Source organism: Melozone crissalis, unplaced genomic scaffold, assembly GCF_028551555.1.
Source record: "Melozone crissalis strain CALT ecotype California unplaced genomic scaffold, PUWL_Pcris_2 ptg000088l_1, whole genome shotgun sequence".
Lineage (NCBI taxonomy): Eukaryota > Metazoa > Chordata > Aves > Passeriformes > Passerellidae > Melozone > Melozone crissalis.
Window position 1 is genome coordinate 3,610,414 of NW_026535865.1, and position 68,006 is coordinate 3,678,419.

The 68,006-nt window shown below is 49.5% G+C and overlaps 6 protein-coding genes across 7 annotated transcripts; 3 read left to right on the top strand and 3 right to left on the bottom strand.

Moving 5' to 3' along the window:
- Window positions 1-749: 749 nt before the first annotated feature.
- NCLN (nicalin) lies at window positions 750-10,786 on the bottom strand. The gene is made up of 15 exons (XM_054291197.1): window positions 10,581-10,786; window positions 7,246-7,436; window positions 6,262-6,406; window positions 5,556-5,650; window positions 5,280-5,360; window positions 4,975-5,078; window positions 4,613-4,701; window positions 4,343-4,482; window positions 3,829-4,007; window positions 3,561-3,648; window positions 3,412-3,450; window positions 3,156-3,319; window positions 2,508-2,561; window positions 2,338-2,416; window positions 750-1,232 (listed from the first exon to the last, which is right to left on the bottom strand). Exons 1-15 carry the CDS (start codon window positions 10,759-10,761, stop codon window positions 1,173-1,175), a joined length of 1,689 nt encoding a protein of 562 aa, XP_054147172.1. The 5' UTR covers window positions 10,762-10,786; the 3' UTR covers window positions 750-1,172.
- A 1,483-nt stretch (window positions 10,787-12,269) lies between these two features.
- S1PR4 (sphingosine-1-phosphate receptor 4) lies at window positions 12,270-13,475 on the bottom strand. The gene has a single exon (XM_054291205.1). It carries the CDS (start codon window positions 13,473-13,475, stop codon window positions 12,270-12,272), a length of 1,206 nt encoding a protein of 401 aa, XP_054147180.1.
- Window positions 13,476-17,111: 3,636 nt separating this feature from the next.
- LOC128947093 (mast cell protease 1A-like) lies at window positions 17,112-18,629 on the top strand. Its single transcript, XM_054291221.1, has 5 exons — window positions 17,112-17,178; window positions 17,259-17,406; window positions 17,618-17,753; window positions 18,005-18,256; window positions 18,495-18,629. The coding sequence occupies exons 1-5, from the start codon at window positions 17,112-17,114 to the stop codon at window positions 18,627-18,629; spliced, it is 738 nt and encodes a 245-aa protein (XP_054147196.1).
- A 5,115-nt stretch (window positions 18,630-23,744) lies between these two features.
- On the top strand, window positions 23,745-27,923 carry LOC128946881 (kallikrein-11-like). The gene is made up of 5 exons (XM_054290878.1): window positions 23,745-23,808; window positions 24,493-24,637; window positions 26,069-26,210; window positions 26,333-26,533; window positions 27,786-27,923. The coding sequence occupies exons 1-5, from the start codon at window positions 23,745-23,747 to the stop codon at window positions 27,921-27,923; spliced, it is 690 nt and encodes a 229-aa protein (XP_054146853.1).
- Window positions 27,924-37,320: 9,397 nt separating this feature from the next.
- Window positions 37,321-48,360, bottom strand: GNA11 (G protein subunit alpha 11). The gene is made up of 7 exons (XM_054291209.1): window positions 48,203-48,360; window positions 44,189-44,373; window positions 43,008-43,162; window positions 42,255-42,383; window positions 40,588-40,717; window positions 39,714-39,867; window positions 37,321-37,599 (listed from the first exon to the last, which is right to left on the bottom strand). Exons 1-7 carry the CDS (start codon window positions 48,336-48,338, stop codon window positions 37,409-37,411), a joined length of 1,080 nt encoding a protein of 359 aa, XP_054147184.1. The 5' UTR covers window positions 48,339-48,360; the 3' UTR covers window positions 37,321-37,408.
- Window positions 48,361-56,881: 8,521 nt separating this feature from the next.
- On the top strand, window positions 56,882-65,366 carry TLE5 (TLE family member 5, transcriptional modulator). 2 transcript variants are annotated; one of them, XM_054291223.1, is made up of 7 exons: window positions 56,882-56,990; window positions 57,298-57,395; window positions 58,779-58,842; window positions 60,857-60,901; window positions 61,988-62,050; window positions 63,470-63,544; window positions 65,112-65,366. In XM_054291223.1, the coding sequence occupies exons 1-7, from the start codon at window positions 56,964-56,966 to the stop codon at window positions 65,331-65,333; spliced, it is 594 nt and encodes a 197-aa protein (XP_054147198.1). In that variant the 5' UTR covers window positions 56,882-56,963; the 3' UTR covers window positions 65,334-65,366. The 2 variants fall into 2 exon arrangements, with proteins under 2 accessions (XP_054147198.1, XP_054147199.1); XM_054291224.1 differs by having other exon boundaries at window positions 65,115-65,366.
- Window positions 65,367-68,006: the final 2,640 nt, after the last annotated feature.

Genomic DNA, 68,006 nt, shown 5'->3' on the forward strand with positions numbered 1-68,006 from the left:
CAATCCCTTTTCTAACTAGCAGACAGGAATCCACAGCTGGAATTTTCCTTGCATTCCAAAGAAAAAAGGTCCACCTCAATTCAACAATAGCTTTTCAGCCTAAGATATGCTGCTTTAATTACAAGTAGTAGCTTAAATTTTAAAAATAGTTTCACTGTGGCATGTGAAGAGACCTCAGGTACACAGAAGAGGTTACAGAAAAGGACTCAAAACTTGCTGGGTGGCAGGACAGTGCTCAGGGTTATCTTCTAGATCTAAAACTAGCCTAGGGCTTGTAATATTTCAATAAAATTTCCATGTCTGAGCTGCTCTTCTCTTGTTATCAACAAAACCAGCTTGTGTAAGTACATGGAGCAGCACAGAACATGATCCTGCAGCAGCTGGAGAAGGGAGCACCCCTCAAAAATCAAACAAGAGTTTAGCACAGAGTGGTGGCAGCTGTGAACTGTTCAAGGACCAAAAACCTCCAGAGAAATCAAATACACAGCAAAATGCATCCTGCAAGAGGAACAGGATAAAACCTGTCCATGGCAGAACCCTGATGCCAGAAACCCATCTTAAATCTTTCCTCATCCTGTAAAAACACTCAAGATTCCCCTAAAAGGGGGAGAGTTTGAATAAAATGCAAGAAGGTGCTTGCTGCAGACACTGCTTGCTCAGCACAACTCCCTGAAGCCAGGCAGTGAACTCAAGGAAGAGGTGCCATAAGGAAACATGCTAATTGCATTCTCTTTAATTTGCATGTGCACTTTTTGGGTTTTTTTTTTCTTTTTAAAAACTGCTCCAAGTCCTTGTTTGCTGGGCAGAGATGCTGTAGTTTCAGCTTCCAGGTTGGCTGTGTGACAGTGTCCATGAAGGTGCTGGACTTTGGGTGACACTCAAGAGAAGCTGCTCAAAAATCAAAACTGCAGGAATTGCTGAAGTCTCTCAGCCTCTCCCTCACCAAAATGCAAAGGAAAAACCAGACATGGTGCAAGTCAGGGGAAGAAGGTGAAGAAAAGCACTTCAAAAGTGCACAGGAGTTAAAATTTCATTTTCTTTATGCCTTCCTCCCCTCTGTACAGTAGCAAAGAGGAGACAAAGGGAAAGGAGCAGCAGGGTTCAGTGGAAGGCAGAAGGTTCCCAATGGGCTCACCGATGGCTCAGTGCTGCTGGGTGGGGGACTTGGTGCTTCACTGCTGCTTGGTTTTAAGGGATAATCTCTGTATCAACTTGTAAAGGAGACCAAAGTGCTGCAAACAGAAGGGAAAAAAAGTCACCATGACAGTTCTGAACACACAGCTTGGCAGAAGGCTTAAAACAACAGCAGTAAATGCAGTGCCTTGTTTGCATCAACCACTCATCCTGGAGATGGAGTGGGACTTGATGGATGAGGAATTATGACAAGGAAGCCAAGTTATACAGAAAATGATGGCTTACAGAAGTGTTTGTGCAGGTCTGTACCACCTCACTGTGAAGATGTGTTAAAGATTGTTTAAATTTTTATTTTTAAGGCAATTCTGTTCCTTCTGAAGGCGAGGAGAAAGCTTCAGATTTCAACACATGCAGGTTCCTGGTCTCTATAGAAACACTGCTGCCAGCAGATCCAAGAAGGTAAAAATGAACCAGGCAAACAGACATTCCCACCAATTCACAATTCTTTAACTGGATCCTCTCTTTTACCATTTCCCCAATGACTTAGAAATTTACTTAATTCCTCTTTTGATTTTGCTGTGGTTGATTGTGTTTTGATTTGATATTTGACAGATGTAACAAGACCCAGGCTTCAAATAATTTCAAATTCAAATAACAGAACTAATAAAGATAGCTAATAGAAATCAAAGTATGTTTTAAATGCTTGTGGTTTCCCTAAACAAATAATAGACACACGAAGTGATCAAAATTGAGAGTGACCTAAAAAGCTTTCCTTTCATGAACCCAGGCAGGAACAAAGCCTTGCTCACACTGTCTTGGTTAACACTGACACAAAAATTACATTTAATTTGGCTGTATTATTTCTGGTTTCATTGAAAAAAGAAAGCAAAACTCTGAAGATGCATTTCTAAGCTGCATCCCAAGTTCAGATATTTCCTAATAGTACAAGCTACAAATCTTTGAATTACCAAGGTAAAATTTGTTGTAAAGTTTCAGTTTGGAGCCAAACTAGGTTTAGCAAGTGAGTTATGCATGTCCTTAAGTACAAGAAACAGCTCTAAAAACCAAGTTTGCATTAGAATGGCAAGAGATTGCCTACAGCACAGGTAAGTGGTATTATTATTCCAGCTTTAGTGCTGGCACTGTGTGAATTTCTGGATCTAACTTGTTTTAGAAGGAAAATAATCCATCAGTGTCTCTTACCTGCACTGCAACATAGGCAACACCAAGGTAGGCTGCAATGCAGACAGCCAGGAGCAGGTCAAAGATTGCTGGCTTGACCCTGGAATAAGGAAAAGGGAACATGAAATTGCTGCAGCAGCTCCTGCCAGGGGATGAGACAACAGCCCAGCATGCCCAAAGGAATTCCATACCTGTATGCATTCATCACCTGCTTCAGCTGGTCATAGAAAACAAACTCAGGGTCCCTGTGCAAAGGAGAAATTTGTTCAGATTTTGCTGCATTTCTTGACCCTGCAGTCAGGACAGCTCAGAGCTGTTCCCAAGTTCACCCAACCAGGCAAGCATGACCACCCCCCACACTGGTTTTGAGCTGGTTTTAGTCATCAGGACTTTGTTTTCCTACTCTCAGGAGCCCCAGGACACAATTCAGAACTCATGCTGGTGTTCAGCTGTCTCCAAAGAGGCTGAACATGAAAGATTCCTCCCTCTGTTCACCAAAACAGCTTCAGCCTGAGCAGGTTCCACAGGATGGAGGCTGCCTTTTTGTAATAACTAAAAATTAACCTTCTCCTGCTCTCAGAGTGGGAACAGTGGAACCAAAACAGTTTAAAACCAAGCTTTTCAGACAGAGGGAGCTGCTGTGCCTTGTTCCTGTGCTGTGAGGAATCACAAGCAGCTTTCTCTGGGAGAACACCAAGCATGAACCAAAACTGACAGGAGAGCAGAAAAGAACAAAGCTGCATGTCAAGAAACCAGGAAAGCTGCAGCTCAGAGACAAAATTCTGTCCAGGGGGAAGCCAGTTTGCATGTCCTGGCTGTTTTTTCATGTTTTTTCTCACCGTTTGTCTGCCTTCACGTGGTGCTGCTTGACATCCTTCAGGTAACGTCCCATGTAATATTCTAAGGTGTTGAGGAAGGTGCTGTCCTTATCAATCAGCTGGGCAGCCCTGGGCTGGCTGCTCAGCCAGTCCATCACTGATTCCAGCTGCTCCTGCTGGATTTCCTGCAAAAAAATACCACCAGAGAAAGGGAGTCAATCCCACATCAGAGCTTTCTCCCAGAATCTAGGTTATAAAAACAATGCACTGTGCTTACCATCTGATCTGTGAAGATCTGCATATCTGCAGGTGCTCCCTGCAGGGGAAAATGGAAAAAAGAATTAAAAAAGAATTAACTCAGGTTGTTGTTGAGCTTGGCTGGGCAGGACAAGTCTGGCCAGCACTGCCACAGTGAGCATCTCTTACCTTTTCTGTTAGATTGTAGATGACCCTTGTCAAAGCCTCAGCAATGATCTGAGTATTCCTGGTCAGTGCTTTAGTGTCTATTCGTGCCCTAAAGCAGAAGAGGGAATCATGAACCTACCAACGGCATCACTCCCTCCACAAACATCCCCTTTTCACTGAGCCTGAACACAGAGCCCAACTCCACCATTTTCCAGCTGCACCCTGACCACCAGAACAGCACAAACAGTTGTGAGGCCAGGTTTTTGGGCTGGATTTTGGAGCCCCTCACCTCCTGTCCATGATGCTGTTGCGCAGGCTGTCCCTGTGGCTCTCCAGGTGGGAGATGGTGAACGCGGGCAGGCGCCGGATGGCGAAGCGCTCGTGCTCCCACGCCAGCATGTCCTCTGCCAGGTTGATCTTCTTGTGCACCATGGAGAACTTCACCTCTGGGAACTGGTTGGCAACAACCTGAGGACAATGGGAACACCATTCAGGGTGTGGTGAAATCACATTCAGGGGTGCTGCCCACTGCAGAGTCCCACCCTGCACTGCCCCATCTGCCTACACCCACTTCTGTGTGCTCCAGAACATAAGGAGCAGTTATTGATATTATTAAAGCTGGATTTTCAGGGCAAAAAGAGCTGTTTTAATGTCTGTACAGACTGTGGCATGAGGATTTGTCTGCACTTCAAGTGATGCTAAATAACACATGAATTATTTAATAGCACACCTTTCTTCCTATCTTCCTTCCTCTCATGGAGAGCTGTATAGTAAGTCCCAAATTCCCAGGAATTTTTCCTTACCATCTCCAGTTCTCTCAGAAATGCATGCTGCAAGGTGCCCTCCTTGGGAGGCTTTGAGACATGAAGATGAAGGCTATTGCCTCTGCCCAGGGTGTCAAGGCAGAGAACAAATGCTACATTGTCCTGCAGCAGGCTGGAATCTGGAACAGAAAAATCCAAATTTTTATTGCTATGTCTTGTGCTGGGATTTCCACCTCCCTAAAAAAGCAAGGATTCTCACAGGAGAGCTGGTTAATTATAAACTTTCAACACAACCAGCCCCTTACTCACCAGTGTGGTCCAAATTATCCTCCAGCCACCTCTTAGTTCCTTGATAATTAAACTTGCCACCTCCAGATGCAAAGAACAGCAAGTTATACCTGCCCATCAAAGAAGAAAAAAGGTTAGCATGCTGCACTCCAAGAATTCCTGCACTCAGGAACTGGAATTGCACTCAGGAATTCCTGCACTTGGAGGTGTGCTGAAATCACAGCCACAAAGCAAACTGGCCATCCCCACTTCCCACATGGCACATACTCAGGAGAAATTAAAATTGAGGAGTTCCCAGTGCTTGAGGATGGAATCTGCTCCCCACATCATCCCCTCCACATGTCAGCTACACAGATTTAACCCCAAACAGAGCAGCTCCTCACCCAGCATGGGTCCTCCTGTAGGTGTAGAGCCGAGAGAACAGCCTGGCCAGTTCCAGCAGCACTGAGATCCCACTGCCATTGGAGTCAGCCCCGTGGGACAGCCACTGCAGGGTGAGGTGGGACAGACACAAGGTGACACAGCTGCACTGGCTCTCAGCCACCAGAACAGCTGCAGGACAGCACTGGGCTCCACTTGTAACTGCCCCACAGCCTTAAGGCCAAGGAAAGACACAGAAACTGCCCCACAGCCTTAAGGCAGAGGGAAAAAGGATAGGAAGAGAGAGCTGCAGGAAAAAAATACTCACTGGAGCCACTCCAAAGGAATCATAGTGGGCAACTATCACAACAGTGGGCAGGTCTTCTCCACCCAGCCCTGTCAGCCTTCCCTGCAGAGGAAAGAGAGCATGGTCAGTCCCCATCAGCTCCTGTGTGTCAGTACAAGGACAGTCTGACTTCTACATTCCTGCTGAGTCTGCTGTGGCCTCAGCTGTGAGGACTTCAGACACCTGGCTGAGACTCCCCTCATAAAATATCTGATAAAATCCCAATCAAAGAAGTCACCTCATCCATCCACAACTCACCTCCACACTGGGGATGAGCCAGTCATTGATAGCTTTGCTTTGAGCCCCACTGGTCACCATCTGGAAGCCATTGGCAGTCGCTGTGTGCAGCAGAACTGAAATAAAAATACCAAAAAAACCCCATAATGTACACCTGGGGATGTTTCATCCCTTCCTTTCCCCTGCTAACTGAGCTTTGGAGAGACCAGCTTTAAACCACTGAAGCCCTCTCAGTTGTCACTGGTGTTTATGCAATGACACAGAATCTTGGTGCTTTTTCATTCTGTCCCAAAATTCCAGTGTTTTTTGGCTGGTCAAAAACTTTTCCCCACCAGTGCTAAAATTAGTCATAAGCAGCAGATAAATAAGACAGTTATATTATTTACATGGAAGCTTCAAACTGACTTGTGGTCAGACAAAAAGCTTCAGATTCTACCAACACACCATCATCACTTAACATTTTCAATGTTGATTTAACCTAGTTTTGATTTCTGCCTTACTTGAAACAGGGTGAAACTGAGAACTTCCTGCAACTGCATATCCAAATATAGTCAATTAATGTTTTCTTATCCTGTGCTTTTCTTCCACTGAATCTCTAAACACTTTGACAAAGACAGAATAAACACAAAGGTGACAGAACACTGCTTCATGGTGCACATCAGACTCCTCCCAGGGGTGGGAACAGCCCTGTCTTCCTCAAAACTTGTTTCTCCTTGCCAGAACTCACCTTCTGCAGCTGAGGCAGAACCCTGTGATGCAGAAGCAGCCCGTGTTTGTTCATAGATAGACAGCAGCTCCTCATCCTCCACTGCAAAGTAGACTGGCACAATGGTTTCCATAGCAAGCATTTCTGGCTCTATCTCCATGAATTGCTGAAGATTTAAGTGAGACACAAACTTAACATCTGCTAAACACAAGAGGTGTCCCTATGATATTTTATGAAAAATCTTTTTATTAAGATTTTTTCTCCTGAGAATCTAAGAAGCCTCAGAAAGGAAATTTAAACAATGATTATCTGCTGCTATAAAATGCAACAAGTGCATCTTTGATTGGTCTCATGTGGTTGTTTTTAATTAATGGCCGATCACAGTCCAGCTGTCTCAAACTATCTGGTCAGTCACAAGATTTTATTATTTCATTATTTTCTATTCCTTGCTAGCCTTCCGATGAAATCCTTTCTTCTATTCTTTTAGTATAGTTTTAATATAATATATATCATAAAATAATAAATCAGCCTTCTGAAACAAAAAGTCAAAATTCTCATCTCTTTCCTCATCCTGGGACCCCTGTGAGCACCACCACAAATGGTGACCCTGAGTGAGGAACATTCCTTTTCCCTTTTCCCTAGTCCAGTCTCGGACTCTCTGGTCAGTCACAAGATTTTATTATCATTCTTTTCTATTCCTTTCATGCCTTCTGACGAAATCCTTTCTTCTATTCTTTTAGTATAGTTCTAATATATAATTTTCTTTTAATATAATATATATAATAAAATAATAAATCAGCCTTCTGAAGCAAAGCCAAAATTCTCATCTCTTCCCTCATCTTGGGACCCCTGCAAGCACCACCACAGAGAGTGGTCAAGAAAAAATCAACAACCAAAGCAGAGAGAGAAGTTTTGAAATTAGAATACGATCTTCCAACCCTGCAGCAACCAAGCTTCCCTCCAACACACCTCCCATGGGAAGGGAAAGAAAACTTTTTTGCTTACCCTCACCACATCCTGGGGGACAGAGGAGATGGATTTTGGCAGGATGATGACCACAGCCCCAGCTGACTGGCGCAGAGCCTTCTGGTACTGCTCGTAGGAGAAGTCCACCAGCCTCATCATGACGCAGCGGCGGCTCAGCACGTCCGCCTCCACGGTGCGCGCCTCCGTGTTGAGCACGGCGCTCCTGGTGCCTGCCAGCAGGGAAAGCAGGAGGGCTGATAAGGAACTGCATCCCAACCCCCTTGATCCAGCCTGCCTCCTGCTCAGAATGCTCCTAGGGAAAGTCTGAGGGGCTGCAGAGAGGCCAGAAGCTGCAGAAAGGTGAGTTCGCCTGCTTGTCCGAGGCAGAGATGGAGCAGAGGTCTGTGGGTTTTCTTGTGCAGCACATCCTGCCAGACCCCTTGTTCCACACCCCACAGCCTCACCTTCCAGTCTACATCCTGCCAGACCCCTTGTTCCATGCCCCACACCTTCACCTTCCAGTCTAAATCCTGCCAAACCCCCCTTGTTCTACACCCTACAACTTCACCTTCCAGTCTAAATCTTACCAGACCCCTCGTTCCATGTCCTACAGCTTCACCCTCCAGCTTAAATCCTGCCAGACCCTCCTTGTTCCACACCCCAGAGCTTCACCTTCCAGCCTAAATCATCAACACAACACTCAGCTTACCTGTCTGCTCACCTGCACCTGATAATCAACACACCTGGACACAGCCTGGCCTCCCCAGAGCCTCCCCCAGCTGGAGGATTGAGCTGCAGAAGCCCCTGATGAAAGGACACCAGCCTGCCCCATGTCACCCTGAGGACACCAGAGTGCCCCAGGTAACCCCAAGGAAGGTTCTGGAAGAGCAGGCTGCTCCTCAGGGCTCGCCCTCTCCTGCTCTCAGTTGCAGCAGATCAAATCCCCCACTGGAAATGCAATCCCCTGGGAGCACAGCAGTCTTGCCAGAAGCTGCTGCATTCCCCAAGGGAAGGCCAAAAGGACATCTTGTGAAATTAGAGAGGGTCAAATCCACCCTGTAAGTTATAATTCAGTTTATTCTTCTGGAATTCTGGCACCTCCACTGGAGATCTCATCATTCTGGGTCCTCACACAGGGACAGACAAGGTGCTCCAGCCTCAGTCAAACAGGAACTTTGCTAAAAACTAGATTTAAACCTGGCTTAGTTTAACTCTAACATTAGTTTGGTCTTGTCAAAGGTCAGAGAAATACCTAAACAAGAAAAATTTGCATTTCCCCTGCACATTATCAGTGAGGGCCACACACCCAGAAACAGGCCAGGCACAATGTGAATTCTCCCCACAGAGCTCTGACACTAAACAAATAAATATTAACAGCACCTCCACTCCAACCAGAGAAAAACAATTGAAAATGAGGATAATCCCTCCACCATTCCCACAGGAATGATGTGTAAACACAGCAACGTGTGCACCTAAAGTTCTGCTCTCTCTGACATCTAAACAGAGCAGACACAACAGTATTTTCCTGACAGGTTGAATTTCTGTAGTTTCTCTACAAAGAGCTGTGTGTAAATGTAAAAATCTCATTCACAAACTAAAGAATTCTCATTCTATCAGTATTAGAGGAAGTCCAAGCTTATTCTTAAATTGCTGCATGAGTGATGCTGACAGAAAACTCTTCCCTCTGCAAGAGGAGGCTGAGCAGCAACCTGTTACTTGGTATTTTTGGAAATAAATACAAGAATCTGGAACAACAAACGAGCTCAGTTGGTCAGAGCATGGTGCTAGTAACACCAAGTTTAAGGGTTTGATCCCTCTGTGGGTAATTCCCTCTGAGAGTTGGACTTCTTGTGGGTCCCTTCCAATTCAGACTGCTCTGAAATGCAGCTTTTATCCTGAAAGACATCTCAGAACACACAGGGAACAGGAACAGCAGCAGGAAGGAACAAAGGAAATAGCCCACCAAGCTAAAAGGCTCCAGGAAAGGAAACAGCAGAAAAAGTAAACTGGAAGCATCTTAAAAAAATAACACCTGGCTTTTCAAGAGGTCACAAAATTGTGAGCAGTTGGCTGGAGGGGACATTCAGGCAAGCAAAGAGAAAGGCAGCTGAATCAGATCCCTGCTAAGGCTGTCAGCAAACAACTCCCAGCATCTGAGGAAAGAAAGAGAGAGCCCTACCCCCATGCAGGGCCTGCCCTGGAGCTCCTGAGGCTGTCAGAGCCCTCAAGGTGTGGACACGTTCTGAGAAACTGTGATGGAAGAACCCAGAATTAATTCCATTTATTTAGAAGCCAGCAGAAGCATGAAGTGTTTAAGAAGTACACAGGCACAGCTGCAATTCATATCTCCTATATTTGAACTTATTAAGACCTGAAAGAATGAGAGATGGTGTCTCATGGACAGCACAAATGAAAAGTGAGGCTGTTAATTGTTAAATCTACAGGAAGAGTCACTCACAGACAGAACACATGCCCTGGTCTGGAATAAAATCTCTACACAAGACCCAGAAATAACCTTTGATTCTGGGTTTGTGGGCACACAGGGGAGGAGGCTGAGGGCTGCAGCACCTCAAGGACTCCAGCACAGGGCGTGTCTCTGACCCAGAGAAAGGTGTTGCACAACCAGCAGGCTGCAAGTGAGAGAACAGAGGAAGTAAAGGTCAGCTGTAACACGGGGGGGAGGATGGGCTCTGAAATGGAGCCACTGGAGCAACATGGAGCTGAGGATGAAGAGCAGAAAGGAATCAACCTGTCAATAAAAGACTCAAAGGCAAAAGGACAAAGCTGAGCTCACACCCGAGTTTACCACAATGCAGGAGCCCAGAACACAGAGCCCACAGACCGGGGCTCCTTAGCTACCTCTGGGTCACCTCCATGGAGCTCCAGCCCCTGTCCCGCTCGTACCGAGCCCGGGCAGTGAGACCCGGCCAGCGGGGCCCTCTGGGCAGTGAGACCCGGCCGGACCGAGCCCTCTGGGCAGTGAGACCCGGCCGGACCGGGCCCTTGGGCAGTGAGACCCGGCCGGACCGGGCCCTTGGGCAGTGAGACCCCCGCCCCTGGACCCGGCCGGACCGGGCCCTTGGGCAGTGAGACCCGGCCGGACCGGGCCCTTGGGCAGTGAGACCCCCGCCCCTGGACCCGGCCGGACCGGGCTCTCCGGGCAGTGAGACCCGGCCGGACCCGGGGTCCTCCTGCGGCCTCCCCCGCGCCTGGGCCCGGCCGCTGCCGCCTCCCAGAGCCCCCCAAGCCCTCCCCGAGGCCGGGCCGCCCTGCCCAGGGGTCCCCCCCGAGCTCGGGGCTCCCCACGGCCCCACCAGCCCTGAGGGAGCCGCTGCCGGCAGCACCGGGCCCGGCCGGGCCGAGCCGTTCCTCACCGTAGGGCTGCCCGCCCAGCTCATACTGCTGCATGCGGTAGACCGTGAACTCGTGCGCGGCCTCGGCGGCGGGCGGCGGCCCCAGCAGCAGGAGCACGGCGGGCACGAAGAGCAGGACGCTGAGCGGGAGGCATGAGGCCTTGAGCACCGACTCCAGCACCTCGCCCGCCTCCTCCAGCATCGCCGCGGCCCCGGCCCGCACTGCGGCCTGCTCGGCACGCACGGCGCGCCCCGCGCCGCACACCGGGACCCGTAGTTCGCTGGCGGCCGCGAGGGGCGCTGGGAGTTGTAGTCGCGTAGGCCTCGTGCGGGCCGCGGTGCCGCCACGCCTTGGCCTGCAGGGGGCGCCCTTATCCCGGCCTGGTGCTCCCGAGCGCCCCCCAGCGGATGGGATGGGATAATGGGATGAAATGGGATCCATGGGATGGGATCAATGGGATGGGGCAGGATCCATGGGATGGGATGGGATCCATGGGATGGGTATGATGGGATGGGATCCATGGGATAATGGGATGAAATGGGATCCATGGGATGGGATGTGATCCATGGGATGGGATGGAATGGGATCCATTAGATGGGATCCATGGGATGGGATTAATGGGATGGGGCAGGATCTATAGGATGGGATGGGATCCATGGGATGGGATGGGATGGGATCCATGGGATGGGATGGGATCCATAGAATGGGATAGGACAGGATGCATGGGATGGGATAGGATCCATGGGATGGGATGAACAGGATGGAGCGGGATGGGATGAATGGGACAGGACAGGATGGGATGAACAGGACCTGTTGCCCCCTGAGCAGGGCAATCCCCCTGTCCCAAGAACAGGAGGGCAGCTCCAGTTGTCCCCAGACTACAAAAACATCCCCAGGCAGTACCTGGCCTCCAGAGGAAAAAAAAATCAAAGCAAATCACCCCAAGGCTTTCTGATTACCCTGATTTATTAATGCAAAACAAATGAGCTGCACGCTCAGCTCCTGCAGAGGGGCTGGGCCAGCACTGTGAGTCCCCAGTGCTTCTGTGTCCTTCTGGCACGGTGAGAGGAGGCATTTGAGTGCTGCTCTGGTTATTCCCCACATGGGAGAACAGAAGAGCAGTGTGGTAGATAGGGACAGAGCAGGGATCTGAGGCACAAACTGGCCGTGTCTTCAGGCTCAGGATGGCACCAGGCTCCGCAGTCCCCCCTTTGTCCATGTCAGTGCCAGCCCTGTCACTGCAGCTCAGTCACAGCATTTGTCCTGGCTCAGTGCCCAGTCTGCACCCTGGGGAGAGTCTGGGCTGTGGCTGCAGCTCTCTGCCATCCTCAGGCTGGGCAGGACATCAATCTTGCATTCCTTCCCAGCAGCTGTGCCCATTACAGAAGATCCAAAAGAATTCCAAAGCCTTGAAAGGGCCACCTGGTTGGGGAAATCCATCCTATGGGGCAAAACACCCTCAGGTGGGCAGCTACAGCACCTCTGCACACCCAAAGCTCACACACAGAACCTGAGCACTGCAGCTGTCCCAGCACAGCATCCATCCCAAAATGTCCCTGTGTCTTTCACTCAATTCAAGGAGCAATTCCTGTCCCTGTGCTGCTCCAGTCTGATCGTGCAGTTCACAACTGCTCAGCCTTGCTACAGCCCTGCCAGGCCAGGAGCAGCCCCATGAGCTCCTGGGGGGCTGTCTGGCACCTCTTTTCCCCTCACAGGCTGGGCAGATTGCTCATCATGCTGGAGTTGCTGGACAGAGGCGCCCTGGGCCGAGCGCTCTGGGCCGTGGGGCCTCGGAAGCTGTCCCGGCAGCGCAGGGAGCTCTCTGTGGAGGAACCAGAGTTGATGTCCGAGATGGCCACGCAGCTGCCAGGCCTGCAGAGCCCAGCCCTGACACAGCAGCAGCACAGCAGGCTGCCCACGGCCCGGCGAACCTCCACGCTGCGCAGCGAGTAAATGACGGGGTTGACCCCCGAGTTGAGCAGCGCCAGAGCCAGGGTCCAGTCCAGGCTGCGCAGGTGGTTGCAGGCCCCGGTGTCACAGAACACATCCAAGAGCAGCAGCACAAAGAGAGGGCTCCAGCACACGATGAAAGCCCCCAGGATCATCAGCACCGTCTTCAGCAAGCGCAGCGAGCGCCGGCGGCCATTCCGCGAGCAGCTTTGCCTGGAGCTGGCCTGCACCAGGAGGAAGATGGAGATGTAGAGCCCGATGATCCCCAGGAGGATCACACTGAACATCACCACGGAAAACAGGATATAATTCTTGGAGTAGAGCGGCAGGAGCACGGAGCAGGCCTGGAAATCACAGAGACAGTTCCACCCCAGCATGGGGAGCAGGCCGATGGCGAGGGCCAGCAGCCAGCAGGCCGCGATGAGGCCGCGCAGCCGCAGCGTCTTGCTGGCCTCGCTCTCCGCGATGGGCCTCACCATGGCGCCGTAGCGCTCCACCGCCGTCACCAGCAGGCTGAAGGTGGAGGCCGCCAAAGCCACGAAGAGGATGCCCTCCCTGAGGAACCAGAGCTGAGGGGACAGCTGGAAGGTCTTGCTGCCCGACAGGCAGAGGTTGCAGAGGTAGGCGATGCCCGCCAGGAGGTCGCTGAGGGTGATGCTGGCGATGCAGGAGTAGACCCAGCGGCGGCCCCGCAGGCAGCGCAGCACGGCCAGCAGCACCAGCAGGTTCTCCACGATGATGAGGCAGCTGATGACGGCGAAGGCCGTGCGCAGAGGCCCCATGCCCTCGTCGGCGGAGTGGCGCTTGCTGAGCTTGCCCGTGAAGTTGTAGTGCTGCAGGATGATGTTGATGTTCCCGGCGGCAGCCAGCTGCAGGCAGGAGGCTTTGGGGGTGTGCAGGTGAGCAGAGTCCAGGGGAAGGTGGAGGGAGCGATTCACCAGCCAGTCCAGCACTGGAGCAGCCATCTTCTGAGCCTGGGTCTGCACTCAGGGGGTGCTCGATGGAGGAAGGGTCAGGTGAGGCTTGGAGCAGAGCAGATGCTCTGTTTGAGGGCTGCAGCCAGCCCTGCTCAGCAGAGGGGAGAGTCAGAGCTTTGTCTGCCAGCCCTGCAGCACTGAAAGAGCAAGGGGAGAGGAGGGTGAGGTGTTTTGTAAGTCCACCCATGAGCATGGGCTTCCTGTTGTTTAATAAAGTTTCCTGTTGTGACTGCCACTATTGACATCTCTTCTAACAACTGTCATCATTTCTTGGTAAGGGTCTGGTTATTCTGAGCTTTGCTGTGGTTGTGAAGGTGTGACATGGGTGAAGAAACGTGCCAGGGTTGGAGCAGGCTGTGTCAAACAGGGACAACGCCTTGATGGGTGGGGTCTGGGAGCCAGAACAGATCCCAGTGCTGGTAAGAGCGCCCAGACAGCTCAAGACACAAAATGCTTTGCTTGCAGAGCCTGGCAGAGAGCCACTGCCTGTTCCTCAGCTGCCCTGTGCTCAGATCATCCCTCTTCCCCCTTCAGGAGGAAGATCCATGCTGTCACTCCCTGTGCCCAGCTCCTGCCACACTCTCAGAACACATCCAGCCCTGTCTGTGCAGCTCCTGGCACCTGTGGGGCTGCAGCTGAGCCTCAGCCCCTCCACTCCAAAGCAATCCAGCTGCTCCAAGCTGAGCACGTGCCCTGACACTGCAGCTACACCTTCAACTCACCAAGCACCTGCTAGAGATGGGTCAGGATCCTCCCACAGGCAGGGAAGGAGGCAAAAAGCTGCTGCTTCCCACCTTTGAGGTGCTGAGACCAGAACCAAGGAACCATAGCATGGCTGAAATGTTCATTTCCAGCATTGGCCTAATTCCTTATTGTTTGCAAAACTCAACAGGAGAGCCTTGGAACGTGCTATTCCCAACTGTGGATGTGAATTTGCCCTTGCACTCACCTGCCATGGCTTGTGGGAGGCTCTTGCTGTCCCAAGGAGGTTCAGCAATGCTCTCCAGCTCCTTGCCTGAGGCCCAGCACGGTGCAGGTAGTGGGGACAGCTCCTCGTGCAAAACAAGTGAGGCTTCTACCTACCAAAATGAAAAAAGGGGAAGTTACACCATCAACCACATTTCTGTGCTGGGTGGACCCCACCCAAATCAGCTGCAGAGTGGCAGAGATGAAAGAAAAGCAGAGCACCCTTTAAATCAGGGTCTCAGAGTCCTTGGGCTCTCACTCCAGACTGCCAGGGAGCCATGGAAATGTCACCAAGATGAGAGAAAAGAGCGGGAGCTGTCCAGGGAGCCCTTGGACTGATCCCAGCCTGGATGGCAGCACAGACAACTGGAAACTGCAAAGGTGGCTCCTGCAGAATGCCACGTGCAAGCAAGAGTGGTTCTCATCAAAAGCTGAGGGCTCCATCCTCCACCCTCACCCTTTCAGCTGAGGCTTTGGCCTTTCCTATCAGCAGAGTGGAAAGAAAGTCACACTGATAAGGTCAGCAGATGACCCCAGATTGAAGGAGAGGAAATCAGCAGGAAGGCCGAGCCACGAGTGCAGGGCTGCACGTTCAGCACCAGGAGATTGCCCCCAAATTCCGCCCAAATCTGGAATCCAAAGGGTCAGTGAGACCCTGGCACATCACCCCTGAGAGCTTTGCTTTTTCCTCAGGGGGAACCTCCAGCTCATGGGTCTGTTCAGGACAGAGCTGGTGGAATGTGGGAAGTGGATTTGTAGGGAGTTTTTAGGGTTTGGTTTTGGGAAATGGGCTTGTAGAGAGTTTTTAGGGCTTGATAGAAAGTTCTGCATCTCTGGGTCTGGATCTGGGTAATCTCTGGGTCAGGAAAAGGGTATTGTCCAACAGTGGAATGTTCCTGGGGCTCTAAGTAGCTTCTCCAAGGGCTGGCAATGTTTGAGTCTCAGGGATTCCTGAGAGATCTGTGGAGAGGATGGGACTGGGGCAGACAAACCCTTCTGCCCGTGGCAGATGAGCTGCTGGGACAGCTTGACCCCCTCACTCTTCTCTGGACCAGCAAAACATGGAAGGATCTTCCTAAAAAATGCCCCTTCCACAAACACATCCATGACTGGGGGCTGATGGGGTCTGAGCCCCCACATGAAGAAGAATTCCTGCTCTGTCTCATCCCCATTGCTCTCTGCAGCCACAGCCTGAGCTGGATCTTGGCCCTTCTCCCCTGCTGCCATCCCAGTTCAGATGTTCTTTCTTTGAAGCCAAGTGGGGCAGGGGAGGGACACCCCCTCCTGCAACATTTCTCATCTTTTCCCTTCAAATCAGAGCCAGAATCTGCCTGAAACTGCTTGACACTGTCAGAAACTGCCTGAAACTGTCTGGTGGCTCCTTGTGCTGGGCTGGGAAGGGTCAGGGGACACACAGGGGACACCTGAATCCCTGTGGATCTCTCCAGCTCCATGCCTAAAGCAGGTATTGATGGATGAGGCACCTCAGCATCCCTGACACCCTCCAGAGGACAACAGGAAGGCCAAAACACCTTGGCCTCAGAGAGAGGAACTTGTCTGCACTCAGGGAAGAGCAGGAGAGCAGCTCAGCTCCCTGTGCCCATGGCCTGTCCCCCCTGTCCTGGGGCTGCTGCTCCCAGGAAAGTTTCCACCCACAGATTGTGGGGCAGCCACAAGTAACTGCAGGGCAAAAAGAGCAAATTACAAACACAAGATAAAATATCGATGATTCCTCTTGAGGTTTTCCTGCTGTGCTGCTGCACAGTCCTGATTAAAGCTCTTGCTTTCAGATATTAAGATTTAAAATAAGAAACCATGGGTTCAGCTCTGTGGAGAGCTCAGTGTCAGGCTGCACGGCCCCAGCACAGCCCAAGGCATCCACTTGCAGGTGTTTTTGTGCTCCAGGAAGGGTGGAGCAGATTTGGTTTAAAAATGACTGAGCACTCAGTCCTGGCAGTTGGGTGGTTGCACTTCCCCGCTTTGGTCTCTTCTGCTGCACAGAGCATTTCCCACATCCCAGTCCCCAATCTTCTGCCCCCAGAGGAGCCAAGAAGAGCCAGGAAAGCCCCTCTGACCTGGGCTGACCCAAACTCTGCAGATTTGACTTTTCACAGTGCTCAAAACCAGCTGAGCTGTTTGCCCTTTCATTTAAATTGGTGATGGTGAATCTCTGTAGGAAAAGAGGCTCTGCAGAGCATTTCTCAAAGGAAAACAAGAATATGAAAGAGCAAATTTCAGGATTGTCTCCTCAGGACCACATTCACAACTTTAAATGGCCAAGTTTTTCTGATGATTTTTTAAAGTGACTTTTTTCTAGAACCTTACATTTCCTCAGGGCAAAACACATTAAAGAGAAAGTGTGGGAGAATTATGAAATCACACCTCAAAACCACCTCTAATCTTGCTTCCAGCACCCCCTGAGGCTGTGACTGTGCTGTGCCAGGCTCTATCTGCCCTGGCATTTCCACCCTGGGCTATATCACCCATCAGTGCCAGTCAGGGGGACGTGGGCACCGAGCTGGCCAGGCCAGAGATGCCCTGATTAACCCAATCAGCCCTTTGCACATGGTTTCCTGGCTGCTGGGCACAGCTGCCTGCAGGCTATAAAAGCAGCTCCTGGCCAGGGGCAAACTCAGGATTGCACCCAAGTGGGCAAAGATGTGCCAGCTTTGGACAATGCCAGCCCTGCTGCTGCTGCTGCTCTGCTGCCCATGGGCCAGTGCCAGTGAGTCAGGGCTGTGCTTTGGGGCTGCTTTGGGGGTCTCAGAAGCCCCTGGCTCATGCTAGGCTGGGTTTCTTTTGCAGGTGCTCTGCGGGGTGAGATTGTGGGGGGCCACGAGGCACGGCCCCACTCGCACCCCTACATGGCATACCTGAAGATAGTAGAGCATGGGTACTGTGGGGGCTTCCTGGTGGCCCCTGACTGGGTGATGTCAGCTGCACACTGCCTGGGGTGAGTATTGATACAGGGGTTTTATCCCTTTTTTTCTCCCCTAGTCTTCCCTGGAGTGATTTTGGAGCAGGTCCCTCCCGTGCTGGGCAGCTCTCTGCACCTGCTTGTAAAATGAGTTATATCAAATGAGGGAGGGAGGGGGTGACACCCAGCCTGATTTCCCCTTTCCCCAGCCTGATTTCCCCTTTCTCCCTCCTTCTGCCATGGCCAGGAACACCACAGTCATCCTGGGGGCTCACGACATCTTCGAACCAGAAAAATCCCAGCAGGTCCGAGGAGTGCTCAAGTACTACGAGCACCCTGAGTACAACCCCATCAGCCAGGCCAACGACATCATGCTGCTGCAGGCAAGGAGTTCTGAGGGTGCAGAGGGGTTGGGGGGCCACCAGGGGCTGGGTAGAGCTTGTCCTGGTTGGGGGCTCCTTCCCCAAAGCTGCTCCTGCCCCAGGTGCTGGAGACTGGGAGGGATCTGGGAAGGAGCCATGGGCAGGGGTTGGAGCCTCGTGTGGCTCTCACAGCAGCTGGCAGAGCCTGCTGGACCCTGCCTACCTCTGCAGAGCAAATATCCTGCTCACAGCCCTCTCTGAACCCCCTCTAGCTGACATCAAAGGCCACTCTCAATGAATACGTGCAGCCCATCCCTCTGCCCAGGACTGGCAGCGACCTCCCCACGGGCACCAAGTGCATGATTGCAGGCTGGGGTCTGATCGACGAGGACAGGATCACCAGCAAGCTCTTTGAGACCCAGGTGTCCATCTACAGCCGCAGGAAATGCAGCCTCTTCTACCCACACCTGAATTCTGGCATGATCTGTGCAGGCAGCTTCCACCAGCTGAGGGATTCCAGCCAGGTAAGGGAGGCCACAGGGGCTGTTCTGGGAGCTGGGGCAGCTCCCAGGGCAGGTGACAAGTGTTTGAGCACAAGGTTTGGCTCTCTGGGTGTGCTGGCACCAGCCACAGGGGTAGAGCTCAGCCCAGTTGGGAAATGGGGCAGGAATGGAGCCCCAGGGCAGGGAGGGAGCAAATCTGTTACCACAGGCAAGAAAAAAAAAATCTGTTGTCTCTAAAATGAACTTTATCTCTCCCCAGGGAGATTCTGGTGGGCCCCTGGTGTGCAATAAGGTGGCACAAGGAGTTGTTTCCTTTGGCCATGATTCCCCACCCGGGGTCTACGCCCGCATCTCCAACTACCTGCCCTGGATCAGGAAAGTCATGAATAAGTAATGGCAGTCAGTGGGAGCATTTCTCCAGCTCTGCTGTGCCCTGGACACTGCAAATCTTCCTTCCTGCCCCTGCTGAAGGCTCAAATCCCTTCTGTCTCCTCAGGAACCCAAATGACTTGGTCAGGGCACCTGAGTGCCCTTCACTGGGTTCTGGGGCTGCTGTCTGTCCCTGCCTGCTGTCTGTCCGCCCTGGCAGGGGCAGAGATGGCCCCAGATGGCACAAAAGGAGGCTGTGCCACAAGAAACCCCACTTCCTTCAGAGATAACCCTGTTCCTGCTTGAACCCTGCTTGCACTTCGAGTAAACTCAAAGCTGCCCCTCCCAGCGTGTGTCGTGTGTTTTTTGTGGCCTTGCCACGGAGAGAAATGTTTAAATCGCATGTTTAATGTTTAAATGTTTAAATCACATGTTTAATGTTTAAATCACATTTAACAGGAGGGAGGCTCTGGCTGCTGCACCTGAGAGGTGCAGAAATCACAGCTCTGCATCCTCAGTCTGTGGCAGAATCAGAAATAAGAGCTAGACTTGCCCTTCTTGGGGTGATGAGTATGGGAATGTGCCTCCTATTGATGGAGTGATAAAACTCTCTTTTGTCCCCTCAAAAAGGAAAGAAGCCCAGAAATTTCTCTTTTCCATTAGGTGAAAAATCCACCTCATAGACCCTGGGGAATTTCACCTCAAATTTAATGATTGCTAATTAGACAGAAGCCAAAAAATCCTGCCTGGGCAATTTACTAGAAAAAGAAGAGAACTAAGAAACTAAAACTAATCACTTTTGTGAGGTGTTTTACCAGGAGCAAGAACCTCTTGCACCTAGCTCAGTTTTCCTCTGTTTGTTATTTTGCCTTTTATTAAATCTTTTTTTTTCCAACACTGCCACAGCAGCCATCCTGCTGATTTTATGCCCCCAAAAGGAGCTGAGCTATCATGGGTGAGTAACAGACCTGCAAGAACTTGTGAGACCTGACTTGAAGAAGCTGCAATTACTGATGGGGAGTAAAACTGCCCAGGTAGGAATGGGCAGAATGATGGGCACAGATCCCTTCACCAACTCCAGTGTGGTGCCACCCTCCTGGGAGCACAGGTAGCAGGGATGTGGGCACCAGCAGTGCCCAGGGCTCTGAGGGCTCCATCTCTGCTCCCTCTGAGCACCCCAGGGCACAGAGCAGCTGCACAGCAAAGTCACAGGGCACTTTTGGGTTTTCTGTGGTTGAGACGACCCCTGAGGTATTAAAAGTCTTTTTTCCCAGCCCTGTGACCAAAGAAGAAGTTGAGATTCCTCAGTTCTGCTTCTCAAAGTTGTTTATTTTCTCTTATCTATTCCATTCTTTCTCTGAGATCTGTCCAGCAGGTTGGGTTGAGACACAGTGCCTGTCCTTGGGGGTGGTGTTAGCTTTTTATACTAAAAACTGTGTGTACTTCATTTACAATAATTTTCCAATACCTATCACCTATGTTAGACAGTCTGCCTCTACTCTAAACCAATTCAGAAGTGCCACCATCCCAGCAGAAGATGAAGGACAAGAAGAAGGAGAAGAAGGACAGGACACACCCAGATTCCTCCATCTTGCCTCCTGAACCCTCAATCTAAATCCCCAAAATTCTGCTTTTTCACCCTGTGACAAATTAACCATCATTCTACTCAAACTCTTATGGCTTGTAAATCCTCACACAAAGTTGGTAATTGTTTCCATGGGCTAAAATGGAAGGCACAGGTGGTTTTGACCCTATGCCAAGGACTTAAATCACCCAGGGCAGCCAGAGGAATGTCCTGGTCCTGACAGGGCACAGCAGGCTGATCTCTCTGAGCTGCAAGAGGCTCCACTGGATTTTCTGTGTTCTGAGCCCTTGGGTGTGGGCAGTGCCTGGTAAAACACCAGGTCAGTGCTTTAGGATCCCAGAGAGGAGGCACATCCCAAATCCCAGCTGTCACACACTCACTGCTCCCAGGCTCTGCAGCCACAAACCATCAATTTCTGGGGGTAGAAGCACAGAAAGGCTTGAACTGAAAGGGTTTTGAAGGACCAGGGTTCACAGAAGTGCCTGACCCCAAAGCCACATCCTCCTCTCCTCCCTGCAGGGCCCTGGGGAGGGCAGGGACCAGTCCTGGCTGGCGCTGGGCACATCCCTGTCCCCTGGTAACCCAAACCTCTCCCTGCAGCTTTGGGTGATGCCCAAAGATGAGTTCTACCCTCAAAGGATGCTCAAGGCTCTTCTCAGACATTGGAGCATTGGAGTCTGAATTTCCTCCCATCTCCTTCTTTCCAGCTCCTTTCTGGTGGTTTCTCTTGAGTACCCGGAGAGCCAAGAGTTCCCAGGGGGAGGTGATGGAGACAGAGGTTAAATGAAGTTGTTTTATCTAAAATTAGTCACCAATCTTTATTCAATATGTTACTAAAATTATAAAATACAATTCGACAACACACTCAATCATATTTTAAAGTATGTATTCAAATCGCACTTCTCTTCCAATATTTTTCACTAAAAAGAATGCTATAACTAGTAGTCTCATTGCCAACATTACCTTAACAATTCCTCACCACAAACAACAATCTCATCAATTTTACCATTAAAATATTCAAACTTTACAACAACAATTTAACCTTAATAACAATAATACTCATTCAACTATTATTACATACCCTAAAAAAAAGTTCCACAATTAGAATTTTTCACCAAAAAAATGCTATAACTAATACTCTCATTGCCAACATTATACCATTAAAATATTCAAACTTTACAAGAACAATTTTACCTTAATAACAATAATACTCATTCAATTATTACTACATAGCCTAAAAAAAGTTCCACAATTAGAATTTTTCACAAAAAAAATTTAACTTTATAACCAATACTCTCATTGCCAACATTACCTTAACTATTCCTCACCACAAGCAACAATCTCATCAATTTTGCCATTAAAATATTCAAACTTACAACAACAATTTAACCTTAATAACAATAATGCTTGTTCGATTATTACAACATACCCTAAAAAAAAAAATCCACAATTAGCATTCCACTAATTAGCTCTGATGAATGAGTGGGTGCAGAAGTCCCTGGCAGGGGTGAGGATGTTCTGTGATGTCAGGGGGAGACTTTGTGAGTTGGTTTGTGGTGGCAAAAACCAGTGGGGAATTTTAAATGTACAAAAACATTCTGCAGTGCAGGGGAAAGGGTGCCTGCCCTGCTCTCAGGGCCTTTCCCACTGTTCAGGACGAGGTTCCCCCAGCCCAGTTTGGATTTCTGCTCACAAATCCTCCAAATTCTTGCCTGGGATGGAGGGAAACTGAGTCAGCTGTGCCTCCAGCAGAAGGGTCCATGTTTGGGCTGCTGCTCAGAGCTGCTATCGGCTCACAAATCTGCAAGTGAACAGGCTGCAGCTGCTTATCTGTGCTGCATGAATCTCTGTCACGTCAGGGTTTTCCTTGAAGCTCCAGCTGCTGCAGGCTTTGCACGAGAATGGCAGCTTGTAAATTCAAACTGGGGTTTGCCCACTTGGCACAGGAGGCAGAGGGGGAAACTGATTTACTGGCAGTGAGGGCAGCGAGGAAACATCAGCCCTGCTTTGTCACAGGTGAGATGGGGATGCTCAGGGTTGGATTTTTCTGGAAAATCCCAGAATTTGGGCTGGAAGGGACCTTAGGGATCATGTCATTCCATCCCTGGGCACTTTCACCATCCCAGGCTGCTCCAATCTCATCCAGCCTGGCCTTGGGCACTGCCAGGGATCCAGGGGCAGCCCCAGCTGCTCTGGGAATTCTGAATTCCATCCCAGGGAAGGATTTCTTCCCAGTGTCATCAGAACCATGTTACAAACACATTCATGGCAATTTTCCTCCATTAGCCAAGAGTGTAGTTCCTGAGGGAGAGCAGGAGGGTCCTCACCTGCCATTCACAGCCTTAGTGATGCCTCAGGTTTGAGTTTTTCTATTTTTCAGGTTCTGTGCTGCTTTACTGTGTATTTTATTTACACAGGGTAAATAAGGTACACACTAAAGTGTACTTTAGTTTGTGTGTGGGTCTGGGTTTCACATGAGGGGATGGTGAGCTCAGAGCAGGGAGAAAAAACAATTCCTGCTCCAGCTGGGGACCAAGGACAAATGATCCAAATCTCAGCCCCAAGAGCACAAACAACAGAGAAAAACAAGCAGGATGGGACTGCATGGGCTGGAGCTGGAATTGGACAATTAACTCCAATATAAAAATGGAGCAGAACTTGTAAAAGTGAGAGACCCCATGACGTGTTGTCCATTTTTGTGACTTTTTGGGTTTTATCTTGGGTGCAGCCCTGCATGGGCTGGGGCTGCAGTTGGACAATGAACTGCAAGATGCAAATGGGGCAGAATTTATAAAAATGTGACACCCCATGATCTGTTGTCCATTTTTGTGACCATTTTGGTTCATCTTGGGTTCATTTTGTGACCATTTTGTTCACCTTGTGTTCATTTTGTGACCATTTTGGTTCATCTTGGGTTCATTTTGTGACCATTTTGTTCACCTTGTGTTCATTTTGTGACCATTTTGGTTCATCTTGGGTTCATTTTGTGACCCTTTTGGTCCATCTTGGGTTCATTTTGTGACTGTTTTGGTTCATCTCGGGCTCAGGCCTGGCTGGGCCCTTGTGCTGCCCAAGGTGGATCCATTGAGGCCTCCTAATAAATAAATTAATTAATTAACTCTGTCTGGTTTCACAAGGCATCATTAGAACCGATGGAAGTGATGCATCAGGTGAAATAAATCATGTTCATGTGGGGCTCCTGATAAAAATCAAGAGGCTTTCCAAGAAGAGAAGCTGCAAAGGAAGAGCTCACTGGAAGTCAAAGAGGTGAGGGTGGCTGCATTGCCCACAGCTTCCAGAAAAAACACAACGCTCTAAAATTGGCTTTAGAAGGACGTCAGATCCCTCAGATCAGCCCATGATGGAGGTGGGCTGGTGCCCAAAGCCAGAACTGACTGAATTCCCCTCTCGCACTGCTGAGACATGCAACTTGTGCAGAGATTCTTCAGATGAGTCTGCCTTCTGCGGTTTCCTGGAGTCTGGTGTCGGGCTATAAAACCCTGCTGGGAGCGGGGTGAGACCCCAGAAGCTCGAAGGGACCCACAGAAGGCTGGGATGGAGCCCCTGCAGAGCCTCCTGCTGCCCCTCGTGCTGGTGATGTGCCCCCCAGCCAGCTGCAGTAAGTACAGTGGGTTGGGAATTTGTAAAATCAGAGGGTTTTGGGGAAAGCTGCAAAAGGCAGGCTTCAGATACAGCAGAATTGTGATTAGAGCTAAGCAGCAGCCATGAGATAGGTCAGCAGAAAAACTATTTAAACTGTAGAGAAGCAAGGGCAAATAGAACAATGGTCTGTGTATTAACGTTTGTCTAGAATAACTCTCTAAGCTACAGAAAGTTTATCTAGCAAGAAATTAGGAAGGTTAAAGCTTAATAATGGAGCTCTGTGCGTTGTGTTTTAAGGCTTACAGGTAGATATTGTATTTGAAATAAGCAAGCATTGTTTTAACCAAAGGGATATGTGCTTATAGTGGTTGGATAGAACTGCTGTCAATATAGGATATGTACTATACAGATATAAATACTGTCAATGTGCTTTTGCTTTGTGTGATTGGTCAAGAAGCTTATAAAGTGAGTTGTAACATTAAGTTTTCCAGCCTGCTGCTTAGATTGTGAGCTGTTAGCATCTTCCCATTGTCATAACCATGTAATGGAAAATAAAACAGCTCAAGGCACGTTCCACAGCAGCCCTGTCTCGTTCATGTCTGTAAATAATCCCCCTTGCTGGTGTCAGAGTGGGTTGGGGATGGATAAATCTCATCTCTGTGCCCTCCAAAATCCTCATTCCCATCCCCATCCATTGCAGGTTACCCCTGGAGGTGGAGGGAGAGAGGAGAAGCCAGGACACAGCCTGCTCCCTACGTGGCCTTTCTGCAGGGCAAGGACAACCACAGCTGTGGGGGGCTCCTGGTGGCTCCAGCCTGGGTGATGACAGCGGCTCAGTGCCTCCAGTGAGTCCTGCACTGAGGGCTCTGCACCTCCAGGGCCTGGGGAACAGCTCCTGTGGGGAGGGGTCACAGCTGGAGGCACCTCAGCCAACAGCTGGGAATGTCCTGGATGGTAGGAAAGCCCTGGGGACAGATTGGGGACAGATTTGGGACAGACTGGGGACAGCCCTGAGCCCCATCTCCCTCCCCAGCCTTGGGGACAGGCTTGGGGACAGATTGAGGACAGCCCTGAGCCCCATCTCCCTCCCCAGCCTTGGGGACAGGCCTGGGGACAGCCCTGAGCCCCGTATCTATCCCCACCATGAGCTTAGGGACAGCCCTGAGCCCCATCTCCTTCCCCAGCCCTGGGGACAGGCTTGGGGACAACCCTGAGCCCCATTTCCCTCCTAGACCTGGGGATAGCCTTGGGGACAGCCCTGGGGACAGTCCTGAGCCCCATCTCCCTCCCCAGCCCACCCTCAGATATTTTCCCTGATTTTTCCCCCTCCACGACTCGTTTTGTTTTCCCCAGCTGTCAGCAATGGGAGCTCAGGGTGGTTTCTCCCCTCGCTGTCAGGCTTTGTCCTTTCTGCCCTCAAAATCTTTGCTGGCAGAATTATTCCCTATTAAATATATTCCTATATTCCTAAGAATATTCCAGTTCCTCGCCCAACCCTTTTCCACCCCTCTGGCTGGGGTATGGATGGGCAGGGGGATTTTTCCAGGTGTGGCTCCCACACAGCTCAGGGCTGATTTGGAAATAAATATCCCGATTTAGAAATAAATGATAAATTATTTAGAAATAAATATCCTGATTAGAAATAAATGATAAATTATTTAGAAATAAATATTCTGATTTAGAAAGCCCCAGACTTCCAAGGGCTTGTGGAGCCCAGAACAAGGAGCAGTATTGGAACAAATGTGGCCAGCTTGAGGTCTGGGCACTGAAATAAAGGAGATAAAGGAGAAATAAAGGAGAAAAAGGAGAGATAAAGGAGCCCTTGCTCTGCCTCTTGGCTGGGCAGATTCACTGGCAGAGCTCCTTGGTTCCACCATTCTTCTTTAAAAATGATATATATAATATATTTATATTGTATTTAGATATAAAAATATATAATATATATTTTTATATTATATATAGTATAAATAATATATTATTATATTATATATAATATATTATATATTATATAATATATTATATATTATATATTATATTATTATTGTTATATGAATATATATTTTTATATAATAGATATAAATACATATATTTATATATTATATCTAAAAATATATATATATTTATATAATGATATAATATATTTTGTGCATAGGGAATATCTATTTACACTGCATTGTGTAATTACACTGTCCTGGCCATGCCCTGAGGGATGAACCTCAGGGTCCCCAGGTGGGACAGGGACAGGCTGGTGACACCCCTGTGCTCGATGTCACCAGGCACAAACCTCTGAGTGTCATCCTGGGAGCCCAGAGCCTGCAGAGGAGAGAGGGAGGCTGGCAAACCTTCCAGGTGAAGGAGTACCACAGCTACCCAGGCTTTACCAGCCCCAAGGAGGGCAAGGACATCCTCCTGCTGAAGGTAACCATCAGCACCCTGAGCTGCAGCCCTGGGCCACCAGGGCATGGTGGATCCCAGGGCAAACACTCATCTCTGTGGTTTTTTCTCTCTTTTTTTTCTCTGTTTTTTGTGCCCTCGCCCAGCTGAATGGCAATGCCAGCAGCAACGGCCACGTCAGGCCCATTTCCTTGGAGAAATCCAAAATTCGGGGCGGCACCGAGTGCAGCCTGGCTGGCTGGGGGGACAGGACAGCCACTGTCACCATCACCAGGCAGAGGGACTGCCTCAACCACTACCCAGGCCTTGCTGACAACCTGATCTGTGGCCAGAGCTCATCCTCCAAGGTACCTGGAAAGGTCAGTGTGCTCAGGGAGGGGAGGCTTGAGCTGGGGCAAGGCACTGACAACAGGATCCTGGTGGATCCTTGTGGTTCCTTGTGGTTCCTTGTGGATCCTTGTGCTCTCCCATGGCACAGCAGGAGCTGGGAGTCCCAGCAATGATTCACCCTGAGCCTCAATGTTGGTCTGAGTGTGTTTTGTGTCTGGAGCCAGCAGAAAGGCAGAAATGGAGGTTTATTGTTCCCAAACAAAGCTGTCACCACCAGCCCCTTGTGGGAGCAGAGTTGCCTGGAGAAGAGGAGGCTCAGAGGTGACATTATTGCTCTCTTAGAGGTCACCTTATTGCTCTCTACACCTTCCTGAAGGGAGGTTGAGACAGGTGGGGTTGGTCTCTTCCACTGGGCAGCACTGACAGAACCAGAGGACACAGCGGATATTGGTATTAGGAAAAAAATTCACCAAAAGAATAATAATAAAGTAATGGAATGAGTCTAGTTGAGGTGTTAGGGCATAGGTTGGACTTGATGATCTTGGACGTCTCTTCCAACCTTGTTATTCTGGGATTCTGTAATTCTGAACCTCAGAGAAAGGAAAAACGCAATTCTTATAATTTGCTGTGCCTGTGTTTGTGCCAAAGCAGAATGCTTGGAACACAAACCCTGTGAGGAACATTTGGAGGAGCTGGGGTTGTTTAGCCTGGAGAAAAGGAGGCTCAGAGGGGACCTCATTGCTCTCTACACCTTCCTGAAGGGAGGTTGCAGACAGGTGGGGTTGGTCTCTCCCACCAGGCAGCACTGACAGAACCAGAGGACACAGTGGATATTGGATATTAGGGAGAAATTTTTCACCAAAAGAATAATAAAGCACTGGAATGCTCTTCCCAGGGAGGTGGTGGAATCACCACCTCTGGATGTGTTTAAAAAAAGATTGGACATGGCACTTGGTGCTATAGTCTGGTTGAGGTGTTAGTTGATGATCTTAGAGGTCTCTTCCAACCTCATTATTCTGGAATTCTGGGATTCTGTGATTCTGATTCTCAGTGATTCTGGGATTTTGGGATTCTGTGATTCTGATTTTCAGTGATTCTGGGATTCTGATTCTCGTGGATTCTGGGATTTTGGGATTCTGTGATTCTGTTATCCCCACCCACTGCAGTCCAGGTTCTGCTGGGCAAATCCTGCCCTGAATTTGCAGCCTCCCTCCCTCCTTTCCTACAGGTCCCACCACCCAGCCCTGATCTCTCTCCTCCTTTTCACAGGGTGATGCTGGGGATCCTCTGGTCTGCAACAACAAAGCCTTTGGCATCTTCTCCTACCGGCACAACAACTGGCCTGGCTTCTACACCCACATTGCTCCTTACCTGCCCTGGGTCCACAGTGTCATGAAATCCTTGTGACGCTGCAGAGCTCACCCTGCAGAGCCCCATCCTCACCAGCTTTCATTCCCTTTCTCCCTGGGAACATCTCCCCTGCTCCTGGTGGATGTGGCAGGGGTTTCTCTGTGAGCTCTGCCCGTGCTGGGGCTGGCACAGAGGAGCTGCCTGGGCTGGGTTTGTGCCCTGGGCTCCTGCCCTGCTGCGCCCTTGGTGGCTCCAGCTGTGGAGAGGAGCAGCAGCACAGCCCCAGGGAGGTGCCAGCAGCTCAGGGGGTGTCTGGAACCCTCGGGGGTTCCAAACCCTGCATGAGGAGATGGGAGGGATGCAGAGAGCAGCCTGTCATTTCTGCCATTTGTGGCATGTCTGGGTGTCCTCTGCCCCATTCCTGGGCTCCAAGGACACCCCCAGTGCTTCACAGCTGCTGTCCCAACCTCTGAACCCTGCTGCCTCCCCTCTCCCCTCCTCTGCAGCCCCAGTGTTGTGAGAACACTTAAAACCAATAAATCTCATCAGCATTTCAAAGCCTTTTCCCTGGTGCTGTTTGGATTTCTCTGGGCCCCTGGCTCCAGTGCAGAGCAGCTCAGGAGGAATCCACAGCTCCAAGAGCTGAATCCCAAACTGGAGATTTCCACCCCAACCAGCGACCTCCATTTCTCCATTTTCTGCCAGAAACCTCCAGAAGAGAGCTCCAGTCTGGATTTCAGATTGGACTCTCCTCACTCCCTCCAGGGATATCCAAGCTGGTCCTTGGGTGGGATTTTGTCTCTCCCATCCTCTCCCCCCTCTCAATTCTACCCCATCCCACTTCTTGCTGCCATTCCACACCAAACCAGCACCTTCTTTCCCCCCAGGGCACCTCTGGCACTGCCAGTGCTCATTGTGGCACCCTGAGTCATCTTTTTAGTGATGCTGGCAGCAAAGAGAGGAACCTCACAGTCCCACCACGGCCTGACAAGTCAGGAAATATTTTATTTCTGGTTGTGGTTTTTAAGACAAAAATATATAAACCCCTGCCTTTTCTACAATAGAGCTTAAACATATTGCAACCTGAGGAAATTAATCTGGAGAATTTGGAAAGAGACCAAGCGAGAGGAGCTCAAACACTTCCGTCAGATGTTTGGGATTTCATTTACAGAAACATTTCTGGGGAGTGTTTGCCTTTCCTCGTGCTCTCCTCTGCCCAAAGGTGACTTGTCAGAGGCCATTCCAACATCTGTGGCAGCACTGGACACAAAACACAAGGACAAAGATGTGAAGACTCCAAATATTTTCCAAACCTTATAATTCAAAATGTCTAAAAGTCCCCAGGTCGCTCACCTGACCAAGAAAAGCTGCAGCTGAGCAGAGTTATCAGTGTGGTTTTTGCTGTGGGTGGTGTTGCACAAGGAAAGCACCTCGAGCACATTTCTGCTGAGTTTTCCATGCCCAGAGTGCCCTCTTTGGGTTGGCAACAGGGTTTGTTCTTCAGGGTTCTGTCTCTAAACAAATTCCAAACTGATCCAACAAAATTCACCTCTTCCAGTTTGGAAAGAAATTCATGGCTGAGCTGAGGAAAGGCTCCTCTTATCCCCAGGGTTCTTTACATCATTGAATCTGCTCTGAATCAAGGGTTGCAAAGCTGATATTGAGATTTCTTCTTTTTCTGAGGCAGCCAAATCCTGCCCAGGAGAATCTATTCTATTTCTATTCTATTCTATTCCTATTCTATTCTATCCTATTCTATTCATTTCTATTTCTACTTCTATTTCTATTCTACTCTATTCAACCCCCAGGGTTCTTTACATCATTTAATCTGCTCTGAATCAAGAGTTGCAAACTGATATTGAGAAGAGATTTTTTTTTTTTAAAGGCTGCCAAATCCTGCCCAGAAGAATCTATTCTAATTCTATTCTATTCTATTCCATTTTATTCCTATTTCTATTCTACTCTATTTCTATTCTACTCTATTCTATTCTATTCAACCTCCAGGATTCTTTACATCATTTAATCTGCTCTGAATCAAGGGTTGCAAAGCTGATATTGAGATTTTTTTTTTTCCAAGGCTGCCAAATCCTGCCCAGAAGAATCTATTCTATTCCATTCCATTCCATTCCACTCTATTCTAATTTTATTCTTATGCTATTTCATTTCTAATTCTATTCTATTCTATTCTATTCTATTCCATTCCATTCCATTCCATTCCATTCTATTCTATTCCCAGTGCTCCTCCTGTGTCACCTCTTGGGGAGCTGGAATTCCTGACTCACTGGGAGGGAGGATGGAACCAGCAGAGCAGGAGGGACCTGTCCTTGGGGAGCTCCATCATTTCTTTCCATGGCCAGGAGCTACAGATGCTCCCCTGAGATGAAGCAGGAGCAGCTCCAGGAGCAGCTTCAGGACAGGGAACAGCCCTGGGCAGAGATGAGGTCCCTGAGAAGCCACATCCTCACCCAGCTCAGCAGCTGGGGTTACCCAGAAGCTCCACACAGCCCAATGTGGAGGCTGTGTCACACATTTCAACCACAAAAACTCTTTAAAAGCCATGAGTTCTCCAGCCACGGTGGTGGAGATGGTACAAAAATTAAATTAAGCTGGACTTCCTGGTCAGGCTGCATGGCAGGAGATAAAGCAGCTCCAGGACATTTATACCAAACTGGTGTCACTGGGAGAGCACACAGGAAACAGCTTGGGGTGGGATAAGCCCTGGCTGAGCCCAGGGCTCAAGAAACTCTTGACAGAAATGTTCCAACAGCAGCTGCCATTGCACAGGCCAGGCTGCTCCAGAGCCCTGCGTGGGACCAGGAAAACACAGGGGGCAAACCTGGGGCACAGGAGGGAGGCTTTATATTCCTGCTTTATAAATTCCACATGGCATTTTACTGTTATACTGGACAGATGTTTCCCTCTCTTCCCCAGAGGGCAAAGAGAATGCTCAAAGGAAAGAGGAGGATGATGGCTGTCCAAGGACAAAGCAAATCCCAAATTCTTTCTTCTTTGCCCTTTTCTTGCACATGGGATTTTTTTTTAATATGAAAAATACAAAAATTGATTTCCTTCATGCTTTGCCCAGGAGCACAGCCCCAAGGAGCTGCTTTGGTAGGGCAGGGACATGCAGTGGCCAGGTTTGAAGTGATCTGCAGCAGTCCCTGGGCCAGCTCACCTTCTCAGGACACTCCCCTGGCCCACAGCCCAGCCCTGGCAGCTTTCTTGGCTGAGTCCCTCCCTCTGGGGCAGGCTGGAGGCCAAAGGAATTATCCAGGCACTGGAGGAACCTCATGACACAGCCTGCCATGCTCCCAGACCACTCCCTGCAGGATGGGCACGGGAGGAGCTGAGAGCTTCAGCCCCAGCTGCAGAGCTGGAGGTGAGGAGGAGCTCTCTGTGCTGTTGGGGAAGCTTTTTCCAGCCTGGGCTGATGCCTCAGGTTTTGGTTTTTATAGTTTTCAGATTCTATTCTATTCTATTCTATATTTCTATTCCTATTCCTATTCTGCTCCCAGCCCTGTCCAGCCTGGCCTTGGACATTTCAGGGATCCAGGGGCAGCCACAGCTGCTCTGGGAATTCTGATTTCTATTCCAGCTCCTCCCAACCCTCCCAGGGAAGGATTTCTTCCCACTATCATCAGTTCCATGTTACAAACACTTTCATGGCAATTTTGCTCCATTAGCCAAGAGTGAGGGAGAGCAGGAGGGTCCTCATCTGCCACTCACAGCCTTTGGTGATGCCTCAGGTTTGGGTTTTTCTATTTTTCACATTCTGTGCTGCTTTAGTGGGTGGGTCTGGGTTTCACATGAGGGGATGGTGAGCTCTGTGCACAGAGCAGGGAGACAAAACAATTCCTGCTCCAGCTGGGCACCAAGGACAAATGATCCAAATCTCAGCCCAAGAGCACAAACACCGTGGGCTGGAGAGAGAAAAACAAGAAGGATGGGACTGCCTGGGCTAAAGCTGGAATGAACTCCAATATGCAAATGGAGCAGAACTGATAAAAGTGACAGACCCTGTGACCTGTTGTGCATTTTGTGGTCATTTTGGGTTGTGCTGCCCAAGGTGGATCCATTTTGGCCTCTGAATAAATCCCAATTTTATTCTTTAGCTCTGTCTAGGGTCTGTTCAGGTCACCCTTCACAAGGCCCCAGGGCTGGAGTGGTCCCTGGGAAAGCAGCAAGTGTGATCCTGCTGTTCCTGGGCTGTTCCCTCAGCTGCCTCCTTCCCTGGGCTGCTCCAGGAACAGCCCCACTCACACCTGAGGCTGCAAAAGGCCTTTGACACCCAGGATTTCCCCCCAGCTGGAAATGGCGGGTGTTAAAACTTCTTTTTTTCCCCTCAACTTGTTGCTTTGGGTTATTTAAACAGAGCAGATTTGGCTCTTCACAGAGAACACAACACATGACTGAGGACACAAACACTGACGCTGCTCCCCAGCTGCTGAGGGGACAGAGCCTCTGAGAAAAGCAACAAAAACTCACCCAAAAAGCTAGAAAAGTGACAATTTAAATCCTTGCCAGTGCTCTGGCCACCACACCATTGTTCCCTTCCTGGTGGGAGCCAACAAAATGTCTCAGGAGCTGCAGTTTCACCTGGGCTAAGTGACCTTGGAGGGAGCAGAACATCCTCAGCTGCAGCTTCCTGAAAACACAGGAAACCTTTACAGAGAGGAAATTGGCCATCTCTACCCACTCCCAGCTGATTTAGTGCAACATTCCTGGAGAATGAGCCCAGAGAAAAGGAATTAAGCTCTATAAACTCAGTGTCAGGAAATCTCTCTGTGGAAGTTTTAGTTTTCACAGTCAGGGATGATTTTAAGCCATGTTTTATATTTCTGTTTCTAACAGACAAGACTGGAAGCAGTTCTGGTCCCACCAGCATTCCTGCTATTGGCAGCAAGATTTCCTGCTTGGAATTGTGCCTGCAAGGGGCTGACAACACAGCAAGAGGCAGCAGCAAACACCAACCCTCAGCAATCCTGCTCCAAAATCCTGGAAAACTTCAAATCAAGATGCCACCATTGCATCCCTGCACCTTAAACCCCCAGGCAGACCCTGCTCACATTTCAGAGTTAATGGTAAAATGCATTATATGTAATTATGGGCTATTATATCTTTTATTTACCAAAACAGGCTTTGTTTCTATGTCTCAGAACGCTGATTTTCTGACAGGAGGCAGAGCTGCAGATCCCACAGGGTACCAGGGAGGAAGAGGAGAGAAGAAACACACACACAACCACCACACGGCTTTTAGGAACAAAATTTATTCCAATTTCAAACAGAGAGTTTATTTCAGGAGAAAGATATGAAAATCAATTTCCATCAGATATTTCTGTAATAAGCGTGAGTTGCCCAGCAGTCAGAGTGGGATCATTCCAAGAAACAATCCCACTCCTGGACTGGAATGAGACAGTTTGGAGTCTGAATAGATCCTGACACTGGGCATCTTATTCAGAAACTCCTTTCCCCTACCCTCTTCCCTCCCCGCCCCCCAACACGCACAACAATACATGCATTGCAAATGACAAGGTTTAAAAACAGCATTTTATATAGTATTCTTTTTAAATAGGATAATGTTTAAATTGTCTTAAATCAGGATCCTATAATATACAAGTATAACCAAATAATTTCCACCACATTGGCACTTGTAAAGAGTCTCTGGCACTACTAAAAGAAGGGGCATTGGCACAAACCATACTCTTAAAAAACTGGGTGCTGCATAACACACTTTATCTCTGCTGGACTCTAACGACCTGGGCTCTGTACAGGACAATACAATGGTCAGCACACTCTGGAAGTACTTTTTTTTTTTTTTTTTTTTGGTCTTTTTTTTTAATGTTTGTTTGTTTTTTTTAAGTATTTTTTGTCTTTTTTTTTTTTTTTTAACCAATAAAACACATGAAGAAAAACCATAGTTGAACGCAAGGCCAACATTGCTAGGAAGCAACAACAAGAGACCAAAGAATCCAAGTGGAGGAGAAGGGAGGGAGGAAGGGCAGGAGCTGACACGCTGCAGCTGGAAGGGGCTTTTGCTCACCAGGTTGCCAATCCACACGGGATGGTGAAGGAAAAGGGATGCTCCTCTGCTCACTGGCTTCAAGTTTCAAACTAGTTCCAAGTATGTTGGTTTCTTCAACAGAACAAAGGTTAAAAGTGCACAAGGAGCAGAGGTTAGCAAGGAGACCCAACTCCTCAGGCTCTGGATTCCCTACAACAACCCAATTTTTACCTTTCTTCTGAAAGTCACTCTCAGCCTGCAGAGAGCTCTGACAGGCCTCACTTTCAGAAAGGTTGATACAGGCAAATTTGGTTTTAAGGTTTGGCACTTTTGCATTTGCCAGCCAACAGAGACAGGAGCCAGCTGTGCAGGAACACTGCACTGGCCAAGCTGGAGGCACACGAGCAGCTGCCCACTAAGGAAAGCACGTGCTGATAACACTGCAATCTTCTCACACATGATACAGCCACACACAACTCCAGGTGACAGGTACAGCTCTGACCCATTCCTACCCCAGTCCAGGAGGAGGTTTCACAACTCAACAAGAGCCACTGAGCAAAGCTCAGCCCTTCCCTTCCCTCCCCTGAGCCACTCCTCAGGCCAACCCAAGCAGGTGCCCCACAAGGTGCAGCACATTTCCCAAATCCTCGTGCCCACAGCTTCCCACCATGCAGAGTCACTCTGCAAGAGACAGATGCCAAGATCCCTCCTCCTGTGCCAGGGCAGCAGCTCTTAAAGAAAGGGGGAAGGTACAAAACAAGACCAAAAAAAAAAAAAAAAAAAAAAAAAAAAAAAAAAAAAAAGTTTCTGATTCAAGTGGAAGTACCACCATCATTCACCTTGGAAAACAGAAACTTCTGGGAAGTTATTTTCCAAGAACCTGTGTATCTCAGTGCCAGGCTCATTGCTGGCAACAGCTGTAGTGTGAACCATTTACAAAAGGATCACAGAAGCAGAAGAGGTTGGTGCTGCTGTCTGCTTCAGAGGAACAGCACTTAGAATACATGAAGATGATTATAAATTCCTCTTTATAAGACAATTTCTACAAACTGGATCATTTTGGCATAAAGATGAAAACAAACAAAAAAAAACCCCAAAAAATGCAGTAAAATTGATGCAAAGCTGTCTGACACATGGGAATCCCTCCTCATTCCTCCCAAGGGTTAAATGCAGTCCAGAGCATGGCTAGTCTAAAGAGATGCAATGTTTCCCTCAGACTGGCTCATCAGCTGTTGGTCCCATGGCTACTGTTCCACCTCGAGCTCTGGAATCACCTGGAGCAGAGCTTGCTTTGCTCTGTAGCACTCTGAGCACACAGAGGCTTCTGGAAAATGAGGGAACTAGCAACAGAATGATTCAAAATCACGTCCCTCCATGATTTAGTGTTCTAGATCAAAGCATCTTAAGCATCTCAGACAGTTAGATTTACTCTTACAAGGTTGTGCAAAACACTGATGTAGTGCTCTGTCTACAAAAGAGACAAAATATCAACAGCCCCCTCCCACAGTGCAGCTTGTTTTGGCTTTTTTTTCTACTGGCAGCCTTCGAGGGGGCAATCTGGTTGATCCAGAGAATTTGGACCCAATTCTTCTTGTTGGAATTGAAACAGGAGCATCAGTGACTGACACACACCCAGTGGGTCTCACCTCCTGCTTCCCTCTCTCTCCCTGCCTTGCCAATGCACTTCTTCCTCCAGGCTGGCAGCAGCACCTTGATTTGCCTCAGCTCCTGCAAAATCAAACTCTCCTCCTGCTCAGTGGAGATTCAGTGGCACTGAGAATCCACAATTTCATCCACTCTGCCTTCAAACTGGTGCTGCTGCCTCTGTCCTCTCCTTTCAGCACCCTGATTTGCCTCAGCTCCTGCAAAACCAAACTCTCCTATGTGCAAAGGCTTCTCCTCGTGCTCAGTGGAGATTCAGGTGGCATTGAGAATCCACAATTTCATCTATTCTGCCTTCCAGCTGGTGCTGCTGCCTCTCTCCTCCTCTCCTGCTGCACCAAGTGCAGCCAGGGCAGGGCTCTCTGCATTCTGCAGCAGCCCCTGCTAACAATTAATTAATTAATTAACCACTGCTACCACCCTGCAGCAAGGATGGGTGCAAATCCTCCAAAGAGGATCCCAAACTCCTCCAAAGAGGGGAATGCATCAACAGGAGGGACAGAACTCCCTCCAAGAGCCATCCTCAAGCTCCAAAAGGAACAATCCTGGCAGAGCCTCTCACCCTCCAGCTCTGGTCCTCTCAAACTCTGCAAGGCTGAGGAATTCTTACAAAGTCATTCACACACTGGCACAAAATGCAATTAAAACAAGGCTTGATTGCTATTAGGCAGCAAGAAAAGACCTAGAGGATGGCACAAGATTAAGGTTTTCAATGCAGGCAAAGTCTGATGTTGGAATGCCACAATCACTCAGTGTGCTTTTGGTAACTGCTGCATAGAGAAGTTGCTCATTGATGTCAAAAACTCTTCCCAACAAAAACAGATCCTCTCTGCAGACTGAGCCTTGTGCACACATGGCCACGTGCTTGTGGTGTGGGTGGGATGTGTTTGTGTGTGTGTGTGGGGAAAAAAAAATTAAAAAAAGGAATAAAAGTGAAATAAAAATGAAATAAAAAAAAGAACAATTACAGTCAGGCACTTCCCCAGGCTCAGCAGCTATTGCTCCAAGAGCTTCCATCATTTGTAGTCCGTGAACAAAATACAGCAACACATAGCAAACTATGTATAGAACATCAATAATTTAAAAAAAAGAAAAAATCACAGTCTCCATACCTTTTATAATTGATAACAAAAAATTACTCAGAACATATAAAGAATGGAAAAGTGATGGCTTTTTTTTTTGTTGTTGTTTGTTTGTTTTGCCTTTTTCTTTTTTTTTTTTTGCACAATAGTTGGAGAGCAATTGCTCCTCCCCAACATTTCATCACAGTGAACCATGGAGCGTGTCCTGGGGAAGGAAAGGGAAAATAGGAAGGGAAGGAAGCAGGATTAGCAAATTAATTACACCAGAGGCACCCTAGAGCACAAGGCAAAGGGACCAGTAGCATTCTGCACTCCCACAGTCCAGTGAATTCACAATCTCAGCTGGAAAGTGTTGGGGATTTTTTGTTTTTCTCTACATATACCACGGGAATGAAAGGGGGGAAAAAATAAAATTTAAAAAAAAAAAAAAAAAAGTGGCTTAGCAACAAAGGAAAGATCAAGATGAGGCTGCCTTAGCTGCTTGGCAAAAATTAAGAAGTAAGCAAGGTGCTGAAGAAATGAGGCATATCCCCGTTAACTGTGACATAAAAGCAATTTGTTAAAAATATGAAATCAACTACTCTGTGGACAGAGACATGAGACTCCAGGGTAACACTGAGCACTTGCCACTCCACAGATCAGACAATTTGCAATCATTACATCATCAAAAATTAAAACTTTTTTTTTTTTTAACCTGTCATATTTAAAATTTCTTTTTTTTTTTTTTTTGTGTTTTTTTTTTGTTTTTTTGTCTTTTCTTCACAAAGAAGCCTCTCAAGGGGCAAGAGCAGAGCAGGTCAAACCAGGTTGTATTCCTTCAGGTTGAGCTGTAGGATGGTGTCCTTGACAGCTGCAAAGACGAAACGGATGTTTTCTGTGTCTGTGGCACATGTGAAATGGGAATAGATGATTTTATCACTGTCGGGATTTAAATCCACAAACATCTTGAGGATGAACTCACGGGCTGCCTGGGCATCCCTCTGTGGGCCTGCAGCAAACAGAGACACCAGTGAATGCTTGCACTCCCTCAGATCCAGCAGCAATTTTGTCCTATGGGTTACAGAGCTTTAAAGATGAAATTAAGATTATTTATGGGATCAAAGCTTCAGGAGATGAAGTGTCTTATGCTTTTCAGGTGTTTAACCAAATTCCTGGGCATTTGCAGTTTTGATGGGTCAGTTCAGACCCAGGGTGGGAGCATCCACTGGGAAACAGTGGCAGATGCTGGACAGACACCCTTAAACACCTTCCCATGGAAATGGGGTGTACATTTCTTCCTAATATCCATTTCTTCCCAATATATAGTGAAACCAGTGAATGGTTTCACTCCCATGCTACAGCAGCACTTTTTTCCTAAGGGTTACACAGCTTTAAATATGAAATTAAGATTATTTATGAGATCAAAGCTCCAGGAGATGAAGTGTCTTATACTTTTCTGGGCACTCTGCAGTTTTGATGGGTCAGTTCAGACCCTGCTTTGGAAGTCAGGCCCAGGGTGGGAGCACCCACTGGGAAACAGTGGCAGGTGCTGGACAGACACCCCTAAATGCTCTCCCATGGAAATGGGGTGTACATTTCTCCCTAATATACATTTCTTCCTAATATACAGTGAAACCAGTGAATGGTTTCAGCAGCACTTTTTTCCTAAGGGTTACACAGCTTTAAAAAAGAAATTAAGATTATTTATGGGATCAAAGCTCCAGGAGATGAAGTGCCTTAGGGTTTTCAGCTGTCTAACCAGCTCCCTGGGCATTTTGCAGTTTTGATGGGCCAGTTCAGACCCTGCTTTGGAATTCAGGCCCAGGGTGGGAGCATCCACTGGGAAACAGTGGCAGATCCTGGACAGACACCCCTAAATGATCTCCCACAGAAATGGGGTCTATATTTCTTCCTATTATACAGGTGGATGTCACAGGCTGAAAGACACAAGTGTGAATTTTGCAAATAAGAGTTATTGCCAGTCAAAATACAGTCAGTCTGATCCAGCTGGTCACCTCACAGGAGCTAAAAATGGGGATTTTGGCCAGTTTTTAATTCACATTGCTGACAAGTCCCCAGAAAATAATCACCTACTACAATTTCTTTCACTGCTGTTGTTGCATGGCAAATACCATCCCTTGAGAGGAAATCTGATGGGCAAGCTGCCACTCACAGGCCATGCTGCATCCTTGAAGGAGCTGCTTGCAGGAAAAAATGGAAGCACAGGACAGCCCTGGAAGCTGGGATGTGTCTCCAGCTGTTAAAGCTCCATTTGAAGTTTGGAACCCAACAAACTCCAATCCCTGTTGGGGATGCAGCTCTTCACCCATTCCCAGCCTGCTGGAAAAACTTGAGCTCCAAGCAGGAACTCCAGATGTGGGAGGACACACCAACACAATTCCACTGGTCCTCTAAATCATAAAAGCTGTTTGCAAGATGGTAATTCTTCCTTTACCCCCTATTTTTTAAGCAAATAATTGCAGAATTAGAGCATGGCAAGAAGAGTATTGCCTGATTTATCCTCCACCACTTTGATTTTATTTTCAGCCCTGTACAGATGTGTTACCAGCCAGCTTTAAATGCACTCAGCTGAAGAGCCTGAAATAATATTTTGGCTAAGGAGTTTTATTTCAGATGGGAAATTCTCTGTTTCACATAGATATTTCCCCACAACAGCAGATGGATTTCTGCTAATAAGCTAATAAGAATCTCAGGCTGCAGAAGATTTTTTTTTTTTTAGCACCATCATTTAAACAACTTGACCAGTTGGTTTCTCAAAACAAAGACTGAAATTACCTCTTAACTAGAGGGTTAAAAGATCCAGAACATCAGGAAATTGTCATGGGTATGAAACTGGTTTTATGTAGAAGTTAGACTTCCATTGTGCATATTGGAGGGGATAATTCTTCATTTAGGAGAGGCTCATTATTTGATCACCCTATCAGATTCCACTTCTCTATGCACAATTAAGATATTTTTGTGATGCTTTCTTATTGCTGTAGTCACTCTTTCTCCAATTAATGCTTTCTCCACTTCTATATCTGAATGTTCTTTAAAAAAATAAATAAATTTTAACCAAATCACCTCCACCCCACCAAGTGTTCCCTCTTAAAATCCACTCACCATCAAACTCTGGGAAATAGTCAACAAGGTGAGAATACAGGATCTTGTCTTCCAACAAATCTTTCTTGTTGAGAAAGAGGATAACAGAAGAGTTTTGGAACCATGGATAAGTTATAATGGTTCGAAAGAGAGCTTTACTCTCTTCCATCCGGTTCTGAAAGCAGAAAAACAAAACCCTGTTTGCACAGAGGAGCACTAAAATCCCTTTTTGCTGTAGGAATTCAGCATCTCAAACATTACACACAAAATATTTTGGTCCCAGGTAGATTCTGGTTCAAGCTGGATCAGTAAATGGAAAGGAAATGCAAAATCTGAGGGACTCAAGGTTCATTTATTTGCCAAGCTTTTCACATCAAAAGATTTAAAAGTCATTTTATGCTTTAACAGTCGTGTGAGAGCACTGTCCAATGATATCTTGTGAGCATATTTTGTCTACTAGAAAAAGAGCAACTATTTTTATCTAATAGCATGTTTTTGATCTATTAGCAAGTGCTAAAATTCAGATTTGCACCTTCAAAGAGTGCAGTCAGCACCTCACAGGACAGCAAAGCCTGAAGTAACTCAGTGCAGGAGGGGAAGGGGTGATGTGGGAGCACAGGGCATGGCACAAGGGACTTGGAAACTGCAGATAATTTCATTTTTCACTTGACAAGTCCAGATGATTTGAATGCCCTCTGCCTTTTCCATCCTCAGGGACATCATGACCTGTGGAGGCTCATGTTCCCTTTGCAACAAGAACTGAAGGCCAAAACCACTAAGAGCAGCTAATCCAACTTGGCACCAAGCAGCTGGGCACCAGCCTTTGAGGAAATACAAAGAAATTCCTCCCTCTTTCCCTTTCTTCCTCCTGCAGAGTTCCCACTCTTTGGCTCACCTCATTATCAGATTCCACCAGAACTTGGTCATATTCACTAAGTGCTACTAAAAACATGATGGAAGTCACATTTTCAAAGCAATGGATCCACTTCCTTCGTTCTGATCTCTGCCCTCCAACATCCACCATTCTAAGGAAGAGAAGTAAATAAGAATATCACAGAGGTAGCATAGGACCAGCAAACAATGAGAATTAATTTGGATTTTTACCATTCCTGTTAACCTGGCACAAGGATGTGACAGCATCTGCCTGCTTCAAATTTACAAAACCATCAAATTTACAAAATATGGTCCAGAAATACAGCAAACTGCAAGAATGGCCACAGGTGAGGGATGCCAAATTCACCTTTCACCATTTTTGTTGCATTCTGCTCTGGTTTGCTCAGCAGCAGCAGCCCTGAGTCTGAAAAGACAAGTCCTTCAAAACTGTGCTCTGTCACGTGAGCAAACTATTTTTATTTTTAATTAAAGCACCTGCTTGCCTCAAAGCTTCTCCCCCACCCAAATCTTTCTTTAGTTGTTACACTTTTATTGGAATGTGCTGTTTCACAGTCAAGCACTTCAGCCTCTCAATTTCAAGTCCTACCTGTACACTAAAGTTATTCTGGCACTCACCTGAAGTGCCACACGTGGCTCACCTTTGAGAAAATCCTACACCTACTCACAGTTTTGGTTTTTTGCTGTTTTTCTACTCAGCAAAACAGAACTGGGAGAGGAGAATTCTGCATTTCTGTAACTAAATGGTTTAAAAGAGGGGATGCAGGTTCCTTTATTCCTCTCTGGCAATGGCACAGTGTGGTGGGGAAGGGCAGAGAGCAGCCAGAGAGAAACACAGGAATATTGCAGGGTTCAGCCTGGTCATGCCAGGCTTAATTTCTGGTTTAAGCTTGCAAAGATCCTCTTGCTGCAGCAGCAACTTTTGGTGCCACCCTAAGAACACAAGGTGGGCACAGAAAACCAGCTCTCAAGGCAGGTGCTGTGTACAAAGAAGAATTTCTGCACAAAAAGTGTCAGCCCTTGGTGCTTCAGCTCTCAACACATCCCTCAGCTGCCTCACAAATCACAATTTCAGCAGTGCAATCCTTCCCAGGAAGGACATCAAGATGCTTCCCTGGGTTTGAAGTGTCACTGATTCAAAAGCAGGTTGAGTTGTGAATTTTGAGTTTTCTGAGATTCCAAAACATCAGACCACCCCAATTAGAGCATCACACATCCACTAAAACCATGTGGACACACTGAAGCAAGCCCCAATTTATCCTTCCTGAAACCATCTCCCTGCTGAGCTGTAACATGAGGACACCTCAGTACCTGAAGATAATATTCTTATACCTGAAGATAATATTCTCAAAGGGGTACTCTATGATCCCAGTTTTAGGGACTCTAACCCATGGCACATCTTGCTGAGTTGCCTCATAAATCACAATTTCAGCAGTGCAATCCTTCCCAGGAAGGACACCAGGATGGTTCCCTGGGTTGTGAAGTGTCACTGATTCAAAAGCAGGTTGAGTTTTGAATTCTGAGTTTTGAATTTTGAGTTTTCTGAGATTCCAAAACATCACACCACCCCAATTAGAGCATCACCCATCACACATCCACTGAAAAAAGCCCACATTTATCCTTCCTGAAACCATGTCCCTGCTGAGCTGTAACATGAGGACACCTCAGTACCTGAAGATAATGTTCTCTAGGTCAAAGGGGTACTCTATGATCCCGGTTGTAGGGACTCTAACCCGTAGCACATCTTGCTGAGTTGGTAGATATCCTGGGGTGGCAATACGATCCACATCGCTGAGATAGCTGCAAACAGGACAGTGGAAAAAAAAATAACAAAGGAAAAAGGAAAAAAAAACTACCTTAGGTTGCAGCATATAAAGATACAGATGTACAAACTGCTACATGAAGTCTTTCTGTAGAGTAATGAGAAAGGCAGAAGTTGTCTGAATGATTTTAAATATGGTGTGGAAAGTAACTAGAAAATATTTTTGGGGAACAGTAATTCACCAAAAACAATTTTATCCACTCTGTATAGGAGTGGGGAATACAATCTTTACAACAGAGGAAGTTTAAATGCTTTATGTTTCAGGATCAAGTCTCATCTGAGCTTTTCTACTTATAAATGTAGAAACATCCTCTGTACAACTCCAAACTTAATGGATTTGTAATTAATAAAATCTGAGTTACACATGGCAAACTTGATGAGAAGGAGCAGCACTCCCGCTGCCCAAGAGCCAGGATCAATACAGATGGAATAATGTGGAGATTCTGGCCTCAGGTACATCCTGAAGCAGATGCATGAACACCTCAGACTCCCAGGAAAAGCAGCAAATAATAAGGAAATAAACTCTAGACTTTAATAAATAAATAAATAAATTTGTTGGAGCATCACTCCCACCACAAGCATGCCAGTGATTGTGTACTTACTATTTAGCTGAGTCAGAAAGTTGATATTCTCTTCTCCTGTCATAACACTCTTGTATTCCAGGGTCATTCCACAATGTTTTAATTGCACTTACATATGGCTGCTCAAATGTCATGACCTTTTCTACATCCACTTCTCTGATCAGCACTGCATTGGCCTGGAGATTGAAAAGAAGAAGAAAAGAGAGAAAAATTTAAAATAAACCCCAAAACTGAGGGGTATAAAAACCCTACAATGGCTAAACAAAGTAACTACCATAGCTTGTGGTGTTTGTGAGGTGATTATCCACACCTAGGGGCTTTTGCCAATGCCCCCAATAAATAAAAAACAAAAATGAAGTTCTGTACAGGTTACAGCAAGCAAAACCTGGCAGATTTTATTTATCAAAACCCTTCCACCATGCCACACATAAAGCACATAAAAGGGAAAGCTTTCTCACACTCTGCCTGTTCTCACCACAGACAGGAAAGGGGCACCATCTAATCCCTACAAACAATTACTCAAAATTAAATATTCAAAATTCAAAGCTCCAAGACATTCTGTGATAGGTCAGATAAAACACAGCTTCAAAATATTAAGGATACTAAGCATTTAAAAAAAGCAAAATATGCTAAAAAAAAAATCTATTTTCCTGGCATGCCCTCACTCTCACTGTCCTCCCCCTCAAAAAGATAAAATAATTTAGATCAGATCTGTCTAAAATTAATTCCTGGTCCCAGAATCAGCATGTTTCTGTGGTTGAGACCAAAATTCTTCATGAAAGATTTGCACCCTTGGTCAGTAGCTATCAGAAAAACAGAAGCATTGCAGAAACAGGGGTAACCACCAGCACAGGTCTGTGTCTTTTGGTCCAGCATGCATTTTGCCAGCTTCAAGTTGCAATAAGAAAAGGAACACATGAAAAGAAACACATTTAGTAACTCTGAACCCTTGAAATGAGTAAAAATAACACCTCTCCTATCCCTTCCTATCCCACAACTCACTAGGCACATCATGCACCAACCATGCAAAGTTCTGTCCTTTAACACAACCAAGTAAAAGGAGTTGGGTATCAAGAAAATGCCATAAAAAGTTTATAGAAAAGAGTTCAGGGAGGTTGAGGTTGCAACGCAGAAAGACACAAAGAAACAAAAACTCAAAATCCTCACTGACTAAAGATTTGTCCAAAAACTGACCAACTTACCTTGTTCTGTTCATATTTGTACAGAATCTTCAGGGTTTCCATGGCTCTTATCATAGACTGCATGGCAGTGAAGATGTTTTGGTACACCAGCTTGGTGAAGCCTTTTTTGTCCTCTTCAGAGTAGCCTGAGCCATGAATAATACGCATTTGCTTAATGAACGTGCTCTTCCCACTCTCCCCAGTGCCTACAGGATGCAAAAAAGCGAATTAGGAGCCACCAGCAGCAAAATCCATGAGAGATGAAAGCTCCTATCACTACACCCAAGCACACAACCCTCTTTTTGTCACTTAAAAGGCAGCCTGCAAGGAAGACACCTTGTCCTTTGCAGCAGCCTTCAAAAGGAGCTCAGGTACTTATTCCAAATCTCACGTTACAGCCACTCCCACACGTCCTGCGTCAAGAGGCCCTTGCCCGTCACACCTGACCTATTCCCAGATACTCCAGCAAGATGCTACAACAGCCAGGAAGGGCCTGGACACTCTCTCAAGGCAGGAAAAGTGCTACAAACCCAGCAGTGAATGGTCAGGAGAAGCCCAGCAAGCGGCAAATTTTGTTTTGTTCTGATCTGGCACAAAACGTTTTCTACGCGGGAAGGGAAGAAGCAAACGCAAGAGGAAAAAAATAAATCAACTCTAAAAGGGAACTGAGCTGAAGAAACTCTGAAGAAGGCAGGCAGCACATGTGCCTCGTAGCCCAAATTTTTGCTCCCTGTGGCAGGATTGCTGTGGGTGGGAGAGAGTTAAAAATGGCGTCTGGCAGGGAGAGCAGAGTAGGCCACTGCTCCAGCTGTCGGTGCCGTGCCTGGGTCCCCACGGGCTGCAGCCTGCTCTGCAAGGCCACTGCTTCCTTCTCCTCCTTCTTTTGCAGGTTTTACTGCCGGGCTGGGAGCAGATGGGAGGGCAGGACGCGGCGCAGGGCAGCGCTTCCTGCACCGTCACCCGGGCAGGTCCTTTCCACTCCTACATTTATGGCCCCGCGCAGGAGTGTCGCTCGGCATGTGAAGGCCACCAGATGATACCAAAGGACAGTGGGGAACTTTCTAACAGGGTGAGCAGGAGGGGAAAACGCCATCCGACAGCATGCAGGCAGTTGGAGAGAATTGCTAAATTCACAATTCAACCCCTGGTGACATCGCCCCGTGAGGGCACAGCCAGGCCAGGTCTCACTTGGGATCAGCTCAGCTCCACATTTCAGCAGCATAAATGGGCACCATTACATTTCTGTGAAGTGCTTTTGCTCAATCTTCTACAATTTGTTATCATTATGCAGGATATTGATAAAAAATCCACGCCTCTCTAACACAGTGGCCCAGCTCACCCGACTACACAGACCAAAAAGTCAAAAACTCAAAATATATAAAGTCAGTGATACAAATCCTTTTGACCTGGAGTTAAAATGTTGGCAGAGCCCTGAATCTCCCCACAGGCACCACCAGCTCCTCCTCACACTAAGGAAGAGATGGATTCAGACAGGATCTCATTCATCCCAACACACAATTAATACTCCCATGTAGATACTCAGTTACTCACTTTATCTTGGTAGGTTAAAAGGCAAACAAATAAAAAATGCTCAGATAAAAAGCAACAAGCACCCAACTATGTTGAAATGAACAGCAAGAACTGACAGAAATCACCTCAGCACAACCAGAAATTAACGTTATAGACACTATCAATATGCAGCAAACATCTCCATCTTGAATACAAAGGTGAACCCCAAGTGGGGGGAAAAACTGGAAACTCAGATCTTTTGTGGTTCCTGTCACTGTGGTGAGAAATACTTCCTTGTCTTTTACCACAGTGACCAAAACTGAGAGGAAAAAAAAAAAAAAGGTGGTGCTTCAAAGCATTTCAACAATGAAAATATAAAAGAAACCTCAACACCAGACCTTTGCTTGCCTCAGGACTTAAGGGTTCAAACACAAATTCTTCCTGTCACTCCATCACTGCCCTTTTTTGGTTTGGGGGTTGGTTTTGCTCATTGATGGTGGGTTTTTGGGTTGGTTTTGGGTTTTTTGAAAGTTGCCTTTTGCTCTCCCTGAGGCACAACACTACACCAGCAGGTGACAAGCTCTGGTGGGCAAGATTTACAACTCTCAGGGCACAAAATCCTTTTTTAATATGACAGGAGATAAGCTGAATTCATCACTTCTTCTTCCAATATATGAAAGCAGCAGAGTTTACAGTAACTTCCTCATGATCCCCCAGTAAATACATTGCTCAGTCAACAATATCCCATGCTTAATCACAAATAATTTTTGTACAAAACATCCTCCCCACCCAGTAAAAAGACAAATTCCTACTTTGTACCAGATGGCAATGTCCAACACCTTGAATTTGTTATTAACAGGTTCATCATTGATTAGCACTGTTATTCTTCACCTTAATTTTCTGTTTTAGGCTTCAACAAAGTAACTGTCACCAGATGTAGTGACAAGAAAAATGTAACAGTTTCTACAAGGTGGAAACTCCCTCCACACACTCAAAATTTTGGAGATTTTGGGAAAGCCCTCTCATTGAGCCAATCATTAATAGTTGTAAATATAAGAACTGCATAAAACAGAGAACACAGGGAGAGAGAACACAGGTTACCTGTGCCAGCTGAAGGTGGGCAATGTGCTGTGACCAGTGAAAAGCATCCTGCAAAAATTGTCTACACCTAAAATGTTGCTTATCCATTAATAACCACCTTCTATATGGTTTTTATTTAATCTGATGCTGAATCTGTATCTTTTAGAAAAGCAGAAAGGATTCTTGAGCAATTTGAATTCTTTCTAAAGTGAAATATTTAGATCCAGTGGGATCTTCTTAACCCAGATCCATCCTATAGCGACAACCTATTTTGACACAGCTGCTTCTGTGGGACTGCTTTTAGGGAAGCATGAGAGTGAGGGACAAGAAGCCTTACAGAAACTGCCACAGCATCTCCAAAGAGCAGAAAAAGCCCTTAATTTTACCTTTCACATAAAGAATAGCAATACATTAATTGTGAAGGGTTTGGGGTGAAAAGGAAAGCCCTGGGGTTTATTTGACATTTATCACCAGGTATCAGTGTTGGTACTGGAGCCCTCCAAGGGGCTGGGCACACACAGTCTCCCCTCACTTCTGCAAAGTATTTTTATTTTTTTTTTCACAAGGGTCAGCCTCCTTCTTCAGCTGGACCTTAATGGCTTGTCAACAGATCCATCAGATCTGCTTCAGATTTCGTCTCAAGATAATACAATATTCATGACACAAAGCAGGATATATCCGACACACAAGCAACGCTAAATCACGGCATGCATGAAAACTGAAACTTCAGCTCAAATTTTGGGGCTACCTAGGCACGAACACCAAACTCACGCCTGCAAGCCTCAGTTTGCAGCTGATTACCCATCCCTGGAAACTCATCTGAGCACGGCACAGATGAAACTCCTGTTTCCAGCCCCAGACCTAGATTCTCAGGGCTGCACAGGTGATCTGCACCTCCGAACACCACGGGCATCTCCTCACTGTGCATTCCCACTAACAGGGGAATGTCTGTCCCTTACAGAACCTCCACACCGCCCTGCCCAGCCCTTGCCCCAGGGGAAACTCTGCCTTTAGGAGCTGCAGGCCCGTTTTTCCACACATCCTGAAAAGCACCAAATTACAATTGCACCAAATCCACCAGCGGATTCCCAGCACACTGCTGAGAATCCTCTCCCCGAGACAAATTCACAAATTCGTGCGTGCTCGCCCTCAGCACCAGGAATTCCAGCCGCTTAGTTCCTGCTCGTGTCAAAACCCATTTTGACAGCGAACGCATCACAAAATCAAACAAAGGGCAGCCAATGAGGCGGCCGCCCCGCACGGCTCGGGAGCGGCCCCGAGCGCCGGGCTTGAGGCGGGGATGGCTCCCGCCGCTTCCCCGCCACACCCGCTCCCCGCCCGGCCCGGCCCGGCCACCCGGACCTGCCGAGCCCCGGGCCGGGCCCCGCGGCAGCCGCTGAGGCGGGACCGGCGCCGCGCTCCGCACGGACTCGCTCCCTCACTCACCCAGCAGCAGCAGCTTCAGCTCGCGGCGAGCGTCGCGCTTGTCCCTCCGCAGCTGCTTCTCGATCTCGGCGTTGATGCGCTTCGACTCCTTCACCTCGTCGCTCAGGCAACAGGCCATCATGGACTCCAGAGTCATGGTCGCGCCGCGGCCGGGACGCCCCCGCCCACCCCCCCACCCCCCCGGCACCGACCACCGTTCTCCGCACGGCCGGCAGCGCCCGGCCCGGCCCGGTCCCGCGTCCCGCGCCCCCTTCCCTCCCCACCCTCCCGCCCTGCGCGGCGCCGGCCCGGCCCGGCCTCGCCCCGGCCCCGAGTGCTGCGGCCGGGCCCAGCGCCAGCGCCGCCGCCGCCGCCCCCGCGCCGCTCTCGCCCGGCTGCGCCGCCGCTCCCTCCGCACGGCTCCGCCGAGACACCGACGAGCCGGCGCAACCCAACCCGCTGCCGCCGAAAACAAGCGCTGACTGACAGCGGCCGGGGCCAATGGGAGAGCGCGGCGGGCAGCGGGGCGGGCCCGGACGGGCGGGACGCGGCGCCGCGGCCAATGGGAGCGCAGGGTTTGGTTGGCCGGTCGCGGGGGGGCGCACGGACGCGCGTTCCTGGAGCGGGGCGGGGCCGCCGGGCATTGTGGGAAGGTGGCGGACTGGGCGCCCATGGCGGGGCGGGCCGGGATGGGAGCAGAGCCTCCCGTGACCGGGCGCGGCCGGGCCCAGCGCGGAGCCACCGCCTCCCCTCGCCCGCTACGGGCCCGCGGTTGGGCCACGCCGGGCGGGTGGGGCCTTGGAGGCCGCTGGGATGGCGGCACAGGGCGGGCCCGGGGCTGCCGCGGTGCCCGGAGCGGGCCGGGCCCGAGCTGTGAGGGACGGGCGCGGCTCAGCCCGCAGACCCCGCCGGCCCAGCCCAGCCCAGCCCTCAGGGCCGAGCAGCGAGAGGCTGAGGCCTCACGGGCCGGCCCTGTGCTCCCAGCTCCGGCCGTGTCCCGGCAGAGCTCTCGGTGCCCCTCCCGTGCTCTCCAGCTTTCCACAAGCTTCCCAGGGCTGCCTTCATCACAGGTCTCCTCATTGCTTCCTACCAGCTTGACCTGTAGCAGCTCCTCCAGCCTGGTGCATCCCCTCATGCCACAGCCCTGGTTGGTTCTTGTGCTCCAGGGCAGCTTCACCTGTCAGAGCATCCCCTGTGAGACCCTGCCCCAAGCAAAGCAGCCTCACCTGTCAAAGTATCCCCTGTGCCCTCTGGGATCCTGCCCCAAGCAGAGCAGCTTCACCTGGACTCTCCACACACACACACTCCCCTCTCTTGCATACCTCTTACCCTGAGGTCTATATCTAAACAATCTTTTGAAGGTCCAGAAAAGCACCACGGAGCTGTTCCATACCTGCCTTCCTTGTTACCAGCCTGGTTCATGCAGTGGTTTGCCAGTCCTTACCTCTTGGCAGCTTGGCTGAGACAGAAACACAAGATACTCACAAACAGCAGGTTCTATTTTCCACTTAAATTCTCCCTTAACCCTGTGCTATTCCAATTAGTTATTTGCCTCAGTTAAAATAAATTTCTAACTTTTTTTTCATAGTTTGTCTTTTAACAGCAGCAATACTGACCTCCCTTTGTTCCATTCTCTTATTTCCCTCCCAGGAAACAGCCAGGAGAACTGTTCCTCCCTCATCACACACCTCTGGCAAACGCCTCATGTTTATTTTGCTTTGGCAGCTGGAAATTACTCAGCAGACACCCAGGATCCCAACCACAGTGGCTGCTCCCTGTGACCTGCTGCCCTTTGGAACTCCTGGACAGTCCTAAAGGAGACTGAGGGTGACACAGGTGACACTCTGGGGCTGCTAAAGAGCCCCAAGCTGGGATTGCTGGGCTGCTCTGTGTGTTCAAAGTTTGTTTTGGTTGCCTTCGCTTAAGCAGGATGAAAATCTAAAGGCCAGCAGATCCTGAGGAAATTTCCACAGTTTGCCAAAAGAAAAGGAGAAATAAAATTTGCATCCAGCCTCTGGAGCATCTGCTTGGCTCCTGCTGATGGGAAGTTTGGGTCCACAGATGTTGAGTTTTGATGAATCCTGATCAAAGTGTGATTTAAGAATGCCAGAACTGCCAGACTGCAAGCAACATCAGCCCACCCACTCCCGCCCTTTCTGCCCTAATGGAAAAGTTTTGGTGCTCAGAGTTCCCCAGGAGATTTGAGATTTCCCTCAGCTCTGTCACCAGCATGCTGTGTAATTCCCTGGGCTCCATGTCCCTGTTCCTGCAGAAAGCTGATCCTGAATGTGCCAGGCCACTTCCACAGCAGCTGTGCCCATGGCCCACATTTGCAGCAGTTAATGCTGAGCCCAAAAATCTCCCCCATTTGTTTACAGAGAGGAAAATCCCACGGAGATGGGATCCCAAGGCATGGAGATGCAGACACATCTCAGTCCCATCCTTTTTCTCCTTTCTGGCCCCATTTCTTACGTGGTTTTGAGTTGGCATTGCCAGCAGGTCAGGGAGGTGACCCTGCCATACAATGGCAATGTATAAACTCCATGGCATAAACTCCATGATTCACAGAAGGCTGATCAATAATAATCCTTATTTAAAAACCCATTGTTCTTTTAGAGATAGTTATAATACAGGTGTACTTGATTGGAACTTTAATTAAAACACCATCACCATTAGTTAATTAGGAAACCACCCTTTAATGAACAAATCACCATAACCCATTCCACATGTTCACAGTACCAGGTACAACAATTTAAGAATTGTTTCTATTTTTTTTTTCTGATCTTCTCACACACTTTCCCAAAATAATACCTGGGAATTTATCTGTTTCTCTCTGTGGCCAAAGAGAGAAACTCTTGGAAACTCCTGGCTGCTGCCACACTGCCAGGCTGAGGGAGCTGGTTGTGCTCAGCCTGGAGAAGACCAAGAGGGGATTTTACCAATTTTCCCATAAATATCTGAAGGGAACTGCCAGAGGATGGAGCAGTTTCTGCTCAGCAATAGGACAATGAGCAGAAGCTGATGCACAGCAAGTTCCACCTTGAACATGAGGAAGAATTTAAAACACCATCACCATTAGTTAATTAGGAAACCACCCTTTGATAAACAAATCTCCATAACCCATTCCACATGTTCACAATACCAGGTACAACAATTTAAGAATTGTTTCTAATTTTTTTCTCTGATCTTCTCACAGACTTTCCTGGAATAATACCTGGGAATTTATCTGTTTCTTTCTGTGGCCAAAGAGAGAAACTATTTGAAACTCGTGGCTGCTGCCACACTGCCAGGCTGAGGGAGCTGGTTGTGCTCAGCCTGGAGAAGACCAAGAGAGGATTTTACCAATTTTACCAATTCCCATAAATATCTGAAGGGAACTGCCAGGGGATGGAGCAATTTCTGCTCAGCTGCTGAGCAACAGGACAATGAGCAGAAGCTGATGCACAAGTTCCACCTTGAACATGAGGAAGAACTTTTCTGTGCTGCTGACACAGCACAGGTTGCCCAGAGCGCTTGCAGAGCCTCCTTCTCCTGTAATATTCAAAGCAGGAATGTGTCTGGGCTGATGGGGACCAGGGACCCAGCTGCACAGCACGTGGCAAATGTTTCATCCTCCCCCAAAATTAATTTTACAAGTTCTTCAATTGCCTGTCACAGGAAGATGCCACGAGATTGGAGTTCTCTGAACAGAGGAGGAAAGGCACTGAGATCAAACAGCACTGACAAATGCAGCCCGTGACAGCAATTGCTGCATTAGTTTTTTTAAACCTTATGTTTCACATCTGGTTTGTCATGGTGTTGTAGGTGGGCTCGGTGCACAGTAAACTAGGATAACAAACCTACATTTTCTGTGATCCTTTCATCCCCTACCATCCCAAAACACATCATTTAATTGCACTCACCTTGCACAGAGATTTCATAAATAAAGGAATGATGAATTAGCATAGCTGCTGCAGCATTCACACAAGTTACTAAGACACAATCTCCTTGTGCAATCAATCCAGCCTCATGCTTCAGTGTTTGTCATAAATTGAGGTCAGGAAGAAATGTTCTCCCTACCTGGAGGAGTGCACAGAACAGAAAGACTCTTAAGGGTGCAGCAATCTGTCCTCCCTGTGCAAACCTCAGAAAATGCTGCAAATCTGCATTTGCTGCAGCTCCAGTGCAGTAGATGAACACTGATCCTGCACAGGGGCAGGAGGAAAGCCTGGCTGATCCTTTTAACCCTAAAATTGGTGTTTGGCTCCTCCCTTCGTCCAGCAAGGGAGGCAGAGGGAGGAGAGAGCCCTGAAGCTGGCCATGAAGCAGCTCAGGAAGCTGCTCCTGTGCCCATTCTGGCCCTGGGGTCACTCCCTTCAGGCTCAGTTTGGGTTTCACATCCACAGGGATTCACACACTGCTTCTGCAAAGATTGTTAAGGGTGTAGCAATCTGTCCTCCCTGTGCAAACCTCAGAAAATGCTGCAAATCTGCATTTGCTGCAGCTCCAGTGCAGTAGATGAACACTGATCCTGCACAGGGGCAGGAGGAAAGCCTGGCTGATCCTTTTAACCCTAAAATTGGTGTTTGGCTCCTCCCAAATACCAGGGAGGTATTTGGGGCTGCTCAGGAAGCTGCTCCTGTGCCCATTCCAGCTCTGGGGTCCCTCCCTTCAGGCTCAGTTTGGGTTTCACATCCAGAGGGATTCACACACTGCTTCTGCAAACTGGGAAGCTTCTCATAACCAAAGGGTCAGCGGATTCCCCTGCACCTCCTGACTGTCTCACAGCTCCAAATTTGCTGCTTATCTCCCACCAAATGCCTCAGGGACACCACCCAGGGAGCAAGCAGGTTCAGGCATCCCTGCCATGTGCTTCCTAATCACGGCTCAGCTGCAAAATCCCTTTCCTGCTTCCTGCAAGGAGTGTGAACTGTTCCTTGCACTTTGGCTGGTAAAAAGGATGATAATTACCCCTAATCAGTGTGCAGCAAAAACACAGGCCACAGCAGAAGGGAGGGGTGGGGGGCAGCCACCATGAGGAATGGAGCCCAATTATTCCAAGTCACTGATAAAACGGGATCAAAGAGGGTAGGAATGTTTTACCAGCTGTAAAAAGCCTGCCTGGACCAAGGCTGCTCTTGGAGAAATGCCCTTGCTGCCTACAGGCCATTCCTGGCTGGGACCTTATACACATCCAGGGACAATTTCTCATTTTTCTTCTTGGTGTAGGCGAGGAATTTGGGCTGCTGCTCATTTCTGCCTCTCAGAGCAAGCAGCAAGGCAATTTCAGCAGGAAATGAGCAGGGAACCGTGGGCATACAGAGCAGAACAAATGCCCTGCCTGCTGCCCATGTGGGCACTGTGACTCTGCTGTGTGCCATCAGGGCACCTGGGTGTGCCAGGGGATGGAGCAGCTGGGGCTGGGTGGGGATGGGGACAAGGGACAGCGCTGCTGGTGGCATTTGTGCCCTGCCAGTGCCATGTTTGTGCCTCTTCTGGCTCCCTGGGAACCACACTGCTCGTTCTGTGCAGTCCCACTGCTCATTCCAGCCTTTTTCTGCAGCAGGGAGACCTGCACAGCTCCTAACATCAACAGGAGAGTTAGGAAGTGGTGAAGGAGAGAAGAAAAACAGCTCTTTAGGTGGAAGAGGGGTTTGAGAGGCAGGTTGTGTGTAAATCACTGCCAGGCCTGCCCAGCCCTTGCCTGGTGTCTGGCTGATCGTGTTTTGCTATCTAGAGAAAGTTTAATATCAAAAGCCAATAATCCCTGTGATAGGAGGGATGATAAGGGACAGTCTGGCATGGATGTGGCAGGGGGCCAAGGTCCAGTGCCTGGCCTGCCCATCCCATCCCAAACCTGGCAGGGCTGGGCAAAACGAAAAAAAAAAATCAGGAACCAGCCCTGCTGTGTGGCATGGGCTGGCTGTGGCTAATAACCTACAAAATGCCAGCACTGGCCCTTATGAAATGCCTCACAGATGTCTGAATATAGGGTAGAAGTGGGGGATTGCAGCTCAGGGAAAGATTGGGGTTTTTTTGGCAGGTGGGGGATCCAGGGCAGCTGAAGTTTAATGAGTTTGGTGGGTCTCAGCCCTGTTTCTGCTGGAAGGAGGCCACAGCATTCAAAGCAAAGTGAGAAGCAAAGGAGTTGCTGGCTGAGCCACCCCACACCCTGCAGGGTCCTGTGTGTGGTCAGCTTGAGGTGATGGCCCTCAACAGACACCCTGAGGATGTGGAGAAAGGAAAAAACCTTCCTTGCCTCAGTGCCTGAATTGCTGCTGTGCCTTTTTTTATTTCTTCCTCTTTAATTCCAGGTAAAAGAGAGAGTATTCTCAGGGTAAAAGCAGGATCTCAGAGCCTACATTTTCATAATAATGACAGCATGGCTTTCACCTTGTGTCCAGAGCTTCAGAGCAGAAAATGTCTGTACAACCTCTCTCCTTGAACCAGTGCTGGAGTGGGATATAATATCTGAATAATTTACAAAGGCTCTTCATTACACAGATTTATTTTTGGCAGCTTTGTTAGACTGCTCCTTTTAGGAACTAATAGGAAGTTTCTCTGGTTTCATTAGGACATCCCTGTATGAATTGTTCCAGCGGGGCCAGGGACTGCGACAGCTTCTTGCTCCACTAGAAATGCAAAATGTTCCTGCTCTTTCTGTCCCCTGTGGATTTCTGGAAACCCACCTGCATGCCCTGGTTTTAGAAGAGTCCAGCTTGTCTTTATTCCTGGCCAAGGTGTTGAAGGAGTGAGGGGTTTCCCCATATTGCCTTCAAACAGCTTTGCAGACAAATGTTGGTTCATTGGAGAGTTCCTACACAGAACTCCCTTTCCTGTGCTGGAAAAACCTTCATTTCTCAAGTGGTGGGCTGTGGGAACCCCCCACTGCTCACCAGGCTGTGTTTGGGGCCACCTCCTCTGTGCCCAGACCACATCCAGCCCCTGACTCAGCCTGGGCCAGCCTCAAATCCCCTCTTCTTCACATGCAGGTGCACTGCCCAGCTGGAAACAAGCCCATTAAAAAGTCATTTACCAGGCACAAGCGAGTTTGTGTTCCCCTGGATTGGGATTTGCCAAGATTATACCATAAATTAGAGTGTTTCCTGGAAGAATGTAAGGAGAGAGGAGGGGAGGAAAAAAAAAAAAAAGATAAAATGGAACATTTTGTAGCCAACAGCAATGCCAATAAAGGAGCATTTCATTTCCCACTTGGAAGGGAGTGACTGCAAGCTGTTGCAAGGGTAGGGCAGGGTGCCTGTGCTGCTCCAGGACCAGGGGAAGGGGACAACAGGGACCTGACTATAAATTGCATTTCTCTGCAGAAATGCAGAGCCTAAGCTGGGGTGACTCAGTTTCTCTCCATGTAAAAAGGGGGACCAGCATGCCAACCCCACTGGGGGAAGACTGTCTGCCCTGTTTTCCAACCCTTATTCTGCAGGGACACAAAGCCTGCCTGCACTATTAATAATCCTTGGCATGAAGCTGTCACAGTTTCCACTAATATGGAGATGTTGAAGTGAAAAAGCTACTGCACAATATGCAGGAGGTGTCACAATAACTCAGCTGCTATATTGTTCTTTTTAAAAATAAATACCACAACAGGCCAGCCCACATTGCTGGAGTCATGACGTGTAGGGTTTTATTTTTAATCAGAAAATGTACTGATTTTTAAAGATAGACATGGAACAACATCCAAAATTTATGAAAGCTCCCTGTGTGCTCACACGTACCAACCGTGCTCCTGCCCGAATGGCTTCAGAGGACCTGATCTTACCCCAGCACGGGCACATTTGTGAGTGTGGCTTTGCAAGTGGCCCCATGGCAACAAAATCCTTCCAGAAATAAAGCCTGTGGCTGAATTCCCCACCCCACTGCTCTCTGGGGGGATGCAATCGATCCCACAGGACACGAACTGCAGGGTCTGCTCAAGGCAGCAGGTTTAGGACCAAAGTTTGCATCCAGAGCAGAATATCGCATTGTTTGGAGATCAGAGCTTTCTCTGGAGGCCACTTGTAGGCGAATTACCTTTTTCCTTTGCCTTCCCTCACGCTTAGCCAAGGGCAACGCTGAAATAAAGCAAAACGAAACTCTGGGTTAAAAAACGCCTGCTCTGCTTGGGGAAGGGCGAGAAAATGAGCTGGGAAGGGCGAGGAGCTCAGTGCCCGGCAAGGGCCGGTCCGGGGCTACGGATGCGCCTCAGGCCGGCCGGACCCTGCGCTCTGAGGGGCTCGGGCAGGGACACCCGACGGGCCGGGGGCTCGGAGGGCCCGGGCAGGGACACCCGACGAGCCGGGGGCTCGGAGGGCCCGGGGATACGGGCAGGGACACCCAGCAGGCCGCGCACCGGAGGCTGAGGGGAGCAAAGCCCGGCGGGGCAAGGCCCGTGTAGACCACGGGGCCGCATCCCCCGTGCCCCGCCACAGTGAGGGCCCGGAGCGGGACACGGAGCGGCGCAGGGAGCACAGCCCGGCCCGGTGCCCGCGGCCGGCGGCGCCGCTTGGCGGGGGCGGGGACCGGCGGGGGCGGGCGCGGCCGTGGGCCCGCCCGGGCCGGGGAGGCGGCGGCGGCGGCAGGTGGTGCCGAGCAGCCGCAGGACGGAGCCGGAGCCGCAGCCGCCATTAGACAATAGGCGCCGGCGGCGGGAGCGGCGCGGGGCGAGCGGCGCGGCCGGGGCGGGGCGGCCGCGGGGCCGGGGCGGCCGGACCCGGCGCGGACAAAGGCGGCGGCGGCGCGGGGAGCCGCGGCGGGGGCGCCAGGCGGCAGCGGGCCGCTCCGTGAGGGGACCGAGCCGCAACCTGACATGATGTTTCCACAAAGCCGGCACTCGGTACGGCGCGGCCCGGGGCCGGAGCGGCCGCGGGGCGGGGCCGGGCGCCGGCGGGGCCGCGGGGGCTGCCCGGGGGCTGCCCGGCCTCCCTCGGCCCCGCGGGCTCCGGGGGATCGAGCGCCTCCCGCCGCCGGTGCCGAGGGGCGGCGGCAGGCGGGGAAGGGGCCCCACGGGTGACCTTGGGCGCGTCCCGGGCACGGGCGCTGCCCCCCGGCGGGGGCTCGGGCCCCGGGGCGGCGAGAGCGGGGCGGGCTCGGGGCCCGGCGGGCGCCGGCTCCGGCCCCAGCGCTGTCTCCTGTTGTTCAAGGGCTCCTCTCACCTGCCTCAGCAGCTGAAGTTCACGACCTCCGACTCGTGCGACCGCATCAAGGACGAGTTCCAGCTGCTGCAGGCCCAGTACCACAGGTACGTGCTGCCCACGGGGCCGTCCCGGTGCACGGGAATCGCTCCGGTTCTTCCGCTCGTTGCTTCGCTCCCGGGACCGGGTGAGGATTTGGGGAAGGGGAGCCGGTGGCGGAGCTTGGGACAGCTTTGGCGTTGGTGGTGTTCACATGGGAGCCCGGCGAGGAGAACGCCCATTCCCTTCCCCAGCCAAGGTCTTTCCTCCATGTGCTGCTCAGCCAGGACTGCACAGACACTTGCCAGGCCTCCTGCCTCTTGCTGGGAGTTTTCCTCAGTTTTTCTCACTGGCTACCATTCCTGGACTGCAAATGCCGCAGGGAGCACTTAAAATCCAAAAGCATCTACTTTTCTGTGAATGTGTGTGTGGAAATAGTGCTGCTGACCCAAAAGCTGGCTTGAGACAATCTGTTGCTTTGCCTGTGTGTGTGTGTGTCTGACATAAACACAAAGCCCTTTGGTTTAAATTATCTGGGTGATGCCCTCTGCCACAGCCTGGCGCTGATTTTGGTGTGTGCATTGCTGCCATGTGGCTGCAAATGTCCCCCAGCCCGGGCTCTGCCTGCGTGTTTGTGGTGGTTTCATTTTGGCAGGAGCAGGCAGAAAAACTGCTGGGAAGTGGCCATTTCCTTGTGTCTCTGTGCCTTGGCAGTGCCAGCAGGGGAGAAGGGGTTCCTGCTGAAAGGGAAGCTTTCCCCCCATGCCGCTCCACCCCCTTGGACTTAATCTGCTCAAGAAGGAGCAGGTTTTGTGTAGGTGAAGCTGTTTCTTGTTTGAAACATAAAACCACAGCACATGCTGGCTGCAGTTGCTCGGCTGGTGAGTTGGAGTCTCATAAAACACTGGGAGCAGCGGCACTTTCTCTGAAGGGTGTGAAGAATCTAGGAGAGAGGAGAAAAATCCTTGCTTCTGGAGAGTTGTGCTGCCTCCCCCCCCCTTCCACCCCCATCCATCCAGAAGTGGGTCTGGCTTTGGTTTTGATGTTGTATTGGAACATCTCTTGAGTGCTGCAGACAGGTTCTGTGCCAGAATCTGTCCCCAGCTGCCAGCGAGCTGTTGAGGAAAGGCAAACCCCTCCCTGGGCAGCCAACTCTGCTTCTCCCCAGCTTCCTGTGGAATGGATTTGCCTGCAGGGAGGTCAGTGCTCTGCTGGTGGATAGCCTTGTGTCCTTTTCCTGAGTGTGTGCTGAGAAAGTGGGAGCAAGGCTCTGTGTGGTCACCACAGCCTGTCTGGGCTCTGCTCTGGCCACCCCTTGAAAAATCCAGATAATGATATCCAAGAATCCAGCCTGGCCGGGATGAGGCCATGCAGGAAGCAGCTGCTCTGTGGAGATCAACTCTCTCACCTCCTGTTTGTGGTTTTTTCCTTACTCTTTTCTGGCTTTTCAGCTTGAAGTTGGAATGTGACAAACTAGCCAGCGAGAAATCGGAGATGCAGCGTCACTACGTCATGGTAAGGAGCAGCCCAGAGCAGAGTGTGTGGGTGGCAACACCAGCAGGTGCCTGTGCCTGGGCTCTGCCAGAGCTCCAGGGCTCTCAGCAGGGCTGGAATTGGCTCTTTTCTGAAAATGGGGTTGTTTTGTGTTGGCTGCATGCAGGGGGTTGTTGAAATGCACGGTGGGAGGGAGTTTTTTGATGGATTGCTTGGTGGGTGCTTGGCTCAAAGGAAGTGACAGCTTTTACATACCTGAGGAGGTGATGCAAGGTGCTGGTGTGCAGGGGTTTGGGGACTCTGGGAAGGTTGTGGCCAGTGGGAGACAAAGCAGTACTCTGGGAAGTCGTGAAACTGGGAAACCCCACAAGCCAGCTGTGAGTTAGAAGCAGAAATCAACTTTCTGTGCCCTGCGCACCTTGTGGTGACCCCACAGCCTTGCTGATCTGGGTGCTGAGTGCTGGCACGTGTGTCCCAGGCATGAGGAATGGTGCCACATGTGGGCAGCAGGCTTGGCTGTGGCTTTCCAAGCAAACAGCCACGTTCTGGTGGGCAGGGTGAGGGTTTTGCCTGCCAGGTAATGCCTCAGGAGCCCTTGTGGCACAGCCAGGCAGGGCTGTGGTCTCTTCCTTCCCTATCATGGAGTTAATGATAGGAGGCTGCAATACTGTCCATGAAGATGAGCTGGTTCCTGCTTGCCAGCTGCTGCACCTGCCCTGGAAAGAAGAGATAAGATGTTGAAATTAATAGAGCAGCTCTTCAGAGCAGAGTTAAGACTTAAAAAAGCAGAAATAAGGGAAGCTGGCTGGCCCCTTCTCTGCTGTTGTGGCCAGGCTCTGAGGCTGTGGGGAGCAAGGTGTGCTTGGGGCTGGGGACAAGGAGAAGAGCTCACAGCTTTCCTGGTGTGCTCATGGGGAAGCCTGCCCCGTTCTCACTGGTAAACAATTGCTTCCTGTGCAGTCTGCACGGAAACCCTCATCTCCAGCAGTGGCCAAGATACATTTTTTTAATTTTTATTTATTTTTTTTTCCCCTTAACGCTGGCAGTCGCCAGAATTGATTCAGGTTGCTGTCAGCAGCAGAGGGAAGGGCTGCTGCTCGTGGTGCAGTGCTGGAGGCTCTGCAGGCACAGCAGCTCTTGCTGCCTCTCCCCAGCACGGGGAGGGCTCCTGTGAATGTGCAAAGCTGCTACAGCTGCTCTGGTTTTTTTTGAATAAAGTCACAATTGGCAGCTTGGGGGACGGGCTCCTGCTTCCTGCTCGGTCTTCAGAATGCAAAGAAGCCTCGAGAGCCCGCAGCAGGCTGAGATCATCCTGATACCGAGCCGGGCTCCGTCGCCCGTACCAGGGTGCCAGTGATCTTCAGCTAAATGAGCACAGATGTGGATTGTTCTTTTTTCCCTTTGCAAGAATCAGGATTGCAGCCTGCAGGCTGCAGGAGGAGGTTTCTAAACTCTCAAAACATCAGCTTGCTAACAGCTTCTTCCAGGGGTCAGGAATTAGCTGCTTGTGCCAATAGATTGCCTGTAGCTGCCTGTTGCTGCTGTGCAGGGGTTTTCTGGGTGGGTTGTTTTTGTGTGTGGAGGGGGGAGGTTTCCACATAACTCCTTCCTAAACAGCTGGAGCTGTGTGCAGCTGGATGTGTTACTTGCTAGCTGAAGTCCAGTTGTGATCTCTCCCATTTGCTGCTGAAGGAGTCATGTGGGCTTTAGGACCCTGGCCAGGCAGAGCTCACAGAGCCAGGCTGCCTCTCTCTCTCTCCTGGCTGTGCTTAGGGGAGTCTGGAGCCCTGAGCCTTTTTCCAGGTTTGACACAGCATCGCTCACTCTCACCTCGGTGCAGACTGTGGAGAAGTGTCTGTGAGGGGAATCCTGTGGGGCAAAACTCCAGTCTGGAGCAGGGTGGGCAGGGAGCACCTGGAGGGGGTCTCTGTGCTTGCCTTTGTTTCCTGGGGCTTTGTAGAAAACCTTGCCAGGGATGCAGTGGTGGTTCCCAGCACTTAAAATTCATTTTGTTCTCTTCTCTCCTGCTCTGCAGTACTATGAGATGTCCTACGGGCTGAATATTGAAATGCACAAACAGGTAGGGGGAAAAAGCATCTCCAAGTGCTGCAATTCCTGGGGAAGGTGGGCTGTCTGCTCTGAGCTTCCCTCTGTCACTTCAGTTGCCTTTCAGCCTGTAAAATGTCAGAGCTGCCTTTGAAATGCAGGGCCCCCCACATCTCAGGATCACAGTGGGATCCCATCCTGGGCTCTGGGCACCCTGTGGTTCTCCCCAGGATCTGAACAGGTATTTGAGCACCAGGAAGGGTCTGGAGCTGCAGCTTGGAGACTCTGTGGCAGCCTGGATGGATAAGTTTGCTCATTACCCTCAGTGGTGGTTAAGTTGTTAATTATCCCCAGTGACTAATTACCTGTGGTGTTAACAACATGAGCCTCCTCTGAGCCTGTCTCTATCTGGCTTCAGCTCCAGCCACAAAGTCCTGGCTCAGTTTAAGCCTCTTAGCACAGTTCTGTTCCTCACAAAGGCACTTGGTGCTTCTGATCCCATTGCCCTTGTTGCTAAGCCCATGAGGCTGGCTTCCCTGGGAAAACCTGCATCTTGGAGAAGAATCTGAGCCACAAATCCTCCCACAAACATCTCCCAGCCTGATCTGCTTCCCTGTGCTGCTGTTGGGGTTGGTGTGTCCCTGTACCCTTTGGCTCTGTGTTTTGAGTCCTTTAGAAAGTGATTTGCAAAGGACTGAAAGCTTCACTATTTAGAGAAAAAACATTTAACAGCCCAGAAGGTGCCAGTGCTGCTGTGAGGGTCCTGAGGGGGCTGAACAGCCACGAGTGTATCTGTCTGTCCACATGGCAGATGTAATTCAGCACATCCCCACCTGCCTCTGCAGGAACTCTGCTCTCTGGTTGCTCCCAATTTATTAAATAAATGTTGGGGACCTGGAGAGGAAGAGGAACAATAAAACTTTGCTCTTTGCAATCAGCAGCATCCCTTCATTTAACCATGCAGTGAGGAGCCTCAGGGGGGCAAGGGGATCCCCGTGGCACCAGGGTGCTGCCAGGAGGGTGGGTTTTGTCACAGAAGAGGAGGGAAGGGGCAGCTGATGCTGTGCCTGGTCAGTCTTGATCTGCCTGACTTTTCCTCTCTATTTCTCCCACCTTTTAGGCTGAAATTGTCAAGAGGCTAAATGGGATTTGTGCACAGGTTCTGCCCTACCTTTCACAAGAGGTGAGTCCCCAGCTTGGGGGGTGTGTTGGCATGGAGGCTGCTGTCCCTCTGCAGTGTCACAGACACCCCTGGGCTGGCAAACCCTTGCTTGCCCTCAGCCCAGCCCTTCAGGGCAGTGTTGGCTCCTGGAGCACTGTGTGATGCTCTGTTGATCCACCCTAAAACTTCTGTCTTGCTCTATTTATATTCTAAAGTTTTATATTCTAAAGTTCTGTTTATATTCTAGAGTTTTATATTCTAAATCTCTAAACTCTTTAAGTTTTCTACCCTGTGATATTACACACTTCTAATCAAACTACACACCCATAATCTCAGTGTTATCAATCAATTTTGGAAGGTTTCTCCACACTCTCAGGTCAAATGCAGTGGGGTCAGAGTCTGTCAGCACAGAAACTGTAAAATTCTCAGTATCCAGAACTCCAGTTCCCTTTTGTGGGACAAAGCTGCTCCTGCTCTCTCCATCAGCCACGTCAGCAGTGGCAGCTTTGGGTGGTAACTGGGGGAGAAGGACACTTAAAAAAAAATACCTCCATATGGAGGATACCTCCTCTCATCCTCTCTGAGATCTGGTTCCTCTGCCTCATTAATTAATGCAGCTGATGGGCTCCTCCCACTCCCCTGAGAAATTAATTGGGGGAGGGGGTGCTTGGGAGCCTCTGTCTGAGGCAGGGGAGGATTAAGCACTTCCAGAGCTGCATTTTCTGTCTCCCCATGGAGGCTGAGCCCTGAGCAGCTCTCCTGGCCCTTTGGGGGTTGGAGGATTCTTGCTTGGGCTCAGTGCTGGGCTTGGGGCACAGGTTCTGTTTTTCCCACCCACCTGTTCTTAGGACAGACAAAGTCTCTTGCTGATCAGATCAGGGTTGCCTAATAACTAAGCCCCTGCTAAATCTTTTGCATCTTAATGCAATCCTTAACCCTGTCCTGCTGCCAAAATGAAAAGAAAAATCTCCTTGCTGAAGTGCAGTGGGCAGTCCTGGTGTTTCAGAGACCTCATGCTCCGCAAGGAGCACATACAGCTCTCCTTTATTTATTTTTAATTATATGATCCACCAATTTTTTCTTCCTGTGTTTGGGACACCTAGCTGCTGCTGAGTTTGGTATCCAGGATGTGTCTCAAGGAGTTTCACAAGAGCTTCTGATTTTTAGGGCTTGTTTTGTGTAGGTGAAGGGTGGCAGGATGAGGCACTGCCCACCCTGGAGCTTTCTGGCCAAGGATCTCTGGGTGTGTGGAGAGCGGGACAAGGGTGGGGATAAGAGGGAACCTGTTTGACCCTGTGGTGAGGAAGAGGATGAGACAAAGGCGTTTCCTTGTCTGGGTGTGTGCAGGTGTAACCAGCCTGACTGTGTGCACTTGATCCCTGTTCTGCTTCCCTGTAGCACTCCAAGTGACCCCAAATTCTTCTGTTTTCTCCTTGCCAGCATCAGCAGCAAGTCTTGGGAGCCATTGAACGAGCTAAGCAGGTCACAGCACCAGAACTGAACTCCATCATCCGTGTACGTGAGGGTTGGGTTGGGCTGGGAGGGAATTCTGGCCTCTGGGATGTGAATTCTTGACCTGGGGACATCAGGGGACCCTGCTCAGGTCCTGAGGCTGCAAGGCTGGGCTGGCACAGGGCTGGTGGCACCCAGGCTTGCTGTGGTGTGTGCAGGGATCCCTGCTCTGCCCCAGCCAGCAGAGGAACTTTGGTTTTGAGCAGGACCAGAGCAGGCACTCAGCATGAAAACACCATCTGCTCTTGGTCGGAGTTGTGACTGAGGGCTTTATCTGCAGCCTTGGGACTGCCAGAGCCTGGGGCCAGATGTCCTGTGGGGTAGGGGCTGTGTGTCCTGCTGGGGACACAGTGTTGAGTCTTCCCTTGAGACTGTCACAGCAGCAGGACTGGAGAACTTCAGGTTGGGTGGGAAAAGACCTTCAAGCTTATTTAAACCCCTGCTTTAAGCAAGTGCACTCAAAATGACAATGTCCCCATTGTGTCTGTGTGTCTGTCCATCATTCCCTACAGCAGTACCTCAGGGTTGGGTGGAAAAAGAGCTTCAAGGTTATTTAAACCCCTGCTTTAACCTTGACTGCTGCCACACTTAAGGCAATTTGAGTGCCATTATGTCTGTGTGTCTGTCCATGGTTCCCTACAGCAGCACTTCAGGGTTGGGTGGGGAAAGAGCTTCAAGCTTGTTTAAACCCCTGCTTTAACCAAGTGCACCCAAAATGATGATACCCCTGTCGTGTCTGTGTGTCTGTCCATGGTTCCCTACAGCAGCAGCACTTCAGGGTTGGGTGGGAAAAGACCTTGAAGCTTATTTAAACCCCTTTTGAACCTCCATTGCTGCCACACTCTGACGAAATGCACTCAAAATGACAATTTGAGTGACATTGTGTCTGTCCATCATTCCCTACAGCAGCAGCACCTCAGAGTTGGGTGGGAAAAGAGCTTCAAGCTTGTTTAAACCCCTACTTTAACCTCACTCCGACCAAGTGCACCCAAAATGACAATACCCTCGTTGTGTCTGTGTGTCTGTCCATCAGTTCCCTACAACAGTACCTCAGGGCTAGGTGGGAAAAGAGCTTCAAACTTGTTTAGACCCCTGCTTTAACCAAGTGCACTCAGAATGACAATACCCCCGTTGTGTCTGTGTCTGTCCATCCTTCCCTACAGCAGCAGCACCTCAGGGTTGGGTGAGAAAAGAGCTTCAAGCTTGCTTAAACCCCTTTTTAACCTCCATTGCTGCCACAGTCGTGACAGTTTGATTGCCATTTTGTCTGTGTGTCTGTCCATGGTTCCCTACAGCAGCAGCACCTCAGGGTTAGGTGGGAAAAGAGCTTCAAGCTTGTTTAAACTCCTACTATGACCTCGATTGCTGCCACACTCTGACCAAATGCACTCAAAATGACAATTTGATTGCCATTGTGTCTGTGTGTCTTTCCATCATTCCCTACAGCAGCAGCACCTCAGAGTTGGGTGGGAAAAGAGCTTCAAGCTTGTTTAAACCCCTGTTTTAACCAAGTGCACTCAGAATGACAATCCCCCGTTGTGTCTGTGTGTCTGTCCATGGTTCCCTACAGCAGCAGCTCCAGGCTCACCAGCTGTCCCAGCTCCAAGCCCTCGCTCTGCCCCTGACCCCGCTGCCCGTGGGGCTCCAGCCTCCCTCTCTGCCCGCTGTCAGCGCCGGCACCGGGCTCCTGTCGCTGTCAGCCCTGGGCTCTCAGGCTCACCTCTCCAAGGAGGACAAGAACGGCCACGATGGGGATGCCCACCAAGATGATGACGGCGAGAAATCGGATTAGAGAGCGCCCGTGGGGCCGGGGGAAGGGGCTGGGCTGGGGAGGGAGGGAGGGAAGAGGGAGGGAGGGGCGGGTTAGTGCAAAATGCAGTATCTCTCTCTGCTCGCTGTGCAGCAGGGCCGTGGTGACCCGTGCTGGGTGGCAGCCGGCCAAGGCCTGTCCCCAAGGGCGGGTGGCATCGCCTGGGGGTGTCCCCAGCGCCGTCCCCGGCTGCTGCACAGCGATGCAAAGCGCCATAGCATTACCCGTGTGGCCAATCGTGCTGTCCCTGTGCCCAGCCTGCCTTCCCTGTCCCTCCTCCTCCTCCTCCTCACAGAGCAGACTCTGCCTGCTCTGGGGCCACTTTGCCCCCTGGCTGTCCCTCGGTGCCATGTGGCCCCATCCCTCCACCTGCTGCTCCCCCTCTCGGTATTTAAAGATTGCCCCTCGATCCTAACGGTTCTGCACAACTCCCTGCTAGGATCCCTGGCCCAGAACAATCTCCTCCTCTTCCTCCCCCAGGTGCTCTTGGTCTCGTGTCCCCCACGTCCCTCCTGCACTAATACCAGGCCTAATAACAGCCTTGCTGTTCTGCATGTACCTGTTCTCAACCAGGGCCTTCACCCTGGGCTGGAGGGGGGTCCAGGTGGGCTGGGCAGAGGGGGCAGGCAGACCAAGAGCCTTCCCCAGCCTCCCCCTCCCTGTGCCCCTGCCCTGTGTAGAGGATACAGCAGCTTTCTCTGTTCTTATCTCCGTGCGCTAGCGTGTCTTCTTAAAAAACAAAAATGGTAAAAAAAAAAAATAAATAAATAATAATCTGGTGTTTGTATATAGTTCTTTAGAAAGATCTTGTTTTGCTTTTTGTGTTTAATCACTTGACCTATAATAAGAGGAACTGAAAAATGCTGTATCAAGGACGTACAAGCTGTGCCTTTCAAATAAAGAAATAAGAAGGTTGGTTAAAACAGTGACTTGGTGCTGCTTTCTTGTTGCCTTTGGGATGGCTTTAAAATACTTTGTTGTGCCTCCTGTCCTTTCATATGGGGGAATCAGCTGGGGAGAACTGAGTTTTCCTGGTGTGGGAGGTGTCTGGGGGTTCAGCAAATCCCAGATTATTCCTTCCCTGTTGGATGTGCTGCTCTCCCTCTTTGGAGGTTCCTCTGGGATTGGGGTTAACATTCACACCTCTGGCTTCTCTTGTAGGGGCTGATGGAGTGGGGCAGTCCCTGTGACTGGTTAAAACCATGACTATGACTTGCTGCTGCTTTCTTGTTGCCTTTGGGACTTTAAAATACTTCCCTGTGCCTCCTGTCCCTTCAGAATCAGCTGAGGAGAACTGAGTTTTCCTGGTGTGGGAAGTCTGGAGGTCCAGCCTTCCTTCCTGCAGGTGCTAACAAATCCCAGATTATTCCTTTCTTGTTGGATGTGCTGCTCTCCCTCCCTGGAGGTTTCTCTGGGATTGGGGTTAACATTCACACCTCTGGCTTTTCTTCTAGGGGCTGGTGCAATGGGGCTGTCCCTGTGGCTGGTTAAAACCATGACTTGCTGCTTTCTTGTTGCCTTTGGGATGACTTTAAAATACTTCCCTGTGTCACCTGTCCCTTCAGAATCAGCTGGGGAGAACTGAGTTTTCCTGGTGTGGGAGGTGTCTGGAGGTGCAGCAAATCCCAGATTATTCTTTCCTGTTGGATGTGCTGCTCTCCCTCTCTGGAGGTTCCTCTGGAAGCAAGGTTAACATTCACACCTCTGCCTCTGGCTTCTCTTCTAGAGGCTGATGGAACAGGGCAGTCCCTGTGGCTGGTTAAAACAGACTTGCTGTTTTAACCAGGCACATGGTTAAAACCATGACTTGCTGCTGTTTTCTTGTTGCCTTTGGGACTTTAAAACACTTCCCTGTGCCTCCTGTCTCTTCAGATGGGAGAATCAGCTGGGGAGAACTGAGTTTTCCTGGTGTGGGAGGTGTCTGGAGGTACTAGCAAATCCCAGATTATTCTTCCCTGTTGGATGTGCTGCTCTCCATCCCTGGAGGTTCCTCTGGGAGCAAGGTTAACATTCACACCTCTGCCTCTGGCTTTTCTTCTAGGGGATGTCTCTGTGGCTTTTGTGGCTCTGGGACACCCCTGCAGAGGTGAGGGCAGTGCCACATCTTCAATCTGCAGGAACCAGGGCCAGGAGGATGCTCGGGCAAAGCCAGAACCAACGAGCTCCAGGTGAAAAGTGGTGGGTGGTGAAAAGGGAGCGGGGGATTCTCCAGAAGAAAAGCAAGGAGCAAAGTGCCCCCGAGGCGCTCTGGTAACACGTGTGGAGGTCCCTGGGGCTGCCACAGGTCTGCTCTGCTGTGCATAATTCATTTTTTCCTCTGGGCACTGAGGTTAAGCTGCTTCTGTGGCTCTCAGGCCCCTCTGGAAAATCCAGCCCGCGGTGCCCTGGGGCTGAGATTGCTGTAATGGAATTGGCTCTCGATAATTAGAGCTGTCCTCTGGCTTCAGAGCCTGCTCCACCCCGATAACATCTTCCCCTCTGCTATCTCTTAGGCCACTTGGAGTGGGAAAATTTCCTTCCTCTGGGGAGGAATCGGTGCTGGGGGAGTCCTGGAGCACCCAGCACCGAGGTGTGGAGGGGCTGGTGGGTTACAGAGAGAGAAAAGTGAGTTTTTAGGAGCCTATGGTACTAGAGAGACTCCTCTCTTCTTGATGA

Bases quoted from the DNA above. Each gene is read 5' to 3' on its own strand.
- GNA11 (XM_054291209.1), bottom strand. From the start codon at position 48,338: ATGACTCTGGAGTCCATGATGGCCTGTTGCCTGAGCGACGAGGTGAAG. The intron at 44,374-48,202 runs GTGAGTGAGGGA...TGCATCCTGTAG, and splicing joins GCTGAAGCTGCTGCTGCTGG to GCACTGGGGAGAGTGGGAAG. The intron at 40,718-42,254 runs GTACTGAGGTGT...TCTCTTCCTTAG, and splicing joins CTAGAGAACATTATCTTCAG to AATGGTGGATGTTGGAGGGC.
- LOC128947093 (XM_054291221.1), top strand. From the start codon at position 17,112: ATGTGCCAGCTTTGGACAATGCCAGCCCTGCTGCTGCTGCTGCTCTGC. The intron at 17,179-17,258 runs GTGAGTCAGGGC...TTTCTTTTGCAG, and splicing joins CTGCCCATGGGCCAGTGCCA to GTGCTCTGCGGGGTGAGATT. The intron at 17,407-17,617 runs GTGAGTATTGAT...TGCCATGGCCAG, and splicing joins TCAGCTGCACACTGCCTGGG to GAACACCACAGTCATCCTGG.
- NCLN (XM_054291197.1), bottom strand. From the start codon at position 10,761: ATGCTGGAGGAGGCGGGCGAGGTGCTGGAGTCGGTGCTCAAGGCCTCA. The intron at 7,437-10,580 runs GTGAGGAACGGC...CCCTGCTGGCAG, and splicing joins GCTGGGCGGGCAGCCCTACG to GCACCAGGAGCGCCGTGCTC. The intron at 4,008-4,342 runs GTAAGGAAAAAT...CATTGTCCTCAG, and splicing joins TTCTGAGAGAACTGGAGATG to GTTGTTGCCAACCAGTTCCC.
- TLE5 (XM_054291223.1), top strand. From the start codon at position 56,964: ATGATGTTTCCACAAAGCCGGCACTCG. The intron at 58,843-60,856 runs GTAAGGAGCAGC...CCTGCTCTGCAG, and splicing joins TGCAGCGTCACTACGTCATG to TACTATGAGATGTCCTACGG. The intron at 63,545-65,111 runs GTACGTGAGGGT...GGTTCCCTACAG, and splicing joins AACTGAACTCCATCATCCGT to CAGCAGCTCCAGGCTCACCA.
- LOC128946881 (XM_054290878.1), top strand. From the start codon at position 23,745: ATGGAGCCCCTGCAGAGCCTCCTGCTGCCCCTCGTGCTGGTGATGTGC. The intron at 26,211-26,332 runs GTAACCATCAGC...GCCCTCGCCCAG, and splicing joins AGGACATCCTCCTGCTGAAG to CTGAATGGCAATGCCAGCAG. The intron at 26,534-27,785 runs GTACCTGGAAAG...TCCTTTTCACAG, and splicing joins GCCAGAGCTCATCCTCCAAG to GGTGATGCTGGGGATCCTCT.
- S1PR4 (XM_054291205.1), bottom strand. From the start codon at position 13,475: ATGGCTGCTCCAGTGCTGGACTGGCTGGTGAATCGCTCCCTCCACCTT.